This window comes from Salvia hispanica, chromosome 6 (genome assembly GCF_023119035.1).
Source record: "Salvia hispanica cultivar TCC Black 2014 chromosome 6, UniMelb_Shisp_WGS_1.0, whole genome shotgun sequence".
NCBI classification, from domain to species: Eukaryota; Viridiplantae; Streptophyta; class Magnoliopsida; order Lamiales; family Lamiaceae; genus Salvia; species Salvia hispanica.
This window is the reverse complement of record NC_062970.1, coordinates 23871603-23930416: the sequence shown is the minus strand read 5'-3', so window position 1 is coordinate 23930416 and position 58814 is coordinate 23871603. Positions and strand designations below refer to the sequence as shown.

The 58814-nt window shown below is 36.1% G+C and overlaps 3 protein-coding genes and 1 non-coding gene across 9 annotated transcripts; 1 reads left to right on the top strand and 3 right to left on the bottom strand.

Moving 5' to 3' along the window:
- Positions 1–18473: 18473 nt before the first annotated feature.
- Positions 18474–18576, bottom strand: LOC125197561. Its single transcript, XR_007172101.1, has one exon. It is a non-coding gene; the product is annotated as a U6 spliceosomal RNA (small nuclear RNA).
- A 7247-nt stretch (positions 18577–25823) lies between these two features.
- Positions 25824–31735, top strand: LOC125196329 (metal transporter Nramp6-like). 3 transcript variants are annotated; one of them, XM_048094803.1, is made up of 14 exons: positions 25824–25944; positions 26125–26245; positions 26659–26737; positions 26819–26859; positions 27267–27345; positions 27426–27530; positions 28180–28289; positions 28649–28830; positions 28921–28990; positions 29191–29364; positions 29448–29552; positions 30294–30425; positions 30650–30745; positions 31318–31735. In XM_048094803.1, exons 2-14 carry the CDS (start codon positions 26135–26137, stop codon positions 31624–31626), a joined length of 1593 nt encoding a protein of 530 aa, XP_047950760.1. In that variant the 5' UTR covers positions 25824–25944; positions 26125–26134; the 3' UTR covers positions 31627–31735. The 3 variants fall into 3 exon arrangements, with proteins under 3 accessions (XP_047950760.1, XP_047950762.1, XP_047950761.1); XM_048094805.1 differs by having other exon boundaries at positions 25924–25944; positions 26545–26737; positions 26824–26859; XM_048094804.1 differs by lacking the exon at positions 25824–25944 and having other exon boundaries at positions 26200–26245; positions 26824–26859.
- Positions 31736–41742: 10007 nt separating this feature from the next.
- On the bottom strand, positions 41743–45956 carry LOC125197417 (serine--tRNA ligase, chloroplastic/mitochondrial). Of its 2 annotated transcripts, XM_048096153.1 has the most exons (10): positions 45722–45956; positions 45495–45637; positions 45232–45325; positions 44721–44869; positions 44538–44630; positions 43705–43884; positions 43109–43275; positions 42734–42868; positions 42321–42414; positions 41743–42172 (listed from the first exon to the last, which is right to left on the bottom strand). In XM_048096153.1, the coding sequence occupies exons 1-10, from the start codon at positions 45912–45914 to the stop codon at positions 41903–41905; spliced, it is 1518 nt and encodes a 505-aa protein (XP_047952110.1). In that variant the 5' UTR covers positions 45915–45956; the 3' UTR covers positions 41743–41902. The 2 variants fall into 2 exon arrangements, with proteins under 2 accessions (XP_047952110.1, XP_047952111.1); XM_048096154.1 differs by lacking the exon at positions 45722–45956 and having other exon boundaries at positions 45232–45332; positions 45495–45622.
- A 3024-nt stretch (positions 45957–48980) lies between these two features.
- On the bottom strand, positions 48981–54257 carry LOC125193084 (transcription factor SRM1-like). 3 transcript variants are annotated; one of them, XM_048090809.1, is made up of 3 exons: positions 54035–54257; positions 50343–50741; positions 48981–50018 (listed from the first exon to the last, which is right to left on the bottom strand). In XM_048090809.1, the coding sequence occupies exons 1-3, from the start codon at positions 54055–54057 to the stop codon at positions 49928–49930; spliced, it is 513 nt and encodes a 170-aa protein (XP_047946766.1). In that variant the 5' UTR covers positions 54058–54257; the 3' UTR covers positions 48981–49927. The 3 variants fall into 3 exon arrangements, with proteins under 3 accessions (XP_047946766.1, XP_047946767.1, XP_047946768.1); XM_048090810.1 differs by lacking the exon at positions 54035–54257 and adding an exon at positions 51729–52309; XM_048090811.1 differs by lacking the exon at positions 54035–54257 and adding an exon at positions 51729–52309 and having other exon boundaries at positions 50343–50720.
- Between the last annotated feature and the right edge of the window lie 4557 nt (positions 54258–58814).

The following is a 58814-nucleotide window of genomic DNA, read 5'->3' as shown; positions in this document are numbered from 1 at the left end:
ACTAGGAAGATTAATGTATGCAAAAAAGGTATACGATTCACCTCGTACCATCCTAAGGAGAGGAAGTGCAGATGCAGTAACAGTGCAAAGTGAAGAAAGAGTGGATGCCCGAGTGGATGCAAGGATGGATGTTAGAATGGAGCAGCTGGAGAAGACTATTCTAACTGCCCTGGGGAAGAATGATTCACCCGATCCAACAGGAAAAGATAAACAAGCACTGGGTCCAGAGGAGGTTACAATTATTTCGGATCTCAAGAAGGGATGGATTGTCCAGACAATATAAATGCTGTAGGAAATTGGAACCAAAATAATCAGGGCAGTAATTGGAACCAGTGGAAAATTAAAGACGTTCCATGGAGGGACAATCCATGCTTCAGGTGGTCGGATGGGAATCAAAACCCTCCACTCCAGATTACTAACTCAGAAGGAAACCAAGGGAACCAGTCCAACTGGCCCGGAAGGAATCAAGAGGGACAGGGCAACTGGAATCAAGGAGCACAAGGTAATTGGAGTCAGGGAGGTCAAGGAAATCAACCCAGCTGGAACAATAGGAATCAAAATAACCAGGGAAGCTCATATGTACCCCCACACCAGAGGAACAACAACTATCAGGGACCAGGAGAATCAGTACAATAATAACCAAGGAGGTCAAGGAAACTTTCGCCCGCATCAAGAGGGTGGACCAAATCATGGTCAAGGGCCAAGTGGCAGTCAACCGAACTCCAGGACCCAGAGGAATCTGGATGATATGGTCCATGACCTAGTGAGTTCTCAACAGCACATGCAGAGCAACTTACTGGCAAATAATGACGTGGTCCACAAGCTCCAGGATGCTCAGCAGGAACACAAGTCCGCAATGGATCTGATGTCGAAGCAATTATCTCAGATCGCAACGTCCCTGAGCGACATGCGAGGAAATGAAGGAAGGATTCCAGCCTCAGTAAAGCCACCAGAAAGGGCAAATATCAGCCAGGTTACCCTGAGATCCGGGAAAGCATATGAAGGACCCAAGCTGAAAGTAAATGATGGAATGCCAACACCGATGAGTGAGGATGTTATCCACCCGGTCAAACAAAAAGAAGAAGTCAGAGCAGAGGATGACATCCAAGCCGGTGATTTGGGAGGACAGTTACCTCGGATGGCTGACCCATTCTTCTTAGACCCGGAGCCTGAGGTAGAAACTAAAAAAGAGAAAGGAGAGGCGGAAGAGCCCTCTAAGGAAGATCCGACCAACGCAGCAAAGAGGATCAAACCTTTTCCCTACCGGGGGGATGCCAAGAAGAAAAAGGACAACCCCGTGGATTTTATGGAGATCTTTGGAGAGCTAGAGATCAATCTCTCGTTCCTGTAGGCTATGAAGCTGCCCCCGTTCAGCAAATTCATTAAGGAGTTCATTGCGGGCAAGGCAAAATCCGATGGAAAGATCATGATTGGGGAGAATGTATCTGCAGTAATTCAAAAGAGGATAATGTCGTCGAAACAAACTGACCCAGGTATGTTTACCTTACCGATCACTATAGGAGGTGTCAGAGTCGAGCATGCTATGTGTAATCTAGGTGCGTCTATCAATGTGTTACCGCTTTTCATATATAAAAAATTGGTAGGAGCAAGAATGACTGATACGAAAGTGGTGATCCAGTTAGCTGATAGATCATGCATTAGCCCTGAGGGAGTGTTAGAAAACGTGATAGTTAAAGTTCATGATTTTCTATACCCTGCTGATTTCCATGTGATAAAGATGAGTGAGAACGAAACTGCTGAGTCCAGTGGCGTTCTTTTAGGAAGACCATTTTTGTGGACCGCTAAGACTATAATCGATGTTTTTGATGGCACCATCTGTTTAGATTACAATGGGGAGAAATTCACTTTTAGCATCGATGAAGCTATGAGGAAACCACTTGACGTGGAAAACCTCCATTTTGTTGATGTGATTAACCCCCTGATCCAGGAGTTTCTTGAGACCGAACTATTGCAGGAACAGGCTGATACCTCGGAGATGACTAGATCTATGAGGAAAGAAGTTGCGGGATGGTGTGAAGCAGTTATTAAGCAAGGGCTATCTGATGAAGAAATCACAAAGGCAATAATGGATTTCTGTGGCAAGGCAGGATCCCCTGGGTCAAAGGGATCAGTTCAACTTGCCAGTGTGGAAAAGTTGCCAGAGTTAGACGAGCTGGTCGAGAAAGGTATGGAGGAAAATCCGTTGCCACCTGAAGTACCCCCTCCAAAGAAAGAGTTGAAGAACCTTCCTCCGGGTCTGAAGTATGCCTACTTAGGCGAAGGCGAATCTCTGCCTGTCATAATCAACAGCCTTCTGACCCATAAGCAGGAAGTCAAGCTATTAGAAATGCTGGGGAGGAACCAGAAAGCAACAGGTTGGACACTATCTGACCTAGTAGAGATCAGCCCCGATCTATGTATGCACCATATCCGTTTGGAAGAAGGAGCCAAGGCACACCGGGATCTCCAGAGGAAACTCAACCCCAACATGAGAGAGGAAGTCTTAAAGGAAGTATTGAAGTTGCTGGCCCTGGGAATCATATACTCCATTCCCGATAGTGAGTGGGTGAGTCCTGTCCACATGGTGCCGAAGAAATCAGGAATACAAGTAGTCAAGAATGACCGCAACGAGCTTGTGCCCACAAGGTTAGTCACGGGGTGGAGAATGTGCATAGACTACCGGAAACTCAATGCGGCCACACGCAAGGATCACTTCCCGCTACCCTTCATCGACCAAATGCTGGAAAGGTTGGCGGGAAAGCAATACTTCTGCTTTCTAGATGGCTACAGTGGATACTTCCAAATCTATGTAAATCCAGAGGATCAGGAGAAGACCACATTTACCTACCCCTTTGGAACGTACGCCTACCGGAGAATGCCTTTTGGTCTGTGCAACGCACCTAGGACATTTCAGCGATGCATGATGACCATTTTCTCGGATCTACTGGAGGACTGCATCGAAATATTTATGGATGATTTCACCGTATATGGAGATTCCTTCGAGACTTGCCTGGGGCACCTAGATATTGTTTTGGAGAGATGCAGGAAGAAGAATTTGGTGTTGAACTATGAGAAATGTCACTTTATGGTCAAAGAAGGGATAGTGCTGGGACATGTAGTATCTGAGAGGGGCATCGAGGTAGATCAAGCAAAAGTGGAGGTGATCTCTAAGCTTCCACACCCAACGAATCAGAAGGAGATTTGAGGATTCTTGGGGCATGCAGGGTTCTACCGAAGGTTCATTAAGGACTTCGCAAAAATCGCCTAACCCCTGACAAGACTACAACAGAATGAGGTGGAATTTGAGTTTGATGATAAGTGTAAAAAAGCCTTCCAGCTACTCAAGGATCGTCTGGTCACAGCTCCGATAATTCGCTCGCCCAACTGGGATTACCCATTCGAGGTAATGTGCGATGCAAGTGACTTTGCAGTAGGAGCAGTGTTGGGCCAGAGGATCGAAGGAAAAAGTTATGTCATATTTTATGCCTCTAAGACCCTCAACCAGGCCCAGAAGAACTATGACACCACCGAGAAGGAGATGTTGGTTGTAGTGCACTCATTTGAAAAATTCCGACCATATCTACTGGGCAATAGTGTTCACCGACCATGCATCCATTAAATATCTCCTAGCCAAGAAGGAATCCAAGCCAAGGCTAATCGGATGGGTGTTGCTATTGCAAGAGTTCGACTGGGAAGTCAGAGATAAGAGAGGGACCGAGAATAGAGTGGCTGACCATTTAAGCCGGATTACCCAAGGAGAAGATGAGGAAGCCGTACCCGATGCTTTTCCCGAAGAGCACTTGTATTTCTTAGGGGGATCCGCTAGACCGATTAGATGGGTAGCAGTGTTAGCATTAACTGGGCTCGAGAAGTCAGAGAAACGGAAAGGCAAGCCGAATGACGAGCCTTGGTTCGCGGACCTAGCAAATTATTTAGTTACTGGAGAACTACCGTCCGCACAAGAAATCACTAGGGCCCAGAGGATGAAAATTAAAAGTGAATCCAAGTACTACTTTTGGGATGACCCATACCTCTGGAAGATGGGTTCAGATCAAGTGATAAGAAGGTGTATTCCAGAGTGGGAGCAAAGAGACGTACTGAACCATTGCCATACACTAGCGTGTGGTGGCCACTTCGGCCCAAGGAAAACGGCAAGGAAAGTTCTGGATAGCGGATTCTACTGGCCTTCGTTGAATAGGGATGCTTATGAGTTCTGCCAGAATTGTAATAGGTGCCAACTGACCGGAGGGATTTCTATGAGAGATGAGATGCCACAGACTCCGATAATAGTCTGCGAGATCTTTGATGTTTGGGGCATGGACTTCATGGGCCCATTCCCATCCTCGTATGGAAATACGTATATATTGGTTGCTGTGGATTACGTGTGTAAATGGATAGAGTCCAAGGCTACAAGCTCAAGCGACGCGAAGGAAGTCTCAAAGTTCCTAAAGGCCAATATATTCAACCGATATGGCGTGCCCCGAGCGATCATCTCAGACCAAGGGACTCACTTCTGTAATAGGACAATAGAAGCACTGATGAGAAAATACGGAGTCCACCATCGGTTATCTACTCCGTATCATCCCCAGTCAAATGGGCAGGCTGAAATCTCAAACCGAGAGATCAAGGGCATCCTAGAGAAGACGGTGAATACATCAAGGAAGGACTGGAGCAAGCGTCTGGGTGATGCCCTCTGGGCCTATAGAACCGCTTACAAGACACCAATAGGAATGTCACCCTACAGATTGGTATTTGGAAAAATGTGCCACCTGCCCGTGGAGATAGAGCACAAAGCGTATTGGAGCAGTCAAGAAAATGAATATGAAGGCTCATGCCTGTGAGGAAGAGAGGAAGCTGCAACTGCAGGAGCTAGAGGAATTGAGGTTGGAATCATATGATTCAGCCATGTGGTATAAGGAGAGGACCAAACTCTGGCACGACAAAAACCTTCAGGTCAAGGAGCTGCAGGTCGGCAGAAAGTACTCCTTTTTCAGTCAAAGCTCAAGCTCATGCCTGGAAAGCTGAAGTCCAAGTGGATAGGGCCTTACACAATCGTTGGCATTCGAGCGCATGGAGCAGTGGAAATTCAGGGAGTCAATGCTAACTCTGTTCCTTTCCTTGTTAATGGTCATAGAGTGAAAGTGTTTAGAGATAATTCAGAGTTGTGTGAAGTAGAAGAAATTCCACTCCACACACCTTCCACTGTTTTCTACTCAATTGGTTGCACAAAAATTTCTACTAATTATTTTTTTGTAAAGCAAATATTTCTGTTTTCATTGGGCGTGTGGTTGTCACACTCCATAAATCAAAAATATGTTGTCGGACCAAACTCATCACACATACCTCTCGTTGATTATTAATTAAATAAAAACGTCAAATATAATAATATAGGGTATCCAAGACACCTTGTTATAGAATACTAAATCAAAATTTGGGAACAAATGATTATTATATACATTTGGTCCCGGTTTTGTTCCACGAATATCTCAGGTTTTGGATTATTAAATTCTTTAAACAGAATTCAACTTTTTACCTAGAAAGCCTAAAAAGAATGCTTTAGTAGTCAATCTCCATATTATTTTAAAATCTTAATGAAAAAGATATTCCATCATTATGATAGTCATTAGCACTCTAAACTTGAAAAGTTTAATGGTTCCTTAACCCTTAAGGAAGGATTTGGGTTGCTCAATACCAGATTGGTACTATTAATATACATGGATAGTGTTGTGTGAAAGAGGTGTACAACTACAACTGAAACATATTAATTCTCGTTTCCAAATGAATGATGATTCGCTTTATTATGCAACTAGTTTCTCTGCGAAGGGAATTTATTGATTTTGGGTCCCAAAAATATATTGGATATTTATTAGATATTTCAAAGATGACAACCCTCGAGTTACTGTATTTTAAGGTTGCTTCAAAAGAAACGTAACACATTTTTCTCAATTAAATCGGAAATAATGTGAATAAATGCATCTCAGACCATTTATACTAAATTCAAATTCATTTTAGTTTAAATTTTATATTAAACAGTAATTTTACTCTAATAATTTACAATAAATTCAAATTTTAAAAAATATTCTCTATCCACTACCTACTTTTACTCACAAAATTTAAAATAATATTTTAAATATATTTTAGTGTAAATATAAATATATGTATTTTACTGAAAAACAAAAAATGAAATTAGTTTTATTATATCATCAATACTTTTTTTTATATTAGCTCTCATTGCTCTTTATATAAAAATGTTTTGATTCATTTTATTGTTGTTTAGAAAATGTCCAATATAAGTAGTTGTAACTACGACAGTTCAGAAGGCTCTTTGATTTCTCTCGTCAGTAGTCACTTTCACCTACTCTGAATCTAGACCTTGTTTTAGAGCATCCACAATAGTGGCTAGCCCACCGGCTAGCCGATTCGAGTCGCTAGCCGGTCGGCTAACCGAACTATTGGAATCGGCCAGCCGCAAATCGGCGAAAAAATCGGCGTGGGCTAGCCGATTTGAGGGCGCTGGCCGCCATTGTGGCGTGCCGATCGGCCCGCGCCAATTTCCGTTTTTTATTTTATTTTTGAAAACCTATATTTACGCGATTTTAGTTTCATTTTCATTTGCACCACTTGTTTTAACGAGTTTTCTCTCTGTCTAAATTTCTGTACAAGAGAAATATCGAGCAATGGACAACAACAACGAGTCCGGTCGGCGACGAACGGATCCCGGACTCCCACGGTACCCGTGGGATGCTGGATGGGGCCAGATGGGGCGGGCAGATGGGCCCAGGGTTTAACGTCCCTTGGCAACAATTGATGGGGATGATGGCTGGAGCGCAGGGGGGATGCAGGGGGGGAACCAGGGGGGATGCCGTGGGGGATGCCGGGCGGGGTGCAGGCCAGCGGCGGGCAGGTAACGCCGGGGTGGGGAGGTATGCCCCAGATGCAGCAGCAGATGATGCAGCAGATGATGGGGATGATGCCGGTATGGCAGGGAGGGATGCAGCCCGGTATGCATCCCGGGATGCAGGGGTCACCGGGGGGGGACACGGTCTATCGTCCCTCTCTTGATTTTTTGACGGCTTCGTCTCACACGTCGACCCAAGTGGAGACGCAGTTCACTGGCGATGACCTTTTGTCATTGCATGAGATGGGGATCGATCTCGGGGAGCCGGACACTCCCGTTCCAGCGGGTCGGGCCGCGCCGAAGAAGAAGAAGACCAAGGGGAAGGGCAAGGTGGTCGGCGAGTCGTCGCAGCCCGCTGTTCACGACACCCCCACGCGGAGGAAGTGGACGGAGGATGAGTACGCCGGCGTGGCCAAGGCGTGGTTGTCGGTTTGCGACGATCCGCTGGTTGCGAACAACCAGCGGGTCGTCAACATGTGGGCGAAGATTAGAGCAGCCTATAGGAGGAACTGCCCGCATGGAAAGGACTACAGCGGGGAGGAGTGCCGGAAGGGGTGGGAACGCATCGGGGCCGCGGTCGGCCGATTTTCGGAGTTGTACGCCAACGCCCTCCGCCAGGTGACTAGTGGGCGAGAATGAAGAGGACGCCCGGAAGATAGCGGAGAGTCGGTTCCCCTTGCCGGGGAAGTATAAGGAGTTCACCTTCTGGGAATGCTATGTGTTGCTGAAGGACTCCGAGAAGTTCCGGACGGGGTGCGACGTTGGGTGGCCGAAGAAGCGGAGGCTGAACTATTCCGGCGACTACGGCGGCAGCAGCGGCGGATCCCACGACCTCCCCCCGGATGCTGAGGAGTTTCCGTCCCCTCCATCCGTCTACTCGTCGCCCTCGCCCGGTTGGCCAAAAGCGGGTGCAACGGGCAGCGAGGGGAGGATCCCCCCTATCGCCCCAGGAGGTCATCTCGGCACCCCCCCCCTCCACGCACGTACACCTTATTCTCGCGTGTAAAAACGGAGGAACGGATGTACAAGGTCTTCCAAGAGTGGAAGGCCGCAACTAACCCCACGGAGAAGAGGTTTCTCCACTCGATGCTCGAGAACATGCGGGTGGATTTGGATGCCTCGAGGGCACTGGTGGAGGGTTCAGACGCGGGCTCAGATACCCCGGGTGGCGGCGGCGCGGCGACGAGGAGTAGAGAGTGGCGGGTCTCGTGTGTGGAAGCCCATTTTTTTTAAAAAAAAAAAGTCATGTATTTTTTTTTATCTATGTACCTTTTTTTTTAATGAAATGAATGAATTTTCCCGTATATGTCTCGTAAATTTAATTCCGTAATTTAATCGTAAATTTAATTTCGTAAATGTAGTTGATTTGAATTATTTTTATTGCGGCTGGCCTATGACCGGCTTAAGGCTAGCCTATTTGAGTAAAATGCTGATGTGACAGGTGGATTTTTAGTGCTACTGACATAGCAGAGAGAGAGAGTGGTTAACCTCTGGCTGGCCTATTCTTATTGTGGATGCTCTTGATACGTGTCTTTTAACTTAGCTAGCCTTACCCTTACCCCTCCCAAATCCCATTCGGCGATCATCAACTAATTTCTTTAATTTTGGAAATTCATAAATTAGTTTTCAAAACATTCTTATAAAATATGTTATCAGCATTTTAATCTAGTCTATTTAAGACTAATGTATAAGAATCTTTTCAGTTGATAACGTGTTGTCTATTCTTACATTCACTTTAAACTTCTTCCATGTTTCTAGAAAATAATTTATATAATTTTTGCATAGAAATAATAACATACTACCTCCGTTCTTTAAACCTAAAAATTATTTTTATTTTGGATCGTCCCGTAAAATTTAAAACTTTCTATATTAAGAAACTTTAGCTCTTTAATGAGGTGAACTTCATTCTCCGCTAACAATATTTCAGATATTTTTTTATTTCTCTTTCTTACTATTATTAACAGTTAACTAGTACTACTTAATTATATTAAAAATACTCTTTCGTCCCACTCAAGACGTCCATATTCTTGAGTGGCACGAGATTTTAGGAGAAGAATTTGGTTGTAGTAAGTATAGAGAAAAAAATAATTGAATATTTTAATGAAGAGAGAGGAGAGAAAGATTTATTTCCAAATATGGAAAGAGGACATCTTGAATGAGACAAACTAATAAGGAAAGGTGGAAATCTTGAATGAGACGAAGGGAGTATTAAACTATACAAGGTGATCTCTGATGGGCCGATCCTAGGCCGAGCCTGGGTTGAGCCTAACTTTGGGCCTGGGCTTCATATGGTCATGGGCCCAGGACTAACCTGGGTTTACAAATTGGCCCAATTGGAGCCCACTTCAACCAATAAGCCCAGTCCAATCTCGTTCCATTTCACTTGATGGGTCGAGATTGGCTCGGCCCGGCCCAGTTGATAACTCTAAACGTGAGTTACGTGATTCATGTATTTTTTGTGCAAGTAGCTAACATTTTTGATGAAAAAATATAAATACATATTCGATTTGTTTGCTTATAAGAGGTCACTATAACTTAATTCAGATTATAAGAAATGTAATGAAACTTGGTTCAGATTTTAAGAGATATAATAAAAAATATATGAAAAATATTAGTGAAAGGTGACTCCTATTTTTATACTCTTTTCGTCCCAACTAAGTTGAGTCGTATTACTTTTTGGGATGTCTCAAATAAGGAGTCATTTCCTCTTTTGAAAAAAAACAAAACATCTAATCAGTCTTACTTTATTCTATCACATACTTTACTCTCTTTTATCTTTCTTACTTTATTCCTCTCTCCCGTTTTTCGACACAATTTCTTAATCGTCGTGCCCATAAGTTTTGACCCAACTTAGTTGGAACTGGGGGAATATATTAAATTTAATAATAAATGAGAGTGAGATAAACTTAGTGGAATGTGAATCCATTATCAAAAGTAGTAAAAAACAAATAAGCCAATTATTCACGAACGGACGAAAATGGCAAATTGAGATGATTAAAGCGGATGAAGGGAGTATAATATAATACTCCATCTATCTCATTAGTGTTGAAACATTTCTTTTGAGCACAATATTAAGAAATTAATATTTAATGAGTTAAATAGAGTGAAAATAAAGTAGGGGAAATAATAAATTAAACAAATAGTGAGAGAATAAAGAAGGAGATAATAAAATAAGAGAGTTAATAAAGTAAGAGAGATTATATTTGTTAAATTTTGACAAAAAGAGATAACTCAGCTATAATAGGATATGACATTCCAAAAAGAAATACGACTCAACATAAATGTGACAGAGATAATATAATACTTCATCCATCGCTCATTATGTGTTTCACTTTGACTCATTAGAGTGTTGAAAAATACTCCCTTTGTCTCAAGGTAGTTGAAGCATTTCTTCAAGGCACTAGATTTAAGAATTTGATGTATAAAGGTTAAAATAAAGAGAATAAAGTAAGAGACGGAATAAAGTAAAGTATGAGAGAAAATAAATTTTTGTGCTAAAAAAGATAATGACTCAATTACCTTGGGAAAACCCAAAAAGGAATACACTCGACTATCTTGGGACGTATGGAGTATTGAAGAAACTGGAAAGTGAGTGGAAAAAATTAGTGGAATATAGGTCCTACTTCTATATATTAGTTTTATAATAAAATGTGAGTGTCATGAGTTATTGAAATTTGAGGTCTATTAACAAAAATAGTGAAAGTGAAATAAGACAATTAATAAGAGACATCCTAAAATGAAAACTAGGACACATAATGGAGGACAGAGAGAATAAAACATAATACTCTCTCTTTCTACTTTTTGATCTCTCTTATTTTACTCTCTCTTCATTAACTTATAAAACAACACTACATAAAATCTTATGCCAAAAACAAAATGTTTTATATTTATTGGGACGAATGGAATATGATGTCTCCCCGGTCCATAAAAATAGATAATACTCCCTCCGTCCCGCTTAAGATGACACGTTTTCCTTTTTAGTTTGTCCCAACTAAGATGACACATTTCCTTTTTTGGTAACTTTCTCTCTCCAATTAATACACTCAACCACTTTTTACCACTCCTATTAAAATATCCATCTATCTTCATCTCTCTACTTTAATACCTACACTCACCTTCTCTCTCTCTCAATTAAACACTTTAACCAATAACTCCTAAAATCTCGTGCCGGCTAAGCAATGTGTCATCTTAGCCGGGACGGAGGGAGAATTTCTATTTTGGTCCATCTCATAAAATTAGTCCAGTTCTATTTTTGATAACTTTTTTCTTTTAATTGAGGTGGACTACTTTCTACTAACATATTTTAATATTTTTTTCTTTCCATCTATTTCCTACTTTACCAATCATGCATGAAAACTCATGCCGTCTCAAACGTCTCTATTTTTATGGGATGGTGAAAGTCTAACATAATAATATAATATTTTCTTTTTCCTCACAAAGTGACATTCTTTTTTTTAAGATGTCACTCACTAAACATGAAAATATTCTCTTTACTTATTATGTTTGCTATTCTGAGCTTTTTACTTAACAAAACTCCAAATAAAATACTCCCTCTGCCCCCATTAATCAGCATCACTTTCCTTTTTCATCCGTCTCCAATTAATTGGCATCATTATTTTTACTACCTATTTTTGGTAATTGACCCTACATTTCACTAACGCATTTCATCCACATTTAATTAATGAAATTAATAAATAAAAGCATGACTACATTTCACTAATTTTTTCTATCCATTTTCTATTATATTTTTTAAAACTCATGCCAAGTCAAACAATGTCAGTTAATGGAGGACAGAGGGAATAATAATAATTTTATGCTGAAAAAGAATATCCCACTTTAAATAAGATGAAAAGAGTATATAATACTATATGCATAATTTATTTAAAATGGCTAAAAATATATTCCCTTCGTTCCATAGAAATAGATCGAATTTCTTTTTTCGTCTGTCCCATCAAATAGTCCATATCCATTTATGATAACTTTTTCCCTATTTATTTTTACTTTATCGTTTATGGGTTTCACCGTATAATTCCCAGTTAGCCTATTTTAATAGGACGGAGTCACTGAGGGAGTAACTAAATAGAAACGGAAAGAAATAGCTAAATTATCAGCATAGATGGAACGAATAGCTATATGAATTGTGATAAGATGGTTATTTTATGGAAATATGGAATGACAATGCGTAGTAAAAAAACTATATCATTCCATATTACAACTAGGAATGTTAATTGGACTAACTCGTGCGGGTTCGGGCCACTCCATTCAGAATGTCAGACTATTTGGGTACCGTCTATTCGAGTTATGAATTTTTCGGGTCATAAATTTTCAATCTTAACCCTAACCCGCCGGATTTCGGGCTTACCCATCTGGCTATTCGGGCCTAAAAACTTTCGAAAATAATCTCTTGTATTTAAATTTTCCTCTATAAAATGATTTTTAATTTTAGATATTTTTCTTTTCTTAGTTTTATAATCATATAAAATCTTCAAATTTTCATAGTTTCTTCAATTGCAGAGAAGCCTTTCATCTCGATCAACTACAACATAAACAAAGATAAATCAAAAGTAAATAAATCAATTTGAACTAAAGCTTTTGTTCGTATCATCATTTTGGCATCGTTCTTTATTAATTCTTTTTAAAATTAAAAATCATGTCTTACATGAATCATTATTAAAATGATAAATATATTGAGATTGTGATGGATTAGTTCTTAATTTTATCTTGATTGGGTTTGGTGGTGGTAAGACAATAGAGCAAATGATGAGACGATGAAATTATGAGTTGAAGTGGTACTTGAAAGTTAATAGTGTGGGATCGAGTGGAAAAGTGTAGAATGAAGAAGACTAATGATTGTGCCACGTGAAATTCAAAATTAATTCAATATTTTTAATTAAAAGTTGCAAACCATTGGTCCGGCCCGCAACCCATTCGGGTCAATCCGCTTAACCCGCCATCCCATTCGGCCAACCTGTTTAGCCCGTTTTGTATTCGGGTTACAAAATATAGCCCTAATCCACTAACTTTATTGGGCTATTCTGGCCGATCCACGAGTTTTGGGCTGGATTAACATCCGTAAGTACAACCAAGAAATTGTAATAGAATGGAAATAAGGAATATTCGTTCCACTCTATGATATCAAGAATGATCTATTTTTTTCAGAAGGAAAAAACTTTTGTACGTGGAAATAATCCAAAATTTTCTCGAACATCATGAGTTTTATAAATGGACTAACACCAACATAAATCTACACAAAACAAATTATTCTAAGAAGATAGATTCTCACCAACAACTTTAGAACCAATCATAAAGGACCCAAAAAATATCAACCATTGATAGTGTGGCTTAGGTTGGTGTAGCATATTTAAGGGGATGGACTACATTCTTCCAACCATATTTGCAATTAACACAAGCATAAATAAGGGAATGAACTTTGTTTCTGCATTGAAAGTTTCTAAGTCCAAATGATATATACGAATATCATCATAAATTGTTACATTAGCGTAGTAGATGAGTCTTGTGTAATAAAATCAATCTTTGCTTTGCGATTATGTTAACTTGTTAATGGACAGTGTTACTTTTATATACTATTGAAACTACGTGTGTATGGTTGTTTTATAGGCAAAATGGAAAAAAATATAAGTACAACATTTTCTGTATATTAATATCTTTCATAGAAAGATGCATGTGTAACAAAATCATGAAACAATACTAGAAGCCTCTCAACCGTTGCAATAAAGATGCATGTCATGAAATAACACTTTCAACAGTTCAATTTTGACTTAGTAAAAATCAGAATCAGTTATCCAAAATCTGAAATCTATAGAGTTGTACTAATATTTTAAAGTACACTGCAATCATCTTTTACTTGCAGAGTCTTTTCAATGTCTTGAAGAGAGTTTCTTTTGTCTTTGCACGTTTGATGTTTTATTTTTATACTCCATCCATTTTGTAAAGAGAGATTTATAAAAAAGATAAAATTGGTAAAGAGAGATACATATAGTATTTTAGTGAAAAATGGATCTCACCTTATTAAAAGAGTTTTCTAAAATAAAAAGTTTCTATCCGAAACAGACTAAAAGGAAAATAGTTTTTATTTTTAGAAAATGGATAGAATAATTTTATAGGAACAGAGTACATTATAGGATGGTGTATTCAAAATAGAAACTCCTTTTTTTGTCTGTTTCTGTATTAAAATGAGTAATTGAATATATATACCATTACAATCTGCTCTGTTTTGTTGGTATATCAACATATATATAACTTTTTTCTAATTCCATTAAAAGTAAAATAAATAAAAAACTTTGAAATTGTACAGATTTCGATAGGACCACTAGCATGTGGCCATTTTCAGACAATTACTTTATTGGAGTATATTCACCTATATATGATAGTAATATATTTGTCTATATAAAGATAGGAGTGGTAGTATGGAACAAGTTCAAAAATGGATTCTCTTATCATTTAATCACTGTTTAGGTATATATCTCAAATTAACTCTGGAATTGTTATGTTCCAAAAGAAAAAGTTTGCTCAACGAATATATTAGCTTATCTTCACTTTTGCTAAATGGAATTTTTCAATGTCATTTTCAAATTAAGACTTAAAAACTTTTATTATAATTATTGCTAAACCACAGTGTGATAGTACTAATAATTATTCAATTAGAATATATTCCCTAGAAGAATGATCCAAACTCATATGCTTATAATCATATATAAATATTTGATACTCCAAGCTTTATAAGATTGTTAAAATAAGCACTAGCACACTCTAAACATCCATAAAATATGTCTCTTTTGTCTCAGATCGGAAACATCAGCAATTATGGTTCAAATACAACTACTTAAAAATAATTTGTGATAAAGTAGTAATTTTAGACTTAAATTCACACAGAGTTACTGGCATAAGATCAACTAGTTGGTAGACCGTAACAACATTTGGAGCATTTGCTCCTAAGCTTAGCAGATCTACAGTGTTCTTGAGTTTGTTCGGTTTGCAAGACTATATAGAGTATGTATATATTTGTGGTGTTTGGTGGACTAGATAAAATAATAGCAAGTTATAATCTAAGAGTTAGTCATGAGATTATTTAATAGGAGGGGTTGAAATAATGTCACATGAATTATATTTTTAATTAAGAAAGTTAATAAATAAAATTAGAGGGTATTAATGACAATTCTCTCTCATTAAAATCATCTTAAAACTTTAAATTTATGTAACTCTCTCGATTTAAATTATTTTTTCACAAAAAAATATCAAATTAAAGATAATTTTATAAAGATTTCAACGAGATATCAATTGCATATGTTCCGACGACGTTCGGATGATGAAATTTGATATTTTTTATTTTAGTTTTCGTAAATGTTGATAACCAGATTTTTATCAACAAATATATAAAAAGATCTCAATAAAACCATGTAAAAATCTAAATAAATATATGTTGATATTTTCTTGTACTAGTGTTGATATTCTTATGTCATATTGTTGATATTTGTAATACACTATGTTGATACAAAAAAACATTCACGAAAATTATCATATGATAACATAATGATGATATTACCCTTTTGTTGATATTTTGTCTACTATTTATTGAGATTCGTAAGATTTAATCTCATCCACTCATTTTAAAATCTAAGGATTGAGATTTGGTCTTGATTTTGGATTATGGTGCTATAAGCATTAGAATATGACCCTGAGATATAATATTGCAAATATCTGCGTGACGTAAATATAATATAAATAAATTATGTATGTAACTTATATACAAAATAATACTAACAAATTTAGTAAATTTACGAATAATATAATACACTAATATTGTTTGTGATAATTAATCTGAAATCAAAATTAAAGTATAAATATGATAAATATAGAAAGTTTCGACTTTTGATAAATTATATTATTATAAAATAACAAGAATGAACTACAAAAATGGTCCCTGGACTATGGGTTTATCTCGCCCATAGTCCCTGGATTTTAAAAATATCGTCAGACATATCTGGACTAAGGGTTTATCTCGAAAATAGTCATTTTTCACTGTTTTCGGTCGAAAATACCCTTTTGGAGGGTTTTGGAGGTCTGGGAAATTTGGTCTTTTTACACTTTTAACATTTTATCTACTAAATCTGATATTATTTCAAAATTATATTAGTCTTACATTAGATGCATATTTATTTCAGAATAAATCGTGTTATATGATCTATTTATGATTAAAGCTATTAAATATTGATTAAAACTAAGGCGTTGTCATATCTTTAATGATTAAATATTAGACACTATCAAATAGTGATTGTGATTATTAATTTTTGTTATTTAATAATTTCTATAATTAAAAAAATTTATTGATATTTAAACATTGAAATTTAAAATTTAATTTTGTAAAATTAAATCTAATATTGACATAAAGAAACAAAGTGAAGGATGACAAAAGGGTAGAAGAATGATTATTTTGAAATAATACAGATTTAGTACATGACTGAAATAATATTAGATTTAAATGTTACAAGTGTAAAAAGACCAAATTGCCCAAACCCCCCAAAACCCCCCAAAGGGTATTTTCGACTGAATACAGTGAAAAATGAAGCATTTTCGAGATAAACCCTTAGTCCAAGGATATCTGGCAATATTTTTAAAGTTCGGGAACTATGGGCGAGATAAACCCATACTCTAAAGACCATTTTTGTTGTTCACTCTAATAACAAACACATGAACGGAAAAAAGTGAATTTATCAATATAATAATAACTATTAAAAACATTGAAAATAAAAATGATAATTTTATTTATTTACTCATTTCGCTACAATACTATATCCGTATTTGTTAATACACTTTGACTACTAATATTTAAATCTTTCCAATTAGATTACTCCCTCTGTCCGTGAAATGTTATCCAAATTTTGATTTGGCGTGGGTTTTGGGAAATGTGAAGAAAAGTGAGTGTAAAAAATTAGTAGAATGCGGGTTCCGCATTTATATATTAGTTTTATAATAGAATGTGAGTTTAATGGGTTAATGGAAAGCGGACTCCATTTACTAAAAACGAAAAAAGAATAAAGTGGACAACATTTAATGGAAGGAAGGAGTATAATAGTGGTACATGAATCCAAGAAAATGAAATAGTAGAGGTCTTATACACGAAAAATATTGTTGTCATATTTCGGTTCTGATGTGTCCACCTAAAGCTTCCTCCATCGATCGTCGTCCTCGCCATTTTCGCTACTCGTCGCGAATATTATTCTAACTGTAAACTCTAATTTCAATGTTCGATTATGATACAAAATACTCTATTCGTATCATTCAAGATGTTCACCTATCCTTTTTAACTTGTCCTACTCAAGATGCCTACATTCTACATTTGGAAATAAATTTCTTTCTCCCCTTTCATCATTAAAATATTTAACTTTTTTTTTCTCTTTATTTACTCCCCCTAAAACTCTGTGACATAAAAAATGTGAACATCTTCAGTTGGATGGAGATAGCATGTAGTTTGTGAATCTACAAACATTTAAAATTAATAAGATAAATCATGAGCTTTGTGGATAAGTAGTCTCGTCTATAGAGTCATAAAATAAACAATTTACTTATTAATAAAAAAAAATTACTTATAACATTAATTTATCCAGTCATACGTTGTACTTCCTTCATTCCATATAATTATTCCATATAATTATGTGCACTTTTTATTTTTATCCGTCTCATAAACACATGAGCATTTTCATTATGGAAAGTTGCCATCAACTCATTACACATATACATCAATTTATTTACTCCCTCTATCCCATAAAAATATACGAATTTTAATGCACAATTGGTAAAATAAGAAAGATGTCAAAAGAAAAAATAATTTAAATATTGTTAATGGAGAATATGTCCTACTAGAGAAAAGAGTTTCTAAAGTTAGAAAGTGCATATTCTTGTGGGACGGGTGGAGTATAACTTATACCATTATGGCACACAATTATAACTTATTACACACTAATAATAATGTGGGTCTTAGTATCCACTAACACTATTTTAACTATCTTCTTTATATCTCTCTTACTTTACCATTTGTGCAATAATTTTCTTGCAATTTCAAACACACATATTTTTTTAAATGAAAGAAGTAATACTTTAAAGGACAAGAAATAACTATATAACATTAACGTATTACTAACATATGCATCATTACTTTACTGGGTGGACAAATGCATAAATATATAAAGCCTTTGAAATTACAATATTTTAAAGACACATCCTTAAGTAAATACAATAAAAGGAGAGAGATAAATAAAATTATTTATCATAAATGTTTGAATCTCATGTTACGAAATAAATTATTCCCTCCGTTTCATTAGTGGAGTCATTTTGTCATTTTAGTACATTTTATAGTAGTAGAGTTTATTTTTGAAAAAATTAACACTTTTCTTCTCCCTTACTTTACTCTCTATTTACTTTATTCTCTCTTAATCTAACAACCTTTTTTCATTTACTACTTTATTCTTCATTTACTTAATCTATTTAACACAATTTTTCTTAAATCGTATGCCAAAAAGTAACGCATCCACTATCGCAGAATGGATGAAGTATATACTAAGAGCATCTCCATTTCTCGATTTATGCGTGTCATCCTTGCGCAGGGGCCATGCTAATCTTCTCTGTATCGTTCCAATTTTATCGGATGTCCCTGAAGGGACTACTAAGAGCATCTCCAATCATTACACTAAACTCAAATTTTTATTTTAGTGTAAATGTCACATCAAGTATGATTTTACTCCTATTATTTACACTAAGCTCAAACTTAAATGAAAATTATCTATATTATGCTTTCATTACTCACAAGTTTGAAAAAGTTTTTGGTTTGTTTTTAGTGTAAACCTAAAAAAAGGTATTCCCTCTGTCTCAGAAAGTTTGTCACATTTTTCTATTTTGGTTTGTCCCAAAAAAATTGTCATATTCCACTTTTTTACCATTTTAGATGGTGGACTTCATATTCCACTAACTCATTCCCACTCTCATTTATTATAAGACTAATATATAAAAATATGACTCACATTTCATTAACTTTTTCAACTAACTTTATATTACATTTCTTAAAAATCGTGCCCGGTCAAAGTGTGACAAAATTTATAGGACGGAGAAAATACTTTTCACTCAAAACTAAAAACGAGATTGGTTCTAGAGTACCATTAAAGCTAATTGTCTTTCTACAGTACATTCTAATATTATAACATAAGTATATAGATAGGTATGGGATTAGTAACTAATTTAATGTAAACAGTTGTAAGATTATTAAAAAAATATAAATTTAATTAAACAATAAAATTTAATATTCAGTTACTATTTTAATTTTGTTATAGTATTATCATAATGTTAAAAATTATTTCCATTTTACTCACTGTACATTCTCATTAAATGTATCTTATCTAATGTTAATCAGCGTTACTAAATCCTCGTCCCAACAAAGTTTGACACACATTTCTTTAATCTATAGTAGCAAAAAAGATGATATATATTTCTAACATATGCATCATTATTTTATTGGGTGGGACAGAATGCACAGTAAATATATAAAGCCTTTGAAATTATAATATTTTAAAGACATGTCCTTAAATAAATGCAGTAAAAGGAAGAGAGTTGAAAAAAAAATACCCATTATAAATATATAATTCTCATTTTACCAAATAAATTATGTACTAATACTATAAGCAGAACTATGAAGTCCTCTATGTCCTTGAATATGCATAGTTAGTAACTAATTTTTGTAAAGAGTAATAAGATTATATGTAAAATAGTACTCACGCCGTCTCTGAAAGTTTATCACACTTCTTTTCTGCACTCGTTTTGTAAAAAAAAAAAAATAGTTAGAGTAGAAATAGTGTAAAGTAAGAGAGAGCATAATTTAGTTAAGACTTTTCTCTACATTATTCACTCTCTTACTTTATCTTCCCTCTATTTTATTACTCCTTCCGTCCCCCAGAATTTGTCACCATTTGACCCGGCACGGATTTTAAAAAATGTAATAGAAAGTGAGTTGAAAAAGTTAGTGGCATGTGGGTCCTACTTTTATATATTAGTTTTATAATAAAATGTGAGTTAGAATGAGTTGGTGGAATATGAGGTCCACTACCAAAAATGGTAAAAGTGAAAGGTAACAAATTTTTAGGGACGGGTGAAAAATAAAATAGGTGACAAATTTTCAGGAACGGAAGGAGTATTATTTTTACAAAATGACTATAGAAAAGAAGTGTGATAAACTTTTAGGGACGGAGGGAATACAATAAATATAATATCCAATTACTATTTGAATCTTGTTATGGCATTATCTTAATGTCAAAAAAATTAATTTTGTTTTACTCATTATACATTCACATTATATGTGTCATATCTTATGTGAATCAACCTTCATCCCTGATTATGGATTGGTTTTAGAGTACCGTTGGAGCTATCAATCAATTGTCTTCTACATGATATTCCCTCTATCCCATAGAAATTGGTCATATTTCTTTTTTCGCCCGTCCTATACAAATAGTCACATATCCATTTATGATAACTTTTTTCTCTTTTTTTTTTACTTTTTAATTTATGGGCCCACCATCCACCACATAATTTCAACTACTTTTTTCATTCTCTCTTATTTTACCAAATTAAGCATTAAAACCCGTGTCAAACCTAAAGAGCCAATTTCTATGGGACGGAGGGAGTAAGTTTTAATATGCTATTAGATATGCTCTAATATTATAAGCATAATTATATATAGTTATGGGATTAGTAACTAATTTAATGTAAACAGTAGTAAGATTTATAAAAAAACACTCCCTCCGTCCCGCTTTAGGAGTTGATAAGGCTAATTTCATGCATTGGTTATGTGGTTAAATTCTGTAATTTCCCGGGTCTGTCGAGGTTTTGTAAGCCAGATGTGTAGAGAAAACACCAGGTCCAGGAAAAAGAAGAAAATCGCCTGGAGAAGGATGCTAGCAGAGAAAGCGAGCAAGAATGAAGAAGAATTCACCAGACGGAGGAGCATTTTTGGACAAGGGCAGAATGGGAAGAACAAGGAAGAGTCTAGAAGCTCCGTCCCTTATAAATAAGAGCACGTGGTTTACATGAAATCATCCATCATTCCTTTAGATCTTAGCTTAGCTTTCTCACTCTCTACACACACACTTGGGGAAATCAATTTGGGGTTTACGGTTCGAGATTTATCGGTAATTGTGTAACACCGTCTCTACGGGAGGCGAAGATACAATCTATTTCCTGTTTTTAGTTTACATTTCCGAATTTCCCGAGTCTTCGTTGTTCGAAGCTCGGTCGTATTTTGTTAAATTTTCGTTGGATATTGCACTCTTTTGCTATGGAATTTACTGCAATGGTTTTGTTTCATGTTATCGCTGCATTTTCTGTTTACTTTGGATATTTTTGCGATGGATCTGAGTTTGGAGTTGGATTGTGTGGAGTTCGTAGTTGATCGTTTGAATCTGGTAGAAATTGTGCGATCGGAGATGGGATTGTTGTGGTTTGTCGTAGGAAGCTTGGATCCGGAGTGGATGAAGCATCCAGTGTTTGGATCTATTCACATCTGCACGGTTTTGATGTTTAATTTCTGTTTTCTCGTTTACCTCGTCTAGTAATAGTAGATCTACTTAGTTTCAGTAGTTAATCACATTAATCGATTTAATTTAGTTTGCTCTATTTCGCTTTGTGTTTTGCTCTGCATTTCCTCTGCATTTCGTGATCAATGTTTTGAGAAGATGAAGTCACTGTAGTTAAGCCTTTAGTTAGTTAATCTGCAGCTTTTCATTCGTACCCTGCTATTTTGGGAAATGGTCCCCACGCTCTGTTTTTCCTCTGTCTAGGCATTTTAGGAAATTATTCACTAGGTCTGATAATTGTTCTAGCTGGAAAGTTATCTTGAGTACGTCTGGTTATCATCATGCATGTTTCTGTTATTTTTGCCTAGGTCTAGATGTTAGAATAGAGCATTTCATTTCCCAAGTCTAGGAATCTAATCTCAACCCCAAAAATGCGTGGCAGCAGCCAAAAACAGTGTCCAAGTCTTTTTACATGTTTACTTACGCTTCCATCTCTGTGGGATTCGACCCCTACTTCCCTATACTAATCTTTTTAGTGCAGTGGGTTGAGGGTTTTGAAATGCAGGAAGTGATTGTGTTCCCAACGACAGGTAATTTTGAGGGTTCTCTGAGTTCCTAGACCCCGTGGTCTAGTGGATTCTCTGGATCTGAGAAGTTTGAACATATTGACACACTCGCACAAGAACATTCCTAGCAGCAAACAACCTTTCAGGAGTCCCGTTTGAGTTGGGCACATGTTTTAAGAAAGTGTTTGAGTGTGTAATAAATAAATGTTGTAGTGGATGTTGGGACCTACTTTTATCACTTTTTTACGTACCTTGTAGGCATTTTTTATTAGTTTATCCCAACCTGGACTCCTAAACCGGGACGCCCGAAATTGATCAACCAAGACTCCTAAAATGGGACGGGAGTATAAATTTAATTAAAAAATAAAATTTAATATTTTCAATTACTATTTGAATCTTATTATAGTATTATCATAATGTCAAAAAATTATTTCCATTTTGCTCATTGTACATTCTCATTAAAATGTTTTATCTTTTGTTAATCAACATTACTAAATACCCTTATCCCAACAAAATTGACACACATTTCTTTAGTTTACAAATAAGATGATATATATTTCTAAAGGAATGTGATCAAATGAAAACTTTAAATGTTATACAAACTTAAAACTATGATCTGGATCATGGAAAAATGTCAACAGATCACAAAAAAACATCAACAGGAAAATGTCAATAGAATTTCAACAATATTCAATGATTGATGTTGTGTTGATATTGTGTTGACATTAAAATCTTGAAATTTTACACTGTATTGATATTATATTGAAACTATGTTAAAGCTGTGTTGAGGAGTTTTGAGTTTGTATAATATATAAATTTGCATTTTATCACTACTTTATTGGGTAGGACAAAATGCACAGTAAATATACAAAGCCTTTGAAATTATAATATTTTAAAGACATAGCCTTAAATAAATGCAATAAAAGGAAGAGAGATAACAAATTTTTACCCATTATAAATATCTGGATCTCATTTAACCAAATAAATTATGTACTAATACTATAAGCATAACTATGTAGTCCTCTATGTCCTTGAATATGTATAGTTAGTAACTAATTTTATGTAAGAGTAAAAGGATTATATGTAAAATAGTACCTCCATCGTCTCTGAAAGTTTGTCACACTTCTTTTCTATTATTTTGTAAAAATAATAATAAATAGTTAAAGTGGAGATAATGTAAAGTAAGAGAGAGAATAGTTTAGTTAAAACTTTTCTCTACATTATTCACTCTCTTACTGTATCCTCCCTCTATTTTAACTATTTATTAGTACTATTTTTACAAAACGACTGTAGAAAAGAAGTGTGACAAACTTTCAGGGACGAAGGGAGTACAATAAATTTAAGAGTGAACTTCAAAAATGGTCCCTGGACTATGGGTTTATCTCGAAAATAGTCCCTGGACTTTAAAAATATCACCAGTAGTCCCTGGACTAAGGGTTAATATAAAAAACGGTCCTTTTGCACTATTTTGAGACGAAAATGCCCTTTTGAGGGGTTTTGGGGAGTTTGAGCAATTTGGTCTTTTTACATTTTTAACATTTTAAATCTGATATTATTTCAGTTATGTACTATATCTGATATTATTTCAAAATTATCATTCTTCTTCCCTTTTGTCATCCTTACTTTGTTTCTTTATTTCAATATTAGATTTAATTTTATAAAATTAAATTTTAAATTTCAGTTTTTAAATATCAATAAATTTTTTTAATTATAAAAATTATTAAATAACAAAAATTAATAGTCATAATCAATATTTGATAGTGTTTAATATTTAATGAATAAGATATGACGACGCCTTAGTTTTAATCAATATTTAATAGCTTTAATCATAAATAGATCATATAACACGATTTATTCTAAAATAAATATGCATCTAATGTAAGACTAATATAATTTTCGTTTATTAATTTGAAAACAATCAAAATGACTATAAAATTTCAACAAAAATACTCCTTTATAAAAATTTTAGTCAACTTCATAATATTCAATCACAAGCAATTATAAAAACCGAACGAATGCTAAATAACATAGCTCTTATTTTTCCATCATGATTAACATTATTTTTCTGTACTTCTTCAATTCAACTGAATATTATATTAAATAAAAAAATTAATAGTTTTAATCAATATTTATAGTGTCCATGAATTAATAGTTTTAATTAAAAAAATGTATTGATATTTAAATATTAAAATTTAAAATTTTATTTTATAAATTAAATCTAATATTGAAATAAATAAACAAAGTAAGGATGACAAAAGGGAAGAAGAATGATAATTTTGAAATAATATCAGATTTAGTACATAACTGAAATAATATCAGATTTAAAATGTTAAAAGTGTAAAAAGACTAAATTGCTTAAACCCCCCAAAACTCCTCAAAAGGGCATTTTCGTCTCGAAACAATGTAAAAGGACCATTTTTTATATTAACCCTTAGTTCAGGGACCATTTTTGAAGTTCACTCTAAATTTAATATCCAATTACTATTTGAATCTTATTATGGCATTATCTTAATGTCAAAAAAATCATTACTGTTTTACTCATTATAATTCACATTAAATATGTCATATCTTATGGGATCAGCCTTATTAAATACTCCGCTCATCCCTTATTATGGGCTTGATTCTAAAATACTATTGGAGCTAATTAATTGTCTTCTATTTCCTTCGTCCCATTTAAAATGAAACATTTGGAAATTGGCACGAGATTTTATATAGTATTATTTTATAAGTTAATGAAAAGAGAGTAAAATAAGAGAGATGAAAAAGTAGAGATATAGTTATTTCCATTTTAGGAAACGTTTCATTTTTAATGGGACAACCAAAAAAGAAAAACGTTTCATTTTTAATGGGACAGAGAGAGTACATTATAAGTTTTAATATACTATTAGAGATGGTCTAATATTTTAAGCATAATTATATATAGTTATGAGATTGGTAACTAATTAATGTAAACAGTAGTAAGATTTATAAAAAATATAAATTTAATTAAAAAAATAAAATATAAGATTTTCAATTACTATTTGAATCTTATTATAGTATTATGACAGTGTTAAAAAATTATTTCCATTTTAGTCATTGTACATTCTCATTAAATGTGTCTTATCTTATACTACTATTAATCAGGCTTACTAAATACCCTCGTCCTAACAAAGTTGATCCACTTTTCTTTAGGTTATGGAGTAGCAAATAAGATGATATATATTTCTATTTTTAAAAATAATAAATAATTTTCTCTCTTCAGTTAAAATATTTATTTTATTCTTTTTTTATTTAATACTTACACTTACTCTCTCCGTCACACTCAATTTGTTTATCTTTCCTTTTTAGTTTATTATACTCAAGTTGTCCATTTTCTATATTTGAAAATAAATTTCTCTCTTCTTTCTTCTTCTCTCTTCTCATTAAAATATTTAACTATACCTTTTTCTCTATATTTAACCATCTAACAACTCCTCCTGAAATCTCATGCCACTTAAGAATGTGAACATCTTGAGTAGGACGAAAAGAATATTTTTTTTATCCAACTAAATATATAAACTAACTATAAATTCATGTGCTGACTGAAAAATTTGTCATTTTAGTTGAAGAGGACGGAGAGAGCAGTTTTTTTCTAATTAAATATATTAATTAATAACTTATAAATTCATATGTCAACTAAGAAATGTGTTATTTTAATTAGGACGGAGAGTTTTTAAAAGTGAGATACGTATATCGATAAAGAAGAGAGCCAAATTCACACGAGAAGAGCGATATGTCAAATTTATTGACATTTTAGGTTAATAAAATAAGTTGCAAAATTCGTTGAATATTGGAGTCGCATTCTCTATCTCACACTATAAGAAGATGGATCCAATTTAACGCCAACTCTTACAAAATCTCGTCATACCAAAACTATTTCTCTCAACATGTAAGCACTCCACCACTCTCTTTCTCTCAAAAATCCAATCTTTAATCCAATCCCTTTTGTTTCACTCATTGATTTTCAATATGAGTTACTCAAAAGATTAGTTCTTGGATCTGGGTTCCTCACTTTTCTCTTCACATGCATGTATCATATATTTATACTGAGCTCTGTTTCTTGAAACAGAGTTGGGGAAATGGCGGCGCCGCCAGCTCAGCCGCAGTTTATGACCACCATTGACCGCAGAACTTATCCCGACGAGTCACGCATTGATGATATTGAATATGATCAGATTGTTGTGCCTGATGTGAGCATTCATTTTTTCTTTTTCATTTCATATCAATTAAATTAGTGGAGTAGTAATTTTTTTTTCTCCATTTTCTAAATGAGTACCACAATTTAATGCATCTAGTTTTGAATCTGTTTTACCCTGTTGTTATTCTGTGGTCTAATTATTATGATTTAGATTGTTGATTTGATTTTGAAGTTTGTTATGATTAGGCATATTGTGAGTTCTGTAATTACAGCTGCAAACTGTTTGTGATTAGTTCTAGCCCAATGTTTTTGTAGTCATAACTTTTAAGAGTTTACCTTGTTTTGTTATAGTTCTGAATCCAGAGCACCAGTTGAGCTTAGACATGAACTAAGATGGAGGGAAGCTTAATGTGATTTTTCTTAATTCTTCGCGTTTCTTTATTGATTTTTATCAATCTTTTTCAGAATAAAAGCTGGACGAACTTGTTTGCATATGTCGGCCCAGGCTTTCTTGTTTGCATTGCTTATATTGATCCAGGAAACTGTAAGGCCTGGTAAACCTTTTTTGGAGCTAACTAACAATATGTACAGTATATTACAACTTTGTCTTTTATTGCACCGACAGTTCAGACGGATCTGCAGGCCGGAGCTCAGTATAAGTATGGGGTAAGTCTAATGAAACTCGTGTGATGCTCCATATGTTCCACTATGAAAGAACACAATAGTAGATTGATTGTCCTTGAAAAGGGATAAAAAGGGGCTGTTAAGTACTTTGTACCCCCTCCGTCCCTCTGCTGAGTCGTATTCCTTTTTGGGTTGTCCCACTATAGCTGAGTCATTTCCTTTTTTGGCAAAAAGTAACAACCTTTCTTCTCTCTTACTTTATTCTTTCTTCATCTCTCTACCTTTTCGCTTTCCTACTTTATTATCCATTTACTTAACATAATTTTTCTTCAATCCCGTGCCGACAAGAACACCCCTAGTACGGAGGGATGGAGGGAGTACTATTTATACAAGATTGCTAAATGTTTTCCATGTATCTAACATTCCTGTGCATTTTCTCTTGATCACAGCTACTTTGGATCATATTGCTTGCTTCATGTGCTGCCCTTATTATTCAATCTCTCGCAGCAAACCTAGGAGTTGTTACAGGTTCATATTTGTCGATCATATGTTGCCATGGAAGTGAATTTTTTGATCATGTTTAGGTTGTAACGTACTTTTTTGTGCAGGAAAGCATTTAGCTGAGCACTGTCGAAAGGAATACCCAAGAGTCCCAAATTTTATTTTATGGTTTCTTGCTGAAATAGCTATAGTTGCTTGCGACATTCCTGAAGGTTGGGTTCCTGGAATAAAACATTGTACTTGCATGCTTTAAATTGAAGTAAAAAATGTGCCCATTGGTTTAAAAGAAAACCTTTTCTTTAGGCTATTTCGTATGCCTTCTCTTCCAGCAGACATTTTTTGTAATATGAGCCAAATTTGTTTGGTTTGTTGAATCTAGACTTTCTTCGTAACTGTCTTATCATACTATGGTTTCACGATGTGTGATAGAGAATAGAGAGCAAGTCATAAGTCTAGACCATTCCCTTGGGCCTTCGCTATTGAGGTTTCTAATCTATATCTTCCCCTCAACTCCCATGTCTCAACTCGTGCTTAAGAGAAAAATAAACTTTGTCAAATGGCGAATTCAACCCAGCCTGTAAATCTAAATCCCAACTTCTCTGTGCATATAAAATCCGATACTTGAAATGTATATTTTAGGACTCGTTTTAGAATGGAATTTATAAGTAGAAGAGCAAACATGTGAAGACCTGCTGATGTCAAATGGCTCTAAGAGAACACATCATTTGATGATTTACCAGCTCTTGGCCACGAAAAATGCCCATATTTGCATAGTAATAGAGTCAATCTTCTCATCATGCTTAGTTATGCACTTTTCTCTTCAGTTCCTTTCCTGATTCCACTTCTTTTCTACTATGGCAGTTATCGGAACAGCATTTGCTCTGAACATGCTTTTCAATATTCCACTTTGGTGTGGTGTGCTTATAACAGGGCTGAGTACATTGGTTCTTCTGTTGCTGCAGCAATATGGGGTATTTAGCTGATCTTTCATCTTCACATAATTAGTACTCCTTCCGTCCGCCACGAGTGTGCAACATTCTTTGTGGCACAGGTTTTAACAACATGTCGTAGATGTTTTTGTAGTAGAGGAAAAGTCACATCAAGGATATATAGTTAAGTCACATAGGTATTTTATGATGGGTCATGCCTAGATTCTTTTGTACATAAAGGGATATGCGAGGGTGAATTATAAAGGAGTGGCTTTTTTACCTAAAAAAGGGAAGTTTCACAATTTTAGTGAGCACCTTTATAGTAATTGTTGCACACCATCGGTGAGTGGAAGAATTGGAATATCTTATTGTGTTCCTAAATCTACGCATAAACTTGACAGGTGAGAAAGCTTGAGATTTTTATCGCTTTTCTTGTCTTGACAATTGCTGGCTGCTTCTTTGCTGAGCTTGGTTATGCAAAACCCAACTCGTCTGAGGTTTTAGAAGGCCTTTTTGTTCCCCAACTTAAGGGGCCCGGGGCTACTAAACTGGCTATTTCACTCCTCGGTGCTATGGTTATGCCGTATGTTTCATTGAACATATATATTCTAATTAAACAATTAGTTGGCCTGTTTTAGTGTTTCTCGTTGATATTTTTCCCTGTTGAATACAGGCACAATCTTTTCCTTCACTCAGCACTGGTGCTCTCTAGGAAAATCCCACGATCTGTCAGTGGTATCAAAGTAAGGAGATTTTGTACAAAAGATAGGGGGCAAATTTTTATTTTCGTTGCCTATATATGTTTCTCCTTATAGAATATGAAATCTGATTGTTATCTTTCTAAAGTTTTAATAAGAACAAGTAACATTGGTCAAAATTCTTTATGAAAGCATTCTTCACATATTGTGTGTCTGCAAGTTAAAATATTTGCTGGTGTGAACAGGAGGCTTGCCGATTTTACATGATAGAAAGTGGCTTCGCCTTACTGGTTGCCTTCTTCATCAACGTATCAGTTATCTCAGTTAGCGGTGCAGTTTGCAATTCACCGAATCTTAACTCAAAGGAACTCGAGAGCTGTGAGAACTTGGACCTGAATGAAGCTTCCTTTTTACTTAAGGTGCGTATTGCTTTATCTCTTCAATTTGACGTATATATATACATATTTCCTCTGATATTTAATGTCGGATTTATCGTTCACAGAATGTTCTAGGTAGTTGGAGTTCCAAGCTCTTTGCAATTGCTTTGCTGGCATCAGGACAAAGCTCGACCATAACGGGAACATATGCTGGCCAGTATGTTATGCAGGTTTGACCGACTCCATCTAATCTCCTTTTATATCGATTTGAGTTATATATCACCTGCTTATGCTTTGCTTGTTTTTTGACTTATTAAATGACTGAACAATCGAAGTACTACCATATAGCCTTTCAAAAGAAGCTATTTAGTCGACTTTCTTATATTGCTTGAGCTTCGGTGTTGCTTATCTATATACTTCCTCTTTGCCATTAAAAATTAAACGTTTTCCTTTTTGGGTTGTCTCATTAAAAATGAAACATTTCTATAAAATGAAACAACACCCTCTCTACTTTTTCCTCTCTTTTACTTTCCTCTCTTAATTAACTCACAAAACAATACTACATAAAATCCCGTGTTGAAAACCAAATGTTTCATATTTAATGGGACAGAGTGAATATATTATAGCTAAGCCATGTCATGTTTTTTCCCGCCTAAACTGTAATATAAATTTCTCCATTTCTTGTGGACACCTCGAAATGGAGAAATGGGACTATTTTTTGTGGACGGAGTGAGTATTTTGTATCAATAACTATTATATTATTCTCCTATAGATTCACCAAATTAAAAAAAAAATAGAAATATGCCCGTGCTTTTTTCTAGTTATCTGTGAAACTAGCAAAACGCACGGATCACACAGTGTATAGTGAAACTAGCTGATATATGTGGTGTTCTTGAATCCATCTTTAGCTATTTTAGATGCCTTACTAACCTGTCTCGTCTCGTGGAACCTCTTATATATGTTTTGTCCAGGGATTCCTCGACTTGAGGCTGAAGCCATGGATCAGGAACTTTTTAACTCGATGTTTAGCAATTGTTCCTAGTCTAGTTGTAGCAATTATCGGTGGAGCATCTGGCGCTGGAAACTTGATCATCATAGCATCGGTAAGAACTCCTATACCTAGTATATAATCATCATCACACACTTCAGGAAAAGTTGGCACTTTGTGTATCAACACCAATATTAGGTGAACAATAACAATAACTTTGGCAGAGTTTCTTTATATGCAGAATCGGATTACCGACATAGTTGGATTGATCCTTATTTGTGGTCTTAACATCTAGTTTTCTTTAATACTAACTGCTAAACACTCTCTGTTCTGTCGCAGATGATCTTATCATTCGAACTTCCATTTGCGCTAATTCCGCTCCTCAAATTCACGAGCTGCAAGACCAAGATGGGCTTATATGCCAATTCATTTTCTGTAAGAATTTATCATTTTGTCCCACTGAATTATTATATGCATATTCTTCTAGGGCAGGACAACAAGGGGATGTAATCAAATGCAAACTCTATATATTGTAGAAACTCCAAACTATGATCTGGACCGTTAAATTTGAAGATGTCAACAGATGATAAATAACGTCAACATTCTCAACCGATTGACATTGTGTTGACATTTTCTTGTTGACGATCTGTTCACATCAAATCTTGAAATCTAATGGTTTAGATCATAGGCTAGAGTTTGTAGGAAAGATTAATTTGCATTTTATAACAACCCGGACAACAAGATTTTAACTCAGGGATAGCTATGATATGCATAACTCTACAACAAATATGATCACATTGTACATGCTAACCATGGAAGCCAACATTATATGTAATGTCACAGACAAGCTGAAACATCTCGTTCTAAGAGATTTGGCCAGAAACAATGCGACGACTACACCTTTTACCTTGTCATATTGTTAATGCTGTCAATGGACTTACTAATGTCTAGTGTATTCTCATATTCCTATTTTAAATTTTTTTAACATCATCTCTTTGGAGTGACAGATCGCAGCCACTACTTGGATCATCTCGTTCTTGATCATGGGCATCAACATCTACTACCTAGCCGAAAAGCTGGTGACTTCCCTCCGTCATAGCAAACTGAGCATAGTGGGCATTGTGTTTTGTGGACTTCTAGGCTTCTTGGCCATGCTCGTTTACCTAGCCAGCATTGCGTATTTGGTGATCCGTAAGAACCAGGAGGGCTCTCACCTTATCGCGCTGTCGGATAGGCAGGAGGAGAATGTCACACTACCTAGACAGGACATAGCTAGCATGCAATTACCTCAAACAAGAACTAGTGATCATCTTTGAACTAAAATCATCCTTTTTTAATCTTTTGATGAGTGGTAACAATATTGGAGTATCCTTTGTACGATGTTTTATCTTTTATTCCAACCGCTGGATGCGTTAATAATGACAATTTATCATAGCATTGCCACAAAGATACATAAACTTGATCTGAGAAATCTAAAATAAAGAACAATTTTTATTTTGAAGCCTAGTATGGTCACATAACTTTACCATCGACAAATTTATAATCCTCTCATCACTACTCCAAAAGTATTTTCCTGAGCTCAGGTTTGGGTCGGGCCATGATGACTCAAGTTCAAGTAGGGATCAAAATCACCTAAGGTCGTGCCCTACTGCACGCGGGGTATTTCTTTTTTAGTTCTAGGCTAAAACTTAAGTTCCATAAGTCTTCTGGGCTTTTTTAAAATTCCGGCTTTGTGAGAGACGCATGAGGGTCATGCGTCAACTTTTAATGAAACGCACCACAGTCATGCGTTTTATTGAAAGACGCATGAGGGTCATGTGTCTTTCAAATTTTTTTTTATTAGACGACGCATGACCGTCATGCGTCTTAGGGTAAAACGCATGAGGGTCATGCATATCTTCTTCGAACTTAACAAACGCAACACAGAGGTAGAAGCTCATTCTGCGCGAGAGAAAGAGAGAAAGGGGCAGGGCGATTTCTTGGCGATTCTCGGCGATTTCCGGCCATTTTCCCTTATCTTTCGGTAAATTTTGTTCAATCTTTCAACATTCCTCCCTTATTTTTTGTATATTGCATAATATCAAGGTTTCTAATAAAATTAGCTCAAATTTACTAAATTAGGGTTTATATAAAAAAATTGTCACTAATTGTTGTTATTTTGTATATTTGTTTTTTATGCAGAAATCATGCAAGTATTTGTGAGTTTGTATTGAGGTGGTAGAATAGTTCAACTTCCTCAAGTGGGCATTGGTTATGATCCACCTCGTGCGAGAGGCTCCATCGTATTGAATTCGTGTGTTTCATTCTCTGAATTAGTTGCAATGATATGTGCTAAGATAAGAATAGATATGAATCAACATTCCATTGAAATATCATGGGGGCATTGTCTCTTTGGTACCGGAATGAGTTATATATGTACTGGGGTTGATAGTGATGAAATATGTTTATGTTCAATGAGGCTCAAAATTTTGAATTATTTCTTTAGTATTCGCCTGTGAGAAATTTAGAAATCCCACCAGTTGTTGATTATGGTGTTGGATCATCTACTAGGGTTGAATATATGAGCTTTGATAGTGGTATGAATGAGCAAGCAGATGTTGGAGATGCTGCTGATGTTGGAATGAGTAATCAAGTGAATGTTCAAGATAGTGTTGATGTTGATGTTGATGTTGTACGAAGAGACCTTGATCCGCCATTGTAGTCGTCATCATCTGAGGCTATTTTAAGTGATGATTCTCCAACCGATGTTTCCAGTGATGAGGAGATCGTATGTAAACCCGTCGTGCAAGGTGAGAAACCACTTCCAGAATACGTTCACAGTGGGTTGAAATATTTTCGCAGATTACCGAGTGGTCCTTCTGGGTACCTGAAGTTGGTAATAAACACAACACTATGTACTGGGATGAGGAACATCCGTATCGGATTAATGCGGGAACAAAATTTGATACCAAGTTGCATGTGAAGACTGCTATTACTATATGGAGTTTGAGGCAACACCAACAATTTAGGGTGGTGGAGAGCAAATTAAGAAGGTGGCATGCTGTATGCAAATATCCAGCTGGGAGGACAGAAGATGGGGTAGCTATTATCAGCGAGACCGACGCTGAAAAAGCGAATGAATGTTCGTGGAAAGTTTCTGTGACACAAAGGGCCCATGATGATATGTGGGAAATTAGGAAGTGGGTGGGACGCCATAGTTGTGAAGGCCATCGTAATGATAAAGGACATGCTAACTTTTCATCATCAATGATTGCTTTGTGTATTCGCCATCAATTGCTAAAAAATGCCGAGTACAAAGCCGCAGCCGTAAGAAATTTTGTTCATGACAGCTTTCATGTGGTAATCAGCTATAAGAAGGCATGGTATACACAGAGAAGGGCTACATAGATTGTATTTGGTGGATGGGAGGAGTCATTTAAACAGTTTCCAAGCTACTGCTTGAACTGCAGTTAAGGAATCTAGGCACAATTGTTGAGTGGAAGCACAATGAGTTGTTGAGTCAGGGATGTAATAAAGTCTTCTATTACATTTTTTAGGCACTTGGACCTGCTATACATGATTTCCAAGAGTGCCAACCAGTTTTAAAAATAGACAAGACTCACCTTCGAGGAAGATTTAAAGGTAAGTTGCTTGTTGCTTGTGGTGTTGATGCTAACAAGAAATGCCTACCGATTGCATACGCTGTTGTTAATGAAGAAACTGGCGACAGTTGGCAGTTGTTTTTGGATCATGTAAGAATTCATTTGGTGAATTATCAAAGGGAGGTGTGCATCATATCGGGTAGGCATAAATGAATCATTAAGGCTATGTGTTCTGATGAATGGAAAAAGCCGCCAATGTGTCACCACAAATGGTGTTTGATCCATTTGAGGAAAAATATCTTGACGAAATGTAAGGGCACTAATGTGAAAGGCATGGTATGGGGATTGGGTGTCACAACTCAAGTACGTAAATAGAGGCAAAGGCGACGTGCACTACGGGAGGAAAGTATTGTTGCGATACAAGAGCTCAATAAAGCCAAAAAAGAAAATTGGTCTCTTTGTTATGATGATGAACTGAGATGGGGGGTGACCTCAACAAACATGTCGGAGAGCTACAACAAAGTGTTGAAAGGTGTAAGAGAGTTGCCAATTAGGGCTTTAGTTGATCTGATATTTTGGAGAACAATACAAACAGAAATACAACAAACCGAAGGTCGGTTAACCCAGTGGGCAAGGGATAAACTTGCTGCGAATGATGCGAAGGGGCAAAAACATTACTGTTCAGTACTTGACCGAGAAAATGGCCATTACCAAATTCTAAGCCGTCCACGAATGGAAAATGGACAGGCAAAGGACAACAACAGACAAGAGGTCGAGTTTTTTGCTTCATAGTGCACTTGTGGAAAGTGACAGATGTGGAGAGTTCCTCGTTCACATGCTTGCACCGTTGCTAGAGATAGAGGTAACGCTATGTTTGAACTCATTGATAAACAAAACCACAAAGCTACTTGGGAAGCACAGTACTCTGGTGGCCCATTTCATGCACCAAGACATGAAGACTATTGGGCTAAACCCGGATGGAAATTACATATCACCCCTGAGTAGTTGCTTCCTTGAAAGTGCATACGAGGCATAACAAGGAGGATTCCTAATCAAATGGATGTCCGCGAGGAAGATGAACCGAGAGCTCCCCGCAAGTGCAGGAATTGGGACGTTGAGGGGCATGACCGAAGAAATTGCTCAGTCGGATGTGTTATGTAGGAGTTGTTGACATTTGCAGAAGGATCCTCCCACTTCTTGCAGCGCATGTATTTTTTATTCTAACTTTTAGTTTTCCTTAATTTAATTTCTGAACCTCTTCTTCCTCATTTTCCTCTTCTCTTTCATCATTTTCTTCTTCTTTTCATCATCATATTTTTCTTCAACTCGTTGAGGAGCCACTGATGAGTAGTGTGCAGGTTGAGGTACTATATCAGGAGGAAAGGATCAGAAGGAATTGACGTGAAAAAGAAGTAAAAAAGTGTGCAACTGGCCAGTATGAGCAGAAAAGGTGCAAACTAGCCAGGATGCATGCTACAGAACTGGACACGAGAAGGAAGGACTTGCTTGGAACAATCAACTACTAAAGAGGGGCAAAATTGTCATTTTGTATGAAGAGGCAGCCCTAGAAATTAGGGCAAGCCACCCTATAAATAGGAGCTGAACATAAGGAGGAATCACTTTATCATATTTTTTTACATCACTTACAACTCATTTTTTGGGGAGAATAGCTCCATTGGCTCTAAGTTCCACTCTCTAAATCCAGCAGCCTGTCATGAAGATTTTTCGGCCACCAGCCGGCGGGGAGTCATCATGCCTGAATCATTCTAGCCGCCATAGTTCCAAAAGTTCTTCCATTTTCAGTTTCCGAGGAGCCAAACAATCTCTTACTTGCTTTGTTTTTAAGATTTCTTAGCTACTTGTTATGTTCTTAAATTTCAAAGCTAAGTTTGTAGTTTAATCTTGTTTTGTTTGAGTTTACATTTTGGATCTTGATTTTGATTATCATTTTATGCTATGGAGTTCTTGTTGGATTTATTTCGTGTTTCATTTGTCTTAGCTTATGTCTTATATTATTCCTGCCTAGCTTAGTTAGATCTAGTCTTTCCTCAAGTGTTTACAAGTTTTAATCGGTTTAAGTTTCACAAAAATGCATGGAATTCGTTTCTGTTTGTTTCTGTCACTCTTTCCTGTTGACCAGTATGCGTAACACTCGGTTTTTCTTGCTTTCGTTCTTGATTTCAAGTTAAATATTGCATTTACGAATTTTTGAACTTGAGCATTCATCAATGGAGTTTGTTAGATCTGGTTAGTTTAGCTTGGTGAAGAAGAAAATGTCACAATCAAAGATATGTTGCTTTTGTTACTTTTTGCTTTGTACTTGCACTTTTTTCAGCTTTTCTGCAAACCCAACAGCCAGTCTGCCAGCATGTCCTTTGATTCCTTTTACCTTTTGTCTAGCCATTTTTAGTAAGTTTCGTCTAGTAGCTTCTCATATGCATAACTAGGTGTCCAACTTTCACATTCACGTACACATCCAATAACATTAAGCATTTAGTTACCTACTGGTCAATATAGGTAGAGTCTCATTTTAATTTTACGCCTAGGTAGAACTCAACCCCAAAAGCGTGGTAGCTAACCAACCCTTCCAAAATGTCTTTGCAATTGCACTTCGCCTACATCCATCTCTGTGGGATCGACCCTTACTCCACTATACTAACTAGTAGAAGTGGGTTGAGGTATTTTTGTTGACAAGAGGTTTTAGGCACAGACCTAACGACACAGCTAGGTCTAGGTACCCTTCTGGCCAGTTGACACGCACACACAAGAGTCGCCGCCCTTAAAAAAAAACCTCGTCCGTCAGCCACAAACTGATAATTTTAGAAGTATGAATCGACTGATGCTCGGGCTCCACTCCATTGCGGCTAATTTTGACTTTGTGAATAGGGGCGACGACTCCAATAAGGCTCAGGTTGGCTTGGGGAATAAATAGGACGACCCCACTGTGATTGAGACTCCTGGCTTGGATAAAAAGACCACTGAGGCGGGTCATACTCTGGATTCAAAGGCTCTGGTTGCACTTATCCAGGATGCGGTTGCGACATCCTAATATGTCGCGTGCTACCGTGTCCACCAGTTCAAACACCCCTCACCCCAGGACATGGACGTGGTACAATCGTTCGTCTATTATGCATGACAACATCTTGGTGTTGGGAAGCCGGGTACTCCATGACATCGGCGTGGTTCGTAGACTGAAGGGTATGCCTAACAATTTCTCAAATCTGTCGCACTCTTTGGTCCATTTCTTGTTCAATATATAAATGCCAAACCTGCTGAAAACCCTCAACCTAGATAAAAAAAAATTCATACAAATATCAATACGAAACAAACTATAACACATGAAAGCATATAATTTAATATAATAAACTTACAAATAATCTTATGTCAGAAACCGTCTCTTTCATCCCAACAGTTGACTGTACCCCCCAGGTTGAGTTAGGTACGTCATCGTAATCCTGTTATACCACGCCATGTATCCCAGACTCAATGGAATGTTATTGTACATCGTTGCGCCACCTAAGGTTGCCTCGAACCTTTCATACCTCATGTCCCACTCCCCAATATAGAACTGATGTGTGCTTTCCCAATTATTTCCTTTCTTACCACGCCGAGCATTTTTTCCCAAATGATCGGCGTCTTTGAGCATCCTATCTACGAATTGAGGAATCTCCTGGTACTGATTAAATTGTCTGCGCACTCGTCTAGCCTCATGCGCCTCGACATATGTCCAACATACCAAATAAGTGTCACAATGGGAGCATCCATTCACATCCCTACAGTAGTCAGGCAGTATGCAATGTGCATATGGCGTCCATAGAAACTGCAAAACCAACAATGTAAAAGCCAAATTAATTTCATAATAAATTCATAAATTAAGTAAAAAAAAAAAGACATTCACCTGCCCACGTTTAATCAAGGATATTTGATCACGGTAATGCTCAACCGAAAATCTAGGAGCATTTCCTATGTGCGTAGTTTCTTTTCACCTATAAATAAAATTGATGTAAAAAAAAAACTAAGATACATAAACAAATAAATGTTTAAATATATACGTGGCGCCACATGGCGTATATGGCTCGTGCACGAGCGCTCCTATGAACGACGACCTCAATGTGGACATTCTTTCCCACGCCCATAGCTGCAAAAGCACCATAGGCCTACCCAACTCTTTCCTCTTATCTATGGAAGCCTCACACAGATAATGATATATGTACAACAAAATCGTACTACCCCAACTAATGTTCTGCAGCTCTTCCGGATCCTCCAATGCATTTAGCCACATAAAAAGAACCTTACACCTCGTGGTGTCTGGTAGAATGAGTCCTCCTAACAAGATTAGAGCATGGATACGTGCCCTTTGGATGTATACATATGTAGGTAGGTCATCACCCAAAGGTATCCTCGTTTGACTGATCAGAGCGGTCATCAGCAAACCGCCTTGCTTTGTCTCTGACCCTGTATCTGGTAGCCATCCTAGCAAAGCTCAGCACTTGCTAGGCCAATCGGCATATCCGACATGATGGTCACGGCATGTGAAAACGCGATTGTCTGCTTATAAGCCCCAAATGGCTTGCATATCTTCTAAAGTCACCGTCGCCTCTCCAATCGGTAGATGGAAAGTGTGCGTTTCCGGCCTCCAACACTCAATCAAAGCCGTGATAAGCTCATTGTCGACCTTCATCGACTTCCCACAATCCATCATGCCTTTGAAACCAAATATGTCAAGCCAATACATCACATTGTCATGAATATGCACAACCCAAATCTTACTTTCCGTTCGTCGAACTTTGAAAAGATGTGTTGTGCCATCATTCAGTAGTTTATTTGAAATGTGTTTTCTCTGAAGAAATAGCACTGACGAATCTTCGAGTCCATATAATAACGGTACGCTAGAACTTGAACTTGCCATCTAATCTAATATCATATTTAAAACAACAAAATATTATAAACCAAATGATTCACTCCTAATCCATTGATATCCAATCATATACTATATATTAGAAACAACAATTAATGATTTATAAGGCCTAATTTACATATAACTCCTAAATTAGAAATTCACAATTAATTCCACTTCAATGTATATATAACTTGTAAATTATTATCATAATCAAACTAAGTGGTCATTGCAAAAATTACCCAATATAATCAAGCCAGTGAAGGTTTAATACAAGAAACATTTCAACCCATACTCTCTTCTCCAATAACAACCAAAATCACAACATCAAGCATCTCAAACATATCAAAAACTATACAATAGAATGAATTTCACCAATAAAATCCATTACAATTAACAAAACCACAAAACATCGGTCAAAAGTGAACAATTTGTAATAAACTCTAATTTACAAAATTGGGAGAAACCTACACAAAATATGCTATAAACACCGAATAAGGGATAAATATTGAAAGATTGAAGAAAACTTACCGAAATATATCGGAAATCGCCGAGAATCGCCGGAAAATCACCAAGTAATGGCCAGAAATCGCCTGCCTCTTTCTCTCGCGCGCGCAGAATGAAGCTACTGCCTCTCATGTCTGTTTTGTTTAACATAGAGACATATGACCCTCATGCGTTTTACCCTAAGACGCATGACGGTCATGCGTCGTCTAATAAAAAAATTGAAAGACGCATGACCCTCATGCGTCTTTCAATAAAACGCATGACTGTGGTGCGTTTCATTAAAAGGTGATGCATGACCCTCATGCGTCTCTCCCAAAACCGGAATTTAAAAAAAGCCCAGAAGACTTATGGAACTTAAGTTTTAGCCTAGAACTAAAAAGAAATACCCAACTGCAGAACATATTCATATTCAGGAATGATCTAAAAACAAGAAATATAGATAAAAATTCTCTTATTAAAGCATTTTTCTTGGCTATCTTGCATGCTAGATCACATATTGCAATGTCTTTTCTTATATGTATGAGTAAATTATAGCAAAACCGTAACATAAATTTCTCCCTTTTTTTTGGTAAAAAGACATTATTTTCTACTTGGAAATATAAGACCCATGTTTTTTGTCCTATTTTGCTTCAATTAATTCCTCTACCATGTTGACTCGTTACTCGGATGGATTCTTAAAACTCGATATTTTCCTCGACATGGGATTCTTGATGCTGGAAAGGTTGGTAACCAAAGTTCGTTTTCGAGTGGGTTAGTGGCAGCCAAAGATCGCTTGAAGGCTGGCTTTAGGCAACACATTGGTGATGGAAGAGAAATGCCCAGTTATGGGGGAATTTGGTGTCCGAGTGTTGATAAACTCCATCCAATCTCGTGTAGAGATGATCGATTTCGTGATGCTACGGTGTTGGAGTTGTTCTTTGAGAGGGTGCATTTGTTGAATGAAGCGGTGGTGAGAGCTGTGTTTAACGGAGAAGAAGTTGTGCAGTTACGGAGCATCCCCCTGGCCCGAAGCTCTAAAGAGGACGAATTATTTTGGTGACCGGAACAAAAGGGCTCTTTCTCTTCTTTGTACGCTCAACGTATAAGTTTTTGTGCGAAAGCTCCTTGAAGTGGAGACAAACTCAATTATGTGGAGTAAACTCTGGAAAGTAGAAGTGCCACTTAAAGTGAAGATCTTCTTATGGAAAGCATGTAGAAATTTCCTTCCAACGAGGGACCGATTGCGACAGCGCCATATGGAGGTTCCGGAGATCTGCGCAGTGTGCAACTTTGAGACAGAAACTTTATCTATTGTCTTATTTCTTGTGGTCTTGCTCATGACTGAGGTGTCGTTAATCTTGCAAGGCGAAAGGGGGTTTATTGAATGGTTGGGAAAAAAAAAAAGTCAGTGGTGATTTAGAGGTGGAAGTTGAAGAAGTGGTTGTTGTGCAATGACATTTATGGTTTAACAGACACATAATTATATGGCGAAATGAGAATGGGTCAGCTACAAGAACTATCGGTGTAGCTCACAGTTGTTTGTCGGCTTGGAGAGAACCTGGTTCGAAATGATATTGGTGCGCGGGGTAGGAGACCTCACTTTGAAGAATAATGGGTGAAGCCGCGAATGGTGTGCTAAAATGCAATATAAACGCCGATGTGTTCCAGAGCCAAAGAAAAGTTGGCTGTGGGGCGATTGTTCAAGTTTTTGAGTGACGGGTGGTTGACCCCTCTACGGTCGAGCTCCTTAGACTGAGGGAGGTGCTGAAATGGGTCAAAAGAAAGGGATGAAAGGAGATAAAGTTTGAGATGGATGTCCAAACGGTAGTACTTGCGGTGACAGGTTTATGGAGGGATGAATCCATCTTTGGGACAGTGGTAGAAGATTGTCGTCAGCTTTCGAAAGAGGTATCCTCTATGAGGTTTGGAAGGGGGTCAGCGAATCAGGTTGTCCACACGCTTGTTCGGGCAACGGGTTATATAGCTGATAGCAAGTATTGGTTGAATTGCATTTCAATTTTTATTCGCGATGTAATAGTTATGGATTTTGTTGAATAATATTATATTCTGTGTAAAAAAAGTTCCTCTACAATGCAAATGCAATAAGCATATACTATAATTGTTGGTTGGCTGATTAATAACTTCGTTCCTTGTTAAGAGATTCATTTTACATTTTGGAATATTTTATGATAGGTGAGTTATTTTCTTTTTTTCATATTCTCTCTTTTACTATTTCCTTTACTTATTTTCTCTTACTTTGTTCTCTCTCCATTTAACTATCAAAATCTCAAAATATAAATCTCGATAAAAAAAAAAAAGTCTCTTAGCACGGAAAAGGTAGCATTTTTTTATCAATAATTATGTACTCTGAATTCAAAACAAATGATAATGGATGGGGTCCAAGGACCGTGGAATACATAACAATTCAAATCATGCGTGTCAAGCAAAGCACATCTATAAGCATTGGATTGTAAAAAATCGAGCTCTGTATTACCTCACCAATTAAGATTATGATGTCAATTCAAATAATACGAATGTGGATATGAAAAATTGAGGTATACAGTCCCCAAAAACGACTTAATAAGAAGTTTCAAGTAAATTGTCTTAAACCTCATCAATTCTAGAAGCCTATCTATACTTGTAGTCAATTACTTCAAGACCACCCACAAATGGCCGCAGTGGCTCAGGAACGACGACAGTGCCATCCTCTTGCTGGTAATTTTCGAGCAAGCAGACGAGCATTCTTGGAACAGCACATGCTGTAGCATTGAGTGTGTGCACAAACTGGGTCACACCCGAACTGCCTTTTCCCTTCTTATATGGGGTAGATGGTCCTGGACGATAGCGGATGCCCAGTCGCCTGCTTTGATAGTCTGTACAGTTAGAGGCGCTTGATATCTGCCCAGAAAATGAAATGCCATGTTATCTACTAATATGATTATATTGAAGAAACTTGTATAAAACGTCAATGTAAATAATCCAGAAGATAGTGAGAGCCTTTCAAGAATGAAAAATACAACAAATTAGGTAATAACCAATAGCAGACCTCTCCGTAACGCCCTAAGCCAGGCATCCAGGCCTCCACGTCAAATTTACGATATGCGGGTGCACCCAAATCCTCAGTTGCCATGTCCAGAGTTCTGCAAATTAATTTTAATTAATTAAATAAAGATTTAGTTTAGGACAAATTCTATCTAGACTAGAAAGTTTAATTACTATATAACCTTGTTGTACAAATAAAGAGTCTAATTTTTAAGGGATAACTTTTATCAAGCCTCCACGGATACAAAAATCAAGCAAATACTCGAGTTATTTCATAATAATATTGGGTCTTTGCTTTGGACATCCCATGGTTATCTGTCCATAAAGGTATGTGACAAATTTTTTGGGATTGGTTCAGTAAATTCACCTAATGCTCTGAGGAATGCAAACGAAGATAAATGAAGAACATGTACGCACTTAAAATGAAGTCCCAACGATGAGAAGAGGTCTTCCTCAATGCTGATAAGTTCTTCATGAAAGGAGTCACTTTCCTCTGGCCTGCACAAGACGAACATCTCCACCTTGCTAAATTGGTGGACTCGGTAAAGGCCCCTGTTCCAATTATCAGAGATCAATTATAGCACAAAATGAAAAGTTTAGAAATAGAAACAATCAGGGTTAAAGAGAACAGGCAGAGGGGGGGGGGGGGGGGGGGAACAGAGACGCAAGCATAATTCGAGATTGACAGCAATAATAGCTAGAAAATAGGGAAGAGCCAAACATCAATAGAATCATTGATTTTACAACTTCATCAAAAGAGCTATTGACTTTGCCACAAACCAAGAGATTTACCTAGTTGCAGTGCCTGCGGCACCAGCTTCTGTGCGGAAGCAATGGGAGAAAGCCACGTATTTCAAAGGTAAGGATGCCTCAGCTAGTATGGAATCCATATGGATTCCCCCCACTGGAATCTCGGCAGTCCCAATCAGGCATTGATCACTGCCTTCAATGGAATAAACCTGCCCAAGATTGTTACATGTATTAGCCACTCTAAATCACCTTTTGTCCTACTGTTGTATCAATAACAAGGCTCAATAGTGTTCGTAAATAGGATTATCAAGATTGCGAGATTTCATATTACGGAAAAGTAGTGATGAGAGAGTGTAATAGTTCAAGAGGAAGATACATCTGCACGACGTGAGATTTCAGTGCTAAGCTTTCAAATCTTCTATTAAGCATCATTACATAGTCAAATTTAAGATAGAAGCAGCAACTTTCAGCATTGAATAAGAAGCATGTTGTATCCAGATTTCACAAGCAAAGGCTTAAAACAGTAATCATACTCGCCATCCTTAGCAGTCATACCAAATCATACTATGCACAAATCAATTGTGAAAATTATTTTACGTTCTGTGTGTATTGTTATCACCTGTCGAGTGAGGTATTACCTGAGTGTTGGATCCACGTGGTTGGAAACCACATTTCTCCACTATCGAAGATCGGACAATTTCTGGGGTTGTAAGAGGTGTAAACCCCCTCTTCATGACTTCCGATACAGCCCAATTTACAAGGCCCATCTCTAACAAAACTGCTTCATTCTTCAGGTAATAGAACTTTGACCCACTAACCTGTAAACTAGATTCTATCACTCAGAGACTTTAGCAAAGTCACAATATTGTTACTGAAAATTTACTCCATGGACTGATATATGATGAAGCACAGTACAGCATACGAGGGGGCTGTAACGCAGATACCTTTACTGTCAACAATCAGCAGTGAAGAACGGAAAAGGCAATCTATCATACTAACCATTTACTGATGGTAGGAAATTCTAAACATTAGACAATCTGATTTTTCTACTTCAGCTCCACGTACCTCATAAGCGGTAGCTGTGCTTCGTACTAATATTAGAGAGTCAAATTTCAATAATATTTTTATTTTGAGAACACTAAAATAGGTCAATATTTTAAGAAACCAGTTGACCATCAATCAACGCCAGTTTTCAAATTTTTGCTTTCCTACACAGTGAGCCATAGGATTTGTCAAGAGGCAAAAATGTTGTGTGAGTTAGTCGGCCAAGTGGTAGAGAGGTAATTCCTAAGGCCAAAGGTCTCGAGTCCTCCGTGGCGTGGCCTTTAAATTTATATTCATTTACCCAAAAAAAGAGGCAAAATGTAGAATCTTACCTTTCTTTAGGCAAACGAAATTTAGACTTTAATAGCAGTGACCTTCTCTAGAATCAGATAATCAAATAACTTAAGACATATGATTTAAGGAGTACCTCAGAAGCAGCATCAAAGTCTAGTATATCCAAATCTTTTCCTAGCTGCACATGATCCTTTATAGCAAAGCCAAACTCACGAGGCTTACCAACCTATAAATAGTGGGCAAAGTAGTGAGAAGTAGAAAAAGGAGAACATCCCAAGGGCCAGAAACGCGCGAGGACAGAGCAAGAATGCATTACCACTTTTCTCACAGTGGAGCAATCCTCTCCGCCTACAGGGGCATCCGGATGTGTCATATTCGGCACACATTGTGCTTCCTGTTGGAGTTCATCAGTAAGTTTGAGCAGATCTTCTTCCAGGCTAACAAGAACATCTTTCAGATTTTTACCTGGATAAGCCAAATTAGAAAGATGAGATATACCGTATAACGGATTTTCAAGTACGAAAACACACACATATGTGTATAGGGATGTAATCACATGCAAACTCCAAACTATGATCTGAACCATTAGATATCAACGGATAAAAAAATAACGTCATCATAAAATGTCAACACAACATCAACATTAACATTGCCAGATGATTGACAATTGACATTGTGTTGACATTTTCTATTCACGTTATTTTCTCATTTATTAATATCAAATCTTGAAATCTAACGATCTAGATCATAGTTTTGGAGTTTGTAGGAAAGATGCAGCTTGCATTTTATCACTACCCTATGTGTATATCAATATATGTGTATATCACCTTCTTCAATGAGTTTATGACGCTCAGAGGGTTCCAGTTTGGCCTTCATCTTGTTTGCAACTACATTTCTCTCTGCACGAAGCCTTTCGACTTCCTGCAATCTGTGATGGATAATTAGCAACCAGAACTAGCTTACCACAACTTTAATTGGTGATGAAATTAACCGTCATACGATCACTAGAACCAATTGATCCTAAGAATTAAGCGAATTAAGTAGAATCGAACGCAATTGCACTACGATATTCCAAAAACTGTGACCTGACCTTCTGAAGATTCAACATGTTGTCATAGAGCTCGAGCACAAGTTGCAAATTAGCATTGGAATTGCGAGTCCTGATGTTGGCGGCAACAGCCTCCTTATTATCCCTAATCCACTTGAAATCTATCGCGGCTTTCCATTGCACAACTGAAAGCCAAAATTAAAGGTAACAAACGAAACCTCAAAAAAAATATTGGCACAGATCGTAATGAGAAGTTGATTGAAGTTTACCTTTAGTGTCGTCTGAAATTGCGGCGGTGGGAGGTTGAGGAGCGGCGGCGGTGGAGGAGGAAGAAAGTGCTCGGACGAGGAGAGGCGGCGGGGAGCGGAGGTGGTGGTGGAATCGAGAGGAGAAACGATTTAGGGTGGTTGGGAGATTGAATATGGAAAACGGAGAGAGTTTGGTGCACGATTGCAGTCCCATTGCTATTGCTGCAGTGCCGCTCCGCTTCTGTTATCCTTCTCTGGTTTTTATGTTTTCCACTCAAGAAATTCAAATTACTCAGAAATTCATTAAATTAGTTTTCTTTTTCTATTCTGAAATTAGGTGAGACTAAATGAGGGGTTTGTCTTTGTGATCAAACACATGAAAATACAATCAGCCCCAATAAGTGTCTTAATTTGATCGGCTCGAATTTTAAGAATCGATGCAAATTTTAAGAAACGTGAAGGAAAGTGGTAGAAAAAATTAGTGAAATAATAAGGGTTCTATTATTTTATATTGATTTTATGATAAAATGTGAATGATAATGAGTTAATAGAATGTAAGGTCCATTACCAAAAATAGTAAAAAGTAAGTATGACAAGTATTTGGCAGACGAGCCAAAAAAAAATTAGTGACAAGTAATGACGGACGGAGGGAGTAATCCCGAGGTAAATATTACTCTCTGTTCATGAAAATTAGTCTCATGTGTAGATAATATAGATTTAAATAAAAAATTGATAAAGTGAGAGAAAAAATGTATACAGTAAGAAGGATCTAAGAGAAAATTTTCACTTTTTAAAATTTAACTTTTTTTTTCAACATCCCAAAATCACAAAATGATAATTTATTTTTAAATGTCAAAGGTTTGAATAAAATTATTACAATTAGAATATATTTAATCATTAAATCTTTTCTATTTTTAAAAAAGCAAAAACATTTATGAATTATGTATATTTAGATATGGAGTAGATCGATATTGAACTTGAATTATAGTATACCATAATTAATACGTAAAATTTATTAATCAAAATTATGATTTAATTAATACTACTACTATATAGTACTCCTGGCGGATCCAGAAATTTATATTCGTGGGGTCGGATCAAACGAACAATAAATATATTATTTAAATTATTATTTTTAGTAAAAATATTAAGATTTAATTACCACTATATTATACTTTCTCTGTCCCATAAAAATGCATGTGAATTCTATTTTTGGAAAGTTACCCAAATTTATAATCCATATACATCTACTTATTTATAACTTATACCATCATTAAACACTAATATAATGTGAGTCTCACTATCCACAAACACTACTTTAACTACTTTTTTCATCCCCTTTCTTACTTAACCTATTTTATCTTAGTTCTCGTGTCATATCAATTTTTATGGGACGGTGGAAGTATTGTGTAAGAAAGTTTACTTCAGTTAGTATAAATATTCTAAAAATAACTTGAAATTATATCATTAGAAATTATTCTTGATAATTTGGATAAATTTTATAAAATTTCTAATAGTATAGATATATTCAAATATCTATATTTTCATGATGTATTATGAGTAGTTGATAAGATAAACAACGTGATGAAATTAATAATCAAAAGCAAAAGTAATTATATTAGATCAAAAAAATTGTGACTAAGAGAACAAAATAAGGAATGCTTATAATGGAGTAATTATTGATTAGTCTACGAAGTGAGAAAAGCAAATAATAATAGTCTCATTATATAAAACTGAGTAACAGATCATCATATTAATGTTGAAACTTGTTATCATCGTATTAATGTTGAAACTTAAATTAATGATGGAATTTATATTATAAGCTGAAAAATGAGTTAGGCTGTAACTTATTCACAGATACAAAAAGATGGTCCAGTTTTAAACGCCCAACCAATTAAAAATTAACAGGAAATTTGAACACAGTTCACTGCTTTTAGCAGGCCGTGGGAGGAGGATATTGAGGATGGGGGCGAAGGTGCGGAGACTATGGGGTCGGCGGTCGATGGAGGGCATTTCCCGGCGATCTCCGCGGCTGACGGTGGGGTCGGCCGACCCCGCCCGACCCCACCTAGATCCGCCGTTGGTATTTCCTCCGTTTCTTGTTAACAGAGACATTTCTTTTCGGCACGGGGTTTTATGAATCAAGTAACAAATGGTTGGTGAAAAAAATAAGAGAGATGAAGAGAGAATAAAGTAAAAGGAGAATTATTGTTTGCCAAAAATAGAAATGATTCAATTAACTTGGAACTTCTCAAAATAGAAAAAATAACTCTATTAACATGGAACGGAGGGAGTATTACTCTAGAATAGAAAATAAACTAGTGGAGTACATGATTTAAACAATAAATCCTCCTTTAGCCTAAATCATATGTTTGTTATGACAGAATATACACATCTGATAGGATTATGATTCATTCTGATACTCTAGGTTAAAGATTCTCTCTATATAGGACATCATGTTGTTAAGTTTTTAAATTTTTAAATTATTTTCATCTTCTTCTCCCTGCGCATTTATCCGGTCGCAGATCCAGAAATTTTTTTACTTGGGGATGCGAGTGTTTACTAAATAAATATATTAAAAATAAATGATATTTAGCTGTAGTATATCTTAAAATAATACTCAGATAGTAACAAAAAAAAAAAAATGCAAACTACTTAATATCTAAAATAAAAAATAGAAAAAAAAAATCATTCAATTCCATTAGAAATATACATGAAATAAAACACAGTAATACACAAGTCAGTTGGTAATAAACACATCTCTACAAGAATCAGTATAGAAAACATTCCAGTACAGGTTAAAGGTTGAAGATATCGATGGCTCAGTTTGCAACTACCACAGGCCTCATGTGAACCCCCTTTTACCGAAGATGGGTAATTAAATGAAATTCAATTAAAGAAATACCAAGGGGGGTAGCGACTTGTATATAACTTTGTCTAATTTTTCTTTACTTGTTTTTTTTTATCCCCCATTTTCTTTTTCCACTGTATTCTTTTATCAATATTTATTTCTAGGTTTCGTCGTAAACCTAATTGGTTACTTCCAATTATGTAAATCAATAGTTCAAACCGCACTCAAAGGTAGGGCATTTCCCTTTTTAGGGAAGTTAGTGAAAGGTACACGACAAACCATCACACTAGCTCGCATCGACTACCACACACCAGTCATCGATACAGCACGCCCCACAAACACCACTTTCAAGTTAAACAAACCAAAACACGGTGGTTTGATCAACGTCCGACTTTGCAAGGAAAATCAGGGGGTGACAGACAGATAAGCTTGGATCTTGAACATGTTTATAGATAAGAATTGACTGATTGATTTTTGTACACAGTTTGCTGTTGAAAGGGTATAAATGTATCTTTAATTCTCTAAGGAAAATTACCATTTCAATCCAGGAAATGAGGGAGGAACAAAGATAGATCCAGATCATCCAAAATATCAGTGCTAGCACCGATATCATATTTACCATCAGCAAGCACGTCGGTATCTTGCATTGCTGCACCTGTGCTATTCCCAACAGTCAGATATGAAGGAGTCGTCGGGTGGCCTGTGATCTCGAGTGAACCAGCTGTGGGGGGGCAGTTGATTAGGGTATCAATTAGCAATCATGTTGATACCTTGCATCAGTTGACCATCAGCAATCACGTTAGCACCTTGCATTGCTGCATCCGTGAGATACCCAACCATCCCATTTGAAGGAGCCCGGTGGCCAGTGATCTCAAGTGAACCAGATGGGGGGGCCAATTGATTAGGGTATCCACACAGCAGTTGGTACCCGATATCCTTCGGAGCTTCGTTAGGGTACCCAGACAGCAGTAGCTTCCTGGCATCAGATGAACCTTTCTTTGCCCCAAACAGCAATTGGTTCCTCGTGTCAGTTGGAACTCTTTCAGGGAAAGCGGGCAGCAATTGGCTCTAATTACAAGCAAGAGCTTTCTTTTTCCTGGGATACATTGCCCCCAGCATCAGCTTGTTTTCATCATTACTCGGAGCTTTCTTAGAGCGCCCGCGCTTCCCGAAAGCATTAGCTGGAGCTACTGTGGCGCATCCCGACAGCAGTTGGGTTCCAGCGTGCGCTGCTGCTCTCTCGAGATTTCCAGGAAGCAATTCTCTGGTTCCAGCTGTAGAAGACTCTCCCTTGCAGCACTCGGGCATGAAGCTTGTCGGTTTACCGTCTTTTTCGGTCAAACTCAGCCTTCTGAAGTGTTTTTGAGCATGGCTTGCTACTTGGCTATTTGACCTTGTTCGCACACTATACTTCGAAATGTTCTTCCAATCACCCAACTGAAAATCTGCAAACCGCATAGAAATTGCCTGCAACAAACACAGAATTTTGTGGTCAGTTCATTGGTGTGAACCTGTTCCAAAAAACAATGCTTCTCAAATATGTTTAGTATTTCAGTTTTTATCCGAATCAAATTGCAACTTTATAAGTGAAGATGCAGAACATGATTATACGAAGCCATGTCTTGGATATGATAAATGCCTTTCGACAGGCATGACATTGAGAAAAATTGTACAATCTCATCTCAATATATATAGTGGACATTAGGCACATTAACAGTATAAAGCACATAGCGATCTTGGCAAAAATAAAATATTTCTTCATGCAAGTAAGATATGCTATACGCTTTTTACCTTTGTTCCTCTTCTGTCCAATGAGCCCCTCGTTGCGCTTGCTCTGACTGCAGATTCTTCTCTTCTAGAACATCACCTCTGGTCGGATAAATGGACAGAGGCATCTTGCCAGACTCAAAAGCCATCACACTTAAGGCTTCATAGTGAAGTTTTAGATCTTGAACTGTTTTCCCAGGAACTGCCAATGCGATCTTATCCCACATATCAGCATCATTATAGTGGGTTGTGAGAGCATTCTCGAATGCCTTGTCCTCCTCCCTTGTCCAATCCAAAGATGTGCGTGCATCCTTTGATGCATTATCATCCACCCCCATTGTCCAGAAGCTGTTGTTGGATGTCCGATCTGAATCCATTTCCAAGGCAACTGGGAAAGCTTGACTGAGAACAGAGAATGCTGACCTGTAAATTTTTGAACTCATCAAATTTATTGAGAAAACTAGCATCAAATTCATCTCATCTGGCTTAGGACCTCAAAAATTCATGTAGAACTAAAATATATGTGCACTATAGATGTGTGTCTTTGTTTTATATACACATACATGCAAAACAAAATATGTACAGAAGTGAAATAATGGTCTGCTTTATATGACAACTTGTAAAATTAAAATACTTAGAAATACTTAGGATGACCGAAGTGATTACTCAAACAGGGTTAAAACTTAAAAATTATCAACTGCTACTCATTAAAACTAATTGTGAAAATGAGTAAAAATATAAGAATCTTGCATCAAATATTACCATTAAAGGACTGATCCCTGAATTTTTTATTTGGAAATATACAAGCAGGAGAGTATAAAATATGCATACAATTGAAGAATCCAAAAGATAAAATTGGGGAAAAGAAAAACAGTCCCACACTCTCATCTGCGACTCCATTACATCCAAGCACTCTAACTAAAAATCGACGTTTTGCGTAATATACAGCAAAAAACACTGATTCATGAACTTAATCCTTGCTACATCATTTTTAAAATAAACTTGTCAATAGCAAACATGACTACAGAATTATCATCAAAATATATGAAAAATATACTCTTAAATGTTATCAAAAATAAAATCAAGAATCTCAATTTCAGCGATTGCTCCACATTTACTTTTCCGTAGTCATTTGTGTTTTCTCTCTTACTTTATTTGCTAAAGCATTAATGTGAACTTCATTGATTCAGACAATTATTTCACAAACAACATCAACTTACCAGATCTTCTTTCTCTTCTATGGAATTCAACATGCAGTCATTTCAAACATATAATCTATCATTAACTACACAACGGAGAAACTAAACCATTAATTAAGTTTATACCTTCATGAAAATATATAAAAAGATGCAATTTTTTCTTCATTTGTGTATAGCTGTGTAATTAAAATTCTTTAAACGACAGATCTACCTTCAAGGAAATAAATCTTGGCGAAGACTGCACAAAAAAAGGACAACTGTGGCCTCCAAATCCTTAGAAATATGCTTATTCTCTGAGAAATTTCCGCCTCTAGATTTATAGAAACATTCACTCTGAAGAAGCATAGACAATGGACTACCCTGTGTATCTTATATAGGCGCTGCACAACCACCTGGCCCTCTTAATCTCTTTGTTTTGTAATAATCCTTTTTGTTACATGGAATAAAGTTGATTGGACTGGAATAAGTGGCCAGTGGTATCGCTTAGACGCCACCTGGATTTCTTAATCTTTTTGTTTTGTTATAATCCTCGTTCCCACGTATATGATTGTAGGGTCAGTGATTGTGAGTGTAAGTGCCATAAAGGTCTTGTGACGTGTGAGGATAGATGTTACGTATGCAAGCTTTTGAGCAGGCGTTACAAATTATAAGTAAGGTGTGATTAATGCTATTTTCCACTATTCTATTTCGGAATAAGTTTACTGTGTGGCTGCTCAGAAGCCACTTGGCCACCTTTGTAATCTATTTTCTTATTATTGTATTCGTGTAATTAACTTACCGCATCCATGTATTTGATTAACTAACCTAAGAATTTACTTTGGTACCAAGCACCAGTTATTAGTTGAATAATCTACTGCAAGCAGAGCATCTGAGAAAATATTAGAAATAATACGGATTACATTATTTTAGAGTCAACTAATAGTACTACTCATGAATGAGGCTGAGTACTTTCACACGAAACAATAATAAGTCATAGCAATCTTGAACAATGAGAAGAAGTCTCCTTACTAATTCTAAACATATTAGATTAGGCAATAACGTATATCACAAATTTATAATGTAGCTAATGAAAATATACATATATTTGATTGCTTTGATAATCAATGATTTGGGCCAGCTTCAGCCATTGTTGTATCCATTACATTTTCTATGATACTCCTTAACTACAAAACAGATTAAGATTGTTGAGCGCACAGTATTCTGACCCAGCAGATTTATTTCCCTCAGTTCCATCCGAACCCTGTTTTCATAGCACCATGGGGCAATATGGAAGTAATTTTGTAAATGTGAAAAGAATCACATATTTTACGAAAGAGAAACTGTGTGCTGGTACATTTTTTTGTTTTCTTTTCCTATATTTTATTTTATACACCAAGCTGTAGTGTACCATTTCTCTACCGCTATTAACTTTTTCAACCTTTCTTCAATATGTCATATGATACGTATTTTGTTTTTTTGTTTTATAAATAATTTCTAATTAGGGTTTATTATATCATAATAAGTGTTTTAAAAATATCTTTTATTTTTATATTTCATTTTTTAGATATTCATCAATAATTGGTGTGATAATTTCATAATCAAGATTTTCATAAAACATTAGTTTCAAATTTAGTTAGCAAAATGTGAGTTATGATGATTTGTTCTCCAAAAAAAACAAGTTATGGGATGGAATCCATAAATTCTGTTTGGTTTCTAGAAATAATATACTACCAGGGAACCTTTTTCAAAAAATCTGTACTTGATCAAGAAAAAAAATATATACGCCTATATATGAACTTCGAACAATATACCAAAAAGGAATTTGTTTGCGTCCGCTACTTTTAGAATACACTAGACCAAGAAAAAGATTTACATTATCTTCCCCAAAGGTCGTGATAGGAATCCATGATTCTTTTGTTTTTCTACTTACACTAGGAAGTTTCATATTTATAACAATCTCACAATTATCTGAATCATCGTGTTCATTAGTTATCTGTAGCTGTGTGGCATACTTCTTCTATTATTTTACGGCAAACTCTTCTAATGCTAAAACTATGACTTCCACACAAAAATCCAACATAAACTGCCGAACTTATGTTTCCTTTCCAGCTAAAAATCATCATATTTTATTTCACAGCAATTCCAAACTCTATTGAGCTAAGATGATAACGAAGAACAAGCAATCAAATCAAACTCATCCACATTCCAAAAACATGTGAGATACTAAAAGAGCAAGCCGCATCGCCACTTCAAACAATAGTTATACTAATTCGTAGAGCAGACACTGGATTGAACTTGTACAGAAAAAAATTATAGATTAATCAGCATAAGAATTCAACACTACAAGGGGCCAAAAATCCAAGTTGATCGACATTAAGCTCAGCAAATTTTCACGCATTGCACACAGCTTATGGGGAAATCAAGAGCAGGACACAGGCATTATCAACACAATCGTCATTCGAGCATTTCGTCGAACAGGTAGAGAGCAAGGAGAAGCAGCATTAAGGGGCTGACAAAAAATTAACGGAATTTGTTCACCTGTATGCAATAGATACAGCCATCCAATTTCCGGATACGGAGGGGCTTCTGTATCTTCTTCCGGCGAGAATTCCGCCGAAGCTCGGACGTGTTTCTGGCGATTGGATAGAAATAGTTGGCGAGAATCGGCATTGGAATCTTACTAATATAAAGTGACAGTTTGGTTGGTGAAAAGACAATTTTATCCTTTTTGGAGAGAAAATGTGAAGCTATTTTGCATATCCTTTTGATCATTTTGAAAAATGACAATCATTGGATAGAAAAAAAGGCAGCTTCTATTGAGTAATAATGGCTTCTCAAATAAGAATAAACAATAATATATACCCACACCATTAATTGAATATCCATTTTAGAAGACTAATTGTCTGGTTTTTTTATTGCAGTCGGCGACAGCTCCAAGTCACAACTATCATCGTCGGCGTCGAAGCAGACGGCAGCAGTGGCTGTGGCGTAAAAAAAGAGAGAGAGATGAGAGAGAAAGGTGAGAAGAGAGGAAAGAGATAGAGGAAGCGCCGGCGTCGCCCGCCGGCGACGCGACTGTGCAGGCTAGGGAGGAAGGCAGCGAGGTGGCTAGGGAGAGAGGCAGCGAGCGAGAGACTGGTGTTTAGTGGGTATGCGGAACTGAGGTGGTGTCCGGCGGCGGCGTTCAGCTGTTCCACCGATTAGAGGGAAGAGAAAAGGAAATGAGGGAAGGAGGGAAGCGCCGAGATCGCTCGCAGGCGACGCGGCTGTGCAGGCGGGTGAGGGGAGGCGGCGAGAGAGAAGGAAATGAAATATGGAACCCGGTTAAAACCATAGTCATTTATTAGAGTTTGATGAGTATTGGTTTTTGTTGCTATTTGGGCTATTGGGCTTATGTTAGATTCTATGATTTAGATTTTAGTAGTATATAATTTTGGAAATTTGATAATCTTTTCAATCGAATAGAGTTTAATTTTAGTGTTATATTTTATATATCATAAAATTATAATTTAGTAGAGTTACGAGAGAGAGGGGCTGATGACCAGCGACGTCGGTTGGGTAGCGTGGAGGAGTCCTCAAGCCGGTGGCCGAGAGTGGAACCGCGAGAAGAAGAGAAAGAGATACGATAGGCGGCCGACAACGCCACTGCCAGCGGAGAATAGTGAGACCAATAGTGACAGAGGCGCCGCTGCCTATCTAATCTTAAACGTGATTTTGAAATAATAGGGTTTCACGCCTATTTAGTTGTTGGGCACATTGTTTGGGCTATAAATTATTTAATTGTTTTTCTTTTGTTTAGACGTATAGGAAGCATACTCATACGAATTCGTTCTGCATGTCCAAGTACAAATACTAACTAATTTATAACTCATATTTTATTTAATTAAACATAAATAACTAAGAAAAATATATTGCAAAAGGTTAGATAAAAAAATTATAATGTGCCTCACTCCATTTAATTGTTCTATACTTAGATTGTATAGGAATCTAAATCATAGTGTAATTATTAAGTGTTGTATAGATTGAATTGTTTCTTATTTACTCATATTTCTATTCTTTTTACTTCTCATAATTTTGAAATATGTTTATATTGAATTCAAATGTGGCTAAACTAAGTAATTATGAAACACCAATAAATAATGATATCAAATGAAACTAAATTAATATCATTATCAAACAAAGAACAATATTACATAACATTAATTGTTGTTGTGTATAGTAATATACAATTTTATATATAATATATTAGTTTAATTAAATATGTTGAAATTACTTATAAATGTATATTTATATTCAAGATATATAATTTATAAATATATTTATATTCAATATATATAATTTATAAATATATTTATATTTGAATTACTAGAAGTACACATAGTTATAATTGAGTTGATTTTGTTAATCGAAACTGGTGAACTATTTATTCGTTCAAATAGTTTGCTTTTTTTAATTCTTTTGTAAATAGTGGTATTCCATTTTTCTTTATTTGTATGACTTATTCTATTTCATCCACACATCTCCTCTTTTGTTATTTCTTTTATTTTATACTACACTCATATCAAATATTAAAATAAAATACAATTAATGGTGTGATAATATGAAATGTTTCATTGAGAGTGGCTTGAGAGAAGTACAATTGTACAAATATTTTTTTGTTGTTGTTTATAATATTACAAATACATATTTTGATTAGTTCTAAATATATTTTTATACTTATTTACTCCATATTATTTATTTAAGTTAATATATCTTCATAATTTAAAAATCTTTCGTCCTATTTTTTGTCCTGTGCATAGCACAGGTGTTAAGACTAGTTTGTATAAGATTTTAATCTCTTGTGTCTTTGAGCTTGTGTTCATTTTCCTTTTCCACACTGATTTTATCAATTTAATCTTAAATTTTGAAACTAATTAATTCTGTCAATAATTTGCTTGTAATCAAGTGTTTAGGTAATTGTTTTTTAAAAATTTAAAACTTAAGAAAATATTACTAATATTTTTATATAATTCATTTTATTTTATTTTTTTTGCGCAAAACTTTTAGGTAATTACATTTCTAAAAATTTAAACTAACATAAATACTTGTGATTTGGTCTCTAAAACTAGGGGTGGCAAATCGTGCGTGTCGGGTCGTTATCGTGTCACACGATAACGTCACAAACACGATAACAAGAAACACGAACACGACCCGTTAAGAAAACTCCAAACACGAACACGATACGAACCCATTAACGACACGAACCACTTCGAGTCAACACAACACGATAACAACACGTATTGGAAAATGATTAAATATTTAAATGATTTAAATGAGATATGACCATATGAGACTATGAGAGTAAATTTAATAAGTATTGAAAAATGAAAATAATAAAAATTAATAATATTAAAATATTATTTATTAACAGATAACACGAACCCGACACGAACACGTATTGTTAACGAACACTACAAAAAAATCGCTAATTAGTGGCGGAAATTAGTGGCGGAATATTTCCGCCAGTGGTACTGGCGGAACAGTGGCGGATTATTCGCCACTACGAACAGTGGCGGAATTCTCACGGATTAGTGACGGATTTTAATTTGCCCACCCCTATGGCGGATTAATTCCGCCACTACAAATTTTTTTCAAATAAAATATACAGAATATTATAAAAAAATTAAATATAGTGGCGGATTTTCCGCCACTGCTACAGTGGCGGATTATATTCCGCCCGAGTTCGAATTTTAAAATTAATCAGGGCTTTGCTTATTTCATTCTCCCTCTTCGCGAATTCTCGCTCCCGCGAATTCACAAATCCTCCCTCCTGTAGCCGCCGTTCGCCGCTCCAGCCGCCGCCGTTCGCCGCTCGCATTCAACAACCACCGCTGTCGCCACCAGGTACTCAATTTACCATACCCCTGCCTCCTATCTCCTTGCTTGATTTTGTGCAACGACAGCAGAGAGTAGAGACTAGAGTGGGTGTGGGGAGGAGAGAGTGAGTGTGTGTGTATATATATGCACGGCAGCAGGGAGATTTGGTCAGATTAGAATATTGTATGGCTTTTTAATTGTTGATCCTGAATCTGAGAAATTAAAGGAGCTGTGCCAAAATTTGTTAGCTGTTCTGTTGAAAGTATCGATGGTGCAACTGCCTGAATATTTGGCCTCTGTTTCTTGGCATTAAATATCATCATACATGGCAATGGCAGCCTCTTATTCGCTCTTACTGTTTTGACAACTTCTCATTTGTACACTCTGTTTTGATACCAAGAGATCCCTAAACTATTGCTCTTATTTGGTTGTTAAGTCCTTTGCAGCCTTTCGGAAGCTTAATTAAGAAATGGAGGTTCAAAACTTGCTCAACAGCCTTAAAAAATTAGGTTGATTTGTATGTTCTTCAAATCTAAACTCCTTGCTGCTGAAAATTCTATAGCTTCAGCTCCATTACTAAAAAGATTTCTACCCTTTCTTAATTCATGAATATATACTCCATCGGTCCGCGATTAGGAGTAATAATAGCTTCAGTGGTTACAAGCTTTCGATGCAGATTAGTACAAAGACACCTAATGGAAAATATTTCACCAGAAACAAACTTATTGTTGGAGATGCAGTTTGAATATTAGTGTATATTGCTGCTATGTGAACTCGACTTCCAAATCATAGAATCGCCTTTTAATCATTGTGATCAAAACTAGAATATCACTCTTTTAATCATAGAATCGCCTTTTAATCAGGCCATAAGACTGATTCTGTAGACAAGATTACTGATTGCTTGTTCACTTGTATTAAACCTTAAGTACATCTTAATATTTGCATTTTTCAGGTAAGCTACTAGTCAAATACTACTTGATATTTGTCTTTTTTTGTTGATGATCTGATCAAACGAATCCTCTGAAATCTTTCAATTTATGTGTGGAAATTGAGTTGGATAGTCATGCAATCCGTGCCATTTGATTGTTGAAGCAATTAATGTGATGCCTTCTACTTCTTTGCTACCTCTCCTTAATGTAGCATTACTTCTGTAAAACATCAAAGTCCGCAATGTTTCTCACTATTCAACTTTCTGGTCCTTGTTACTGAAAAATTAAATCTGTTCAAAAGTGACATTTGTCTGAATTTTCATGATCATGCTACATGTGAATAGGTGGCGGATAATTTGCTTCATGATACTTCCAGCAACATAGATACTTAAGTATTATGTTCTCAAACTCTTAAAAGCAAGGTAAATAGTTCATTATTTTTCTTGTTACAATCAAGATTCTATTTAGTATTTACTCATAATTAAATAGTTTTTCATAAACCCACTGATGGTATGCCAAGAGAATTATAAGTG

What these genes read in the sequence shown, in the direction of transcription:
- LOC125196329 (XM_048094803.1), top strand. Translation starts at nt 26,135, where the DNA reads ATGGCGGCGCCGCCAGCTCAGCCGCAGTTTATGACCACCATTGACCGC. An exon ending in CTCGGTGCTATGGTTATGCC is followed by an intron (nt 28,831 to 28,920) that starts GTATGTTTCATT and finishes TGTTGAATACAG; the next exon opens with GCACAATCTTTTCCTTCACT. An exon ending in TATATGCCAATTCATTTTCT is followed by an intron (nt 30,746 to 31,317) that starts GTAAGAATTTAT and finishes TTGGAGTGACAG; the next exon opens with ATCGCAGCCACTACTTGGAT.
- LOC125197417 (XM_048096153.1), bottom strand. Translation starts at nt 45,914, where the DNA reads ATGGGACTGCAATCGTGCACCAAACTCTCTCCGTTTTCCATATTCAAT. An exon ending in AATTTCAGACGACACTAAAG is followed by an intron (nt 45,638 to 45,721) that starts GTAAACTTCAAT and finishes TTTGGCTTTCAG; the next exon opens with TTGTGCAATGGAAAGCCGCG. An exon ending in ACTTTGATGCTGCTTCTGAG is followed by an intron (nt 43,885 to 44,537) that starts GTACTCCTTAAA and finishes TCTAGTTTACAG; the next exon opens with GTTAGTGGGTCAAAGTTCTA.
- LOC125193084 (XM_048090809.1), bottom strand. Translation starts at nt 54,057, where the DNA reads ATGGCTGTATCTATTGCATACAG. An exon ending in GCTGTATCTATTGCATACAG is followed by an intron (nt 50,742 to 54,034) that starts GTGAACAAATTC and finishes AAAAATTTACAG; the next exon opens with GTCAGCATTCTCTGTTCTCA. An exon ending in TGGACAGAAGAGGAACAAAG is followed by an intron (nt 50,019 to 50,342) that starts GTAAAAAGCGTA and finishes TGTTTGTTGCAG; the next exon opens with GCAATTTCTATGCGGTTTGC.